Genomic DNA, 72,089 nt, shown 5'->3' on the forward strand with positions numbered 1-72,089 from the left:
TGTTTTCTTGACTTTGTGACCTTCCCTGCGTATTAAATAATCATTGCCGTTCGCTTGCAATTACGTTCCAAGTGTTTCAGATTAAAAAAAAAAAATAAACATCTTAATATTAGATCATACATTTATAAGCTAAAGTTATTTTGTTAATTAATTGTTGAAGGAGAACTCTGGATATTAATTAATAAAGAAGAACGTTTGATTTTTATTATTGTAGAAGAACGTTTAATTTTCATTATTGTATCTCTTTAGATATCTCTTTAGATACAATAATGAAAATTAAAGTTATAACAATGATCCCGGTTCCAGAGTAGGTATTCTGCCGAGAGCGAGCTCAATTTCCCGCCAATGTTTTCTTTTTTTTTATAATGTTTCCCACTTCAAAAACCGCATCGACAAAACATTACCTATTTATTATACAAGAATTTTTAGTTGATCTTATCAGTTAGCGTTAAATAGAGACACGTTACACTAATTAAACATTTCAAACATGACTTGTGTTGCAAGTTTATAATTTAATAATGTTATTATTGAATCCTTTTTTTATTTTAATTGTTTTCAAAAAGAAGATACTTTTTTTTCAACGCTAATTCAGATCTTTGAAACAAATAAATGTTTAAGGTCCAGATATATTAAATATAACATATAAGAAAAGATATTAACCTAATTTACATTAAAATAAGTAAAAGTACTAGTAAACTTCGCACGGATGTCGCTATAATGCAGAAACATTAAAGACTTGGTACTGTATTGAGTTATATATAGGTAATTACATAGATATAATGTCATAGACTTTTTTTAGAATTGTTTGTTGATGTAACTTCATAGATTCATTCTGAGCGCGTAATGGAGGCGATCTTTTTAAAATGCATTAAAGAAAATAATATCATAACAATATTAAATTAATTATTTGTCAACTTAAACCGTCTTCGTTAATCAAGTTGTCATTGGTCAAAATATATGAAAATATCTAGATAAGAGTCGAGATGACCCAGTGGTTAGAACGCGTGCATCTTAACCGATGATTGCAGGTTTGCAGGTTCAACCCAGGCAAGCACCGCTGATTCATGTGCTTAATTTGTCTTTATAATTTATCTCGTGCTCAGCGGTGAAGGAAAACATCGTGAGGAAACCTGCATATGACAAATTTCATAGAAATTCTGCCACATGTATATTCCACCAACCCACAGGAACAGCGTGGTGGAATATGTTCCAAAACCTTCTCCTCAAAGGGAAAGGAGGCCTTTAGTCCAGCAGAGGGAATTTACAGGCTATTCTGGTTGTTGTATATGAAAATATCACAATATCGGAAATATTATGACCCAATCTTGCAACACACCAAAACACCATAAAATGAAATTAAAAGATACCTACCAAGTACGTTCTTTCAAAGAATAGTTTAAGAATAATCAATTCTTCTCCATTTATTGCATAAACTACATTATTCAAATATAACAAAACGATACAAATTTCTCAATTCGCGACATCCATTAGGAAAAGTCTCATTTGGTGAGTGGCGTATGCGTAGTATGAAAACGTGATCCGTTTAGTATCTGCCGTTGGTGGCAAGCAATAGCGGCAATTACTTCATCACGCGCTATATTGCAATGTTCGCATTTGAACGCAATGTTCACACTGGGATGAAATTCTTAATTATACGACTTAGACCAAAACTCTGTGTCATTATTTCATGCATCAACTTACGAAATATGTTAACCAAATAGCGTAAAACAAGTCTACTTTGAAAAGTGTAATAACATCAAGCAAAATAAGTAAGTTAAAGACATCACATACATTACTCTGATCCCAGTTTAAGTAGCTAAAGCACTTGTGTTAATGGAAAATCAGAAATAACGACGGTACCACAAACACTAAACCGTAAGACAACATACAAAACTAATGTAATTTTTCTGCGTCGACTCGGCCGAGATTCGAACCTGGGACCTCGAAGTAGCGTACCCATGAAAACCGGAAAATGTATTAGTTAGTGCAATATCATTCATACTTCTGAAAACTCGACCGATACAATCAATCTGATTCGGGTCTTAACTAAGCGGCTATGTTGAGAATCGTTCGTCCGTTCGTATGTTTTACTTAATTAATAAGTTCTATATTTGAATATAGTTTCAAGAATCAAGTTGTAATAAATACATGTGTATGTGAAATTAATTAACTAATTTCCAGCATGTCCTTTAAAAATAAATGATGATTTTTATTTCTAAAAATCCATTTTACCTGTAAAGTGACATAGTTCGACAAATTATCAGAAACTTCAAGCGAGTGCCTTAATATATTAATTTCATAAGCTGAAAGTTCCTGTGAACGATGCCTGAATTTATGAAATCAATTAATGCTTAAGACTATAACTCAACTAGCTACCCACCCCAGCTTCGCCCGGGGAAATTATACCTACTACAAATGAAATCTTTTTGATTTACGACATCACATTAGAAACAATTTTACTATGTTGTCCATGTATTATACAAAAACCATCCTTTCGAATCAATCTATTTATTGAAAAAAGTGCATCACAATCCGTTGCATAATTTTAAAGCATCCGTTGCATAATTTCTAAGCATACATAGGGGCAGCCAGCGGTAAGCGATTTCATACTATGTATTCATAATGATAAGTTCTTAGGGATTTTCCTACACACTACGATAACATTTTAGATATATTTTAGATATATAGATAGTACTACATATTAGATATGTACTAAAATGAATATACTTCTCTAGTTTTTTTTTAATTGTAATAATGCGCGAATGCCTATATACATTAGCACTTTAAGAAATAATAACTATTCCATACAGTGCGCACCGTCAATGCGCAGCCAACCATGGGAACCAAGATGATATCTCACTTGTGCGTGTAATTACTCCAGCTCTAGCGTGAAACACCCTTCAAACCGAATACAGCCATACAAAGTAATGGCTTCGGAAGAATGATGAATGGGAAAACCTACCAGACGACCTCGACAGATATTTTAGGTAATACATAATGTAAAGTAAGTAGTAAGCCTGTAAATATATAATTGCTGGGCTAAGTTGCCTTTCCTTTTTGAGGAGGTTTGAAGCTTCGCCACTCCACTCCAATCTGACTTGGTAAATACAAGTGACAGATTCTCATCCGCGTCATAGAAACTTCTTCATAATGTTTTTCTGCACCTCCGAGCGAAAGATGAGAACGCCATGTACAAAATCTAGATAATATTCGTATGCATCGTAACAAAATAATAAATTACATATCAACTGTTATTTATTATAAACAACTACGGATGATAGAATACCTAAAATTGTAGTCTGCTGTTCTCTCAAGCACTATTAACAATAAATATTACTTATATAATATTATTAAAAAAATATAAATAAACGTAATTTCTGTTTGTATCTATCATAAGTGGATTTGGTATCTCGTTATTCGGTAACTTCAAGTCTTATTGCATTAAAATTTAACTAATCATCGTATATGTTTTGTGTAGGTACCTACTCATTTTCAAGATGGTGTTGCCTAAGAATTGCCAAATTATTATGTAAAGACATAAACTACAAGCATTAGACAAATATAAAGTATAGCTTATATTTGGCTGAAACTGTGATCCAACTTTTTAATAATAAGTTTTATCGAATGTAATGTAATGTAATTAGTAATGTTTTACTATTTATATTTGTAATATATTACTTATAAACTCCGAAAGATTTGCTACATTTTTGATAAGTTATTGTTTAGTGTGAGTTGCTAAATCAGTATAATATTATACACGATTATATTGTCCGTTGAAGTAATCTTTACACTGGAGAGAGGACCTGGCCATACGAATGTAATTAGTTACTGAATACATGGAGCAACGAACTACATTAAAAAAGAAAAATAAGTAAAACTATTGCTAAATATTTTATTTTGCCAGCAACTTTACAGACATTTAAATTTAAAAAAAATAATAATAATATGTACAAACTTCACTTGAAGTTTGTTTGAGGACGTAAAGACTTCAGAGATAGAGGAACTCTGTAAAGTGAAAATCGTATTCTGTTAGAAGAATATCACTGCAGAGTACAGATATGAAACGTAGACAATATGCGACATTGAACAAATTATAGGACACATCTATCAGAATAGCGTATCATCGTAAATCGGTTGTTAACATTTTACGAGTGAGATACGAAGTGAATTCTAATCGAATCACGCCGCAGGACGAAGGACATTCCACAGTTTACCGAGGAATCATGATTCGTATGACGGTAGCTTTTTACCGTTAGGAAGATAGAAATTTATAAACAATAGTAAAATTGATAATGATAGTCACAAATAACAATAAAGGATTAATAGAATTAGTTTAAATCTGTTCAAAACAGTGAAAGGGTTATCAGCGATATAATTTGAAAATTTCCTTATTCGATAAATTGAACAACCACGCGCAAACATAATATAATGCAACATTACGTAAAATACTCACGGCGCTTTTGTCGGAGCTTACAGATAATGAGACATGATATAATACACATACTATATAAAAGTATACATATACACAGATTATATTCGCACGATTTACGAAACCTTATTCTAATTTTGAAAACAATTAAAAAATGGTATCTGAATTAAATTCGTTTTAAGTCATTATTATCGTCAGATCTTTCAACATTCCAGACAAAGAAATATTTACGAACATGATGAGAGATGCACAAAAAGCCTTCTCGAAACACTGATTCTAATTCAGAAGCCTATGATTTATCAGCATTGACCAATTCGTTTAGAAAATGAATAAATAACTGCTATTATTGAAATAAGTAATCACAGACATTATATTCAAGTAATTTGAACTTATGATTCTATTAATACGAAAAAAGATTTACCTATCATGAATGCAAACGTCAGTCGCACAAGAAATGTATTTCATTAGTCAGGTAAGTCTGTTCTGAATCGTTATCTCCCTACCATAATTACGGTGATGGTCTAATATGAGTTCACCAGAGGCACAGGGACAATGGATTGCGTCACATTGCTGGCCGCGGAAGAGCTTCCGTTCTCTAGCTCGTCTCACGGCCCTCCCGGAGCCCCGAGTGGGGCGTCAGCTCTGCATATATAATACAATGTCGACCCCTCAGCAGACAGATATCGCATAGCATCAACATGAAGGTAAACGTCAACACATTATCACCCCTTTATTTATAATATCCATTTTAACATTATGTACTAATAATATCAGCATATTTTCATGGTGTACATGCAATTTTATTGTTTAAAAATAACTATCATTTCAGTTGAATAAGATAATATTTATTTAAATATAATTTCTTAAATGATGTTAAAAGGATTTTAATTACTACTAGCCTATCATTTTAAAATTAAAATTACAATGTTTTTATATACTTTGAGAATTGTAAATTAAAAAATAAAGTAGTTTTTACGATATAGTAATTTCTTAATAAAATATTTTATTGAGACCATTAAAGATAACGGTAATCCTCTGGCTTATTGTGACCTAAAATCAAAAATCGTAAGGGCGCATTATTTAGTACCTATTTATATGAAGTACTACGTACTTATTTACATGGAGGTAATATCTAGATTCGATCTTTTTTTAAATATATAACAAAGTAATTTACTTGTATTTGTCCCAACAGGTATTTGTTTGTTTGATGGCATTAGCCGTTGCCGTCCAAGCCGGCTACCTCGGAGGCGGCGGTGGTGGGTGGTCCGGTGGTGGCGGAGGCGGATACGGCGGTGGAGGCGGATATGGCGGTGGCAGCAGCGGCTGGTCCAGTGGTGGTGGTGGTGGATACGGCGGCGGCGGCGGCGGTGGATTTGGAGGTGGCCACGGAGGCGGTGGCGGCGGCGGCGGCCGTAAGTATTCATTTTCTAATTATCTGTATAGACGACCTCCGTGGTCGAGTGGTGTGTACACCGCTGTTCATGGGTACGCCACCCCGAGGTCCAGGGTTCGATTCCCGGAATCGATGTAGATTACCATAAGTTTTCTATGTTGTCTTGAGTCTGGGTGTTTGTGGTACCGTCGTTACTTCTGATTTTCCATAACACAAGTGCTTAAGCTACTTACATTGGGATCAGAGTAATGTATGTGATGTTGTCTCATATTTATTTATTATTATTTAATATACATGCATAAAACTATTTATACAATAGAAAAAGACAATTAAAATCGTATTGAATACTATACAGCATACAAGGACATCGATTATAGAGTTTTTTTCTGTTCACAGAAATTGTGAAGGTTATCAAAGTGATAGTTCCCAGCGGAGGCGGCGGTTACGGTGAGTTTCATCAATAGCTTTACCATTTCAGAAAATATATCATAATCTAGTTATATAATGCACTTCATGCGAAATAGGTTCGTGACACATGACATGGATCCTAGAGTTTAAGCCCGGATAAGCGCCACTGAATTTTTGTGTACTAAATTTGTGTTTATAATTCCTCCCGTCAGTGGCGAAGGATAACAACGTAATAAAACCTACATGTGTCGAATGAAAAACTATTATGTAATATATGTAATGCAAATGTGTGCATCCGAGTCGTATCCAAGCCATACCTAGAAAAAGAAGACACGGCTTTAGCACAACAGCCTAAGCACATTTACACAATACACGCTGTAACGTTTAGACTCATGAAAATTTGTAGCATTTTCCAATATTTAACCTTTTAAAGTTGATATATCAATACTGTTTGCATTTTTTTGCATAAAAATACTTAGTATTTTTTGTAATATCTATTTATTTTATTACATATGTAAATCGTTTCTTATTTTTATTTTATAAAAAGAGTTCAATTTACATATTTCATTAATATATAAATTGTAAAAATGCTAGGTAAGCACTTTATCACAAATAATTTTACAAAGTACGAAAGAGGTACCCATTTCCGCGCACTGCCTTACCTTACATTACAAGAGGTCAAAAGACCAGACACGAGGGTCATCCATTCACTTGATGCCTCAACGAAATGACTTTCGCAATCATCATAGAGTTACAATGAACAGATGAACGCTATGGACATAATTTTGTGGCAATTAATGTCATAACAGCTTTATGTGCATTCTATTACGTTAAATTTGTGTTAAATAAATAATAAACCGTTAGAGTTACTTAGCTCCTTTATATATTTATTTTTTTAAATAAAAATGTATATTTGTGGGATATGTAATCCTAACAAATTTGATTGTGATTAAGCTTTAGTTTTGAGTTTGCCCAAAAAAGTAGCTAGCCCAAAAGAACAAAATGTTTCTTACCCATATTGTACCTACACGTGCGAAGCAGATTAATATATTAAATGTCAAAAACATTACGTGAATACGATTCCGTCACAATCGTCTTGACATAATAATTGTACTAGATTCATTTATTATAGAAAGTATAGTACGACACAAATTAGATGTAGCATCGGAAAATGCAATGGAATGAAAATAAAACCGATTACTGCCGATTTACACAACCAATAGAAACAGCTCCTTATCGCGCCATTCGACGCTATTCGTCGCTATAGATTCACGCGTCAGAGAAAGCAAGTGCATGTAAATCGACACGTCAAATTGACGAATATATTAGGTCATATGATATTACAAGTTATTACGTTTGTGCAAAGATCATATTCGCGTGAGAAATAAATATTGATAATTTGGCATAGCGTATTTAATTCGGCTGTGATCGGTTTTACGAATTTTGCCGATGCGACAACTAAGTTGTGTCGTACTATACCTATAATCTAATTTTTCGTTTTTATATCAGGCGGCGGCGGCGGCTTCGGAGGTGGTAGCGGTGGTGGCTGGAAATCCGGCGGCGGTGGCGGCTTCGGAGGCGGCAGCGGTGGTGGCTGGAAATCTGGCGGCGGCGGCGGCTTCGGAGGCGGCTGGAAATCTGGCGGCGGTGGCGGCTACGGCGGCGGTAGCAGTGGTGGCTGGAAATCCGGCGGCTTCGGAGGCGGTAGCGGCTTCGGTGGCGGCAGCGGTGGTGGCTGGAAATCCGGCGGCGGTGGTTCCTCCGGTTGGTGGTGATCTCTCGAATAACGAATGTCAATATAACAATACCTCAAAATAAAAAAAATCTTTTAATTCTTTCAAAGTACATACCTACTTACCTCGACCTATAAGTACACAAAAAAGTATTTAGTTTTTACTTACGGGGAAAATTTTATTCACTCTTAGTCAGTTTTATGTGTAGTTACCAAAAAGAATTGAAATTAAGTCAAAAAATTCGTAAATTTTTACAAATTGCCAAAAAATAACCATTAATCAATAAACAAATAGCACAAGTCAACACGGTTTTTGAGTCTGATTTCTGTGGTGCTGATTTTGATTAATTATGTCTAACCAAACAAGGAAAATATATTTTTATCTAATAAAGTTTGCTTTTGTAGCAACTTAAGAAAAAGAACTGTAATTCATTTGTGAATAATATTTATTTACATGGAACAATAAAGGTAAATCTCTAAATACATATAAAAAAACATAAAATATTTTAAAAATGGACATTTTTTGTTTTTCTTCAATGTAAGTAGGAACTTTCTCTTATTAAGCTCCATACGTAGTCACCAATCCTTCTTGAGCAAATTTCACTGTTTAAGCCGGGATGCTAATATTTTCGCTTTAAGTTTCATGTAAAGTTCAGACTGTTCAGAAGATGATTTATCATTAAACTCTTCTGAATCAATAAGTGGCTCAACAGACACTGATTCGGGTAAGAATTCGCGGCATCCGCTACTACTAGACATTTGTAATAGCGGCAGCTGTTCCTTTGGTTTTAAACGAGAAGGCACAGGAAAATGTTCTCTGTGGGATACTGGAGCGGTTGTTGATGGTAGTTCTGGGTACTGAATTTTCTTGGCATTTTTGCCAGCTCGACGCTTGCGTTGATCAACTACACAAAAGTAGCAATCATTTATGTGATTAGTGGGCTCTCTCCATATCGAGAATATGCGTACTGCGAACTTCATACATTTTTTATCGTCTCAATACCAAGCTGGAAAAAATAACACACATACATATATATTGGTACACACGTTGCTCATAACATATCGTAATTTTTTTGCAATTAGTAAACTTGAAAGCTATGGTGTACTCTTGTACCTTCTAATGTGTTTTTGCAGTTACCACACGGGAATTTAGGTGCCTCTATTTTATCTTGACTTCGAATAGGAAGATTAAAATAAGCTTCACAAAGTCTTATATTTAATGAAAAACTATTTTTTTAGCCCTTATTTCAATGAATTCGACACAAATGTAACAAAAAGAGTTTATGTTATTTAACGCTTTTTGGAATCCATTTTGGACTTCGCGCAACACGAATGACGTCATTTCTCGGTAATGCTCACGCGCATACTGCTGAGACTACCCGCCGCTCCCCGTAAACAACCGGTAAAATGCCGGTACAGGCACCTCTGTATTATATTATATGACTAATAAATACAAAATAAAAATTAATTCAAACATGAGTGAAAATTTTGCGACGATCTTTATAAAATACCTTACACAAAAGCATTACAATCATATAAACTATAATTTTATTTGTGAAAATTATTAATCCTTATAAAAAAACAATATTCACCTTGTATGCGGAGTGGGCTATTCGAACCAGTAGTTTGAGAGATAATTGACGCATGGAAAAATAAGCAGTACGTTCGTATAGATTCGGATATCGGTTGGCGTAACACATACGCATGTATAAATTTAATCGCTTAGAAATATCTCGTAACAATATTTAAATTTTAACCGTACGAAGTCGGGTCCGGATGCTTGTTTTACTTTATAGAACTTACAGTATTAATAAAAATGGCAGACCTCATTAGCTTTTGATAAAACTTAGTGCTCTAATCTAAAATTCTTACTAATATTCAAGTCTCGTGCTTATATTAGGTATGATTTGGTCAGATTTTTATTTGATTCAATAATTAGCAAGGACTTGCAAAGATTTTATAGCTTGCTTGGTTGGTCACTTCAACCAATTTTTTTACAGATATCGCTCCGGATGTCACTTTTAATATCATTGAAGATAACACTCTAATTCTGATTTGAATAGTGATGTTGATATGAAAAATAAAATGGAATAAAACTACATTTAATTATATAAAATAAATATACAAAACATCTTTATTTACAGTTTAACATGTATAAAAATAATATTTTTTTAACATTTACTCCTAAAATTTCTTGTTGCTTTTCTTTTTTCCAAATTTTTGCCTTTTAATTCTGTTTGGATCATAATTTTCTTTGTCAGATGAATCAGTACTAAGTGGGGTATGTCCACGGGGTACAGGTTTCTTTCTGTTGACATATTCATGAGCCTCCATTGAGGATAGTACACCAAAATTGCTGCAAATAAATCATTATTAAATCGAGAGTTTAGCATAAAAATTAAATTGGTGAGGTTATAGTATCTTCATTTGCAACTTTAAAGTCAGCCCCAATAAACTAAAAAACTTCTAAACCTATTAATAAAACTTGTACAGAACATGCAGCAATATTATTTTGGAAATAGTCATGGTTTCATTTCACCCATTTTCAATTTGGGAGACATTTTTTTTATTTATAAGTTAAAAGAAATAAATTAGAATCATTTATCTTTCAGAATTAAGAAGTTATTTATTGACATACTCATACATTTCTTTATGAACTTCTGCAGTGGCTTCCACAATGCAAACATTTTCATAAATATCACTGTCTGTGTCTGAATCCTCTATTATCAAACATTTTCTCTTTGGAGGTAATACATTAACATTGTCGCTTATAATTTTTGATATATTTTCATCATTGTTAAGTGTTTCTTCCTTATTATCAACTAAATTAGCAATTTTCATTTCCTCCGGAGATGATATTTTTTCTTTATAACTTTGACTTTCAGTGTTGATAGTAGAGGGTGGTTCGGTTGTGGAGGTGTTGGGTTCTGTTCTATCTGTATCCATATTAGTCTGTATTTGGACAGACTGTTTATTTATTTCTATATTTCTTACAGGGCATTGTGAACATTTGATGGTGGTTATAAACTTTTCAGTATCAATAATAACTGTCACACTTTTTGGAGTATCAGGTTTTTCATAAATACATTTATCATTTGTACATTCATTACAGATCTTATGTAATGAGCTTTTTTTATAAAATGGTATTTTGAAAAAGCCTTTTTTGAGTAATTTTGGTTTTGTGAGTATAGTGGGTTTTGTTAATGTGATGTTATTGTCTGATTGACCGGAATCAGTATAATCACAGGAGTATAATTTTTCAGCCTCTTGTACAGCAATTATTGCTAGCCTATCTTTATCAATGCATTCTTCTTGAGAGTTATCTATAACAACAGAATCCTCGTCAACAACAATTCCACTTTCATCATTTTCATATTTACTTCTTTGCAAGTAAGTGTTTTCATTATTACTTAGGGATCGAGGTACTGTAATGAACTGCTTATTTTTATTTTTAGGTGTAAGCCTCAACTTTTTTTTACTATTCTTATCCATTATTTTTATATGAGTTCTTTTTCTATTTGAAACTCTTTCATTATTGTCTTTAACTAAACTAGAATCTTTAGCAAAACTTTGACCATTCACATTTAAATCAGCAAATGGTTTACGAGGTAGATTACTGGACTTCCCTGAGGTTGATTCATTGTTTTTCAGCCACTGCTGAACATAATCTACAGTATTTTCCATATTTAACACATTAGATACACATTCACCAGCTAAAAGTGGCAATTTTGAATTTTCTTTATCATTTATTATATATTTTGTACTTTTTCTCTTGTTACAATATTTTGAAGGTGCTTGTATACATTTTGGAAATATTTCTTTTTCCAACTTCAATTGTTCAGAAAGTCTTAGACTTTTGTAAACTGAAACAAAAAGATTAGATTAATGATCTGCTAAGATTTACATCATTTTAGACGATGAATATGAACGCAAAAGCAATCTTAATGTAACATTTAATAATAGACAGATTTACATAATTATATCAAATAAAAAACTGTAATACCATCGAGGTTGAATAAATCTTGAAATGTAGTTAAAAGATGTGAAACATGTTCGATGCGTTGCCCGAAAGGCACATCGATACAATTAGTCGAAGTGGTAGGTGGTGAAAGGCAACGTATACAATATTCGGCGGTTATGGCACAGTTATTACAGACGAAATGCCCACACGGATATCTTATGATAGGTCCACTCAACAGGTCGCTAAGAAACAAAAATTAAATAGTTATTTTGTTATGTTATCACGGTGAAACGTATATAAACAAAAAACGTCATCTCACCAAATAACACATCGATTATTATCAACTAAAGTTTTTACGTAATTAACCGCAACTTCTTTATTAAAGTTACTCATAATAATAGTGCCATTATAAAACTTTTGCAAAATTCAGTTGTTCTAAATTAATCTATATTATTTTTTTATGTTAAAGCACAGAAGTATTTTATAATTGATATTGATACGTATTATTATTTAGGATCTTTGAGTCCGATTTCCACTAGATTTTGACAACAGTCAACATTTCTGTCTCATCGGCAAAAATACAGATAAAAAATATAATTTTAAGTATCTGGATAAAAGTCTTTTTGAACACACATATACTATTTTTTTTAAACGATGTTGTATAAATATAACTTGGTATCAATTATAATAAAGAAAATACATTAAGTTCCGAAAAGAACATTTATCATTTTATACTATATAGTATAAATTGTGAATGTACACATTAAAGACACTACAGGATCCAGTGCCCAGGTTTGCATACGAATGGCACAAAATAGGAATGACTGGGGCAGGTGATGCAAAGTGTATAGGAGAATCACATATATGGTCGTCGCGACCCTCAGTAATGAGGAAACGACCAAGGAGAAGAAATATATTGTACTATGTTTTTTACACCATACCGATACTACGGAGACCAAAGTATTTGTTATATAAATATATAAGTGTACACTGATAATTCGGTATAATCACATTCTCAATCCCGGGATTTGGTTATATATAACATATATAACCAATAATATAAATCCGATCATAGAAGAATTATGCAGGTCAGACAGAATGTCTGCCAAGAGTATTACAACACGAGGAAACCCACATCACTGATCATACCCCCAGATGATGTCTGAAGCGTCCCAATCCGAGGACTTAAGAAGACACCCTTCGTACTCCGAGCAGTTAAGTGGGCTCTCAACACCCGAATTAATTACACCGTAGACTACCAGTGACTTTGAAAAAAAAAATAAAATTCTGCCACCAGTTTCTTTAAAAAGACTATTGCTAAAGTGAAGGCAGCCGAATAGGCTAGAGACCGGAACGTCCTTCTTCAGGAAAATTCATATGTTCCTAAAGGAAGCCTTTGGGCCGTACCATGAACCATGTCTACGATATGTAAATTATAAAAATATCGAGTTTTCCACTAGGTAGTCAGGTATATCACTTTTCCACCTTTCAGTGTATATCATAATCAATAGCGCCTACTATAGCCACTGGAAATATTCATATCTAATTAAATCATTAATCCAATAATTTATAAAGCATGTTACTGTAAATTAAAAATGGTCACGTCGTATTGACTGGAGACCATACAACTGCGCAGGACATGTACATATATCATTAATCGCAAGGCAAAGCAAAGGTGCAATATTATTTCTCTTAATCCGTTATGACGGCAAATGAATGGCATCATTGGAGAGGGTTCAGTCGCAGGAATAACAGCTTTACGTGCCTACCCTGGTATAGAAGCGTAATAATTTCCAACTTTCAGGACTATTTTTGGCATTATTCGACAAATATACTCAAAAACCTTTTTACGGCCCAACCTTGAGACAGAAATACCAAAATCTTGGGGTTTCCGTGGCCTAACATTCGATATCTAAGGTAATAAGACAGATAAAGTTAAATATAATAGCACAGGCAAGTACTTACCTACTGAAATAATTTTTCAAAGCCTTTTTTAAATCTAATTAAAAACCCTCAACTTTCGTATACTTATTTATTTCCAAGTATTTGTACTATTGTTAAAACAGTTATATGTTATATTTTGTTTATTTCGAAGTAAACTAAGATTTGGGTAGACATTACTATCGACTTTAATGGGTAATGTTAAATTCAGCACAACCTAGCATACAGATAAAATATAGAATGTATAGCTTTAGCATAAATGTACATTGTAAATATATAAAATCAGAATCCTACGACATATTTAAATAATATACAAAAATATGACAACTACTTAATATATCAATATTTATAACAATAGTCATTACTACTTCAAAATATAATTTATGTATACCTACTAATTTATCGATAATTTTAATTTACGTAGACCAAAAATTCTATTATAATACTTAATACTAAGGAATATATGGTATTAAAAAATCATATATACGAAATAAAGACCTGTCGCATAAAATAAGACATACCAAAAAAAATCACTTATTTCGTCTCAAAATAAATCAAATAAAAAAAACTTTACAGAATTGTACTTCGTATTTTCGAAGAAGATATGTTACTTTATTTACATACTTATTCATTCATGTTTATAACAATAACATTATATACATTTAATCAATACTACAAACAGAAAGTAAATAAGTAACTTTTTTTAAACATTGGTTAAACTGTTGTCAAACGTAAGCATTTGGACTGCAATAAATTCATGCTATAAAGTTGTTAGATTTTTGCGATACACGCCATCCATAAATATTGTTCAGGCCTTGATTAATTACACAATGCTGCTTTCTTCGATTTACAAAGAAATAAGCTTTAAACTAACACCCCTTAGTTTAAAGGTAAATCCGATTATATTAGATTAGATCCGAAATAGATTTATTTAGACAAGGCTAATTTTTGAACTTTATTATTCAGTTTCAGAGTTTAAAATAAACTTTCATCCATAGTACAATCTCTATTTTAAAGGGAAATACCTGATTTACATAACACATCAAGTGAGGAAATTAAGTCACCAAATGAATAGTTTACATATGAATAGTTTTAATAAACTTAATGGTAAAAGTCAACACTTTAAATTTGTAAATATATTGCATGTTATTAAAGCACTTTTAAGCAAAATGTAAGTAACAAACCAAAGAAAAATATATTATATTTAATATGTTCAAATTATAATTTTAACATTATACAGCTGAGATAACTAACACAATATTTAATAACTACATTATCAAGACCCTCATAGGGCTTAAAAAATTTTGTACATCACAACAAGTCGTAAAGTCATTTTATAATTTTCAACCAAATTAAATGTCATCGTATTAAAATTTTGAAATATTTCCCAAATAGGTTTTCATTTACAAATAAAATTTTATTACAATTTTTCCTTATCACATACTGCAAAATATAATTTACAAAACAATCAAAGTTAACAACTAAAGAGTTTTACTCTACATGATTGGTGGAATTACATTTTAAAACAATAAATCTATAATAATCTACAAAAATTTATAAAACAAATTCAATGAGGTATATAATATAAGTCTATTATTATTGTTTAATATAGAAGTAATTAAAATCTACACATTGTCTCTCAGTAACATTTTAATGTTAATGTTTAAAATATTTACTTGAAGTGTGTTAGCATTGGATAATTGTGCACAAGTATTAATATGACTAAACAAATTATAATTGTTTTATTGCTAAATAACATAACATAATACCTTGAGTCTTTTTTACAGACATTTTCGTATCCTTAATCCCGATTGTTGTGTACATATTTAATACAAACAGTTTGTACCATCAGGATAAATATTTTGTTAAAAATATAACAAGCTACTGTACCTTTTTTAAATTTTGAATTTTTTTTTAAAATGCTTTTAGCAATTCAAAAATTCATAACATCTCCAGGACCGGTACTTTTAATAGACGTTTGTAAATAATACTTTTTAAGGGTGTCATGTATGCATTGGTTACAAGCCAATGATGTTCTAGTAAACAGATATGTCATTAACGCATAAAAAGTGAAGACTAGAAAACGTCCAAATTGGGATGTTTGCCTTTAGTCGTTTTCTTCATAATTATGCCAGTTATACGTTATAATACATCATAATTATGTAGTAATGCGCTTTGCGTTATTAAAACATCTAGTTATCCCTTTTACTTATTTTTTTTATCAAGCTATTTTTACTTGTAACGAAATGTAAAATAAACGGTCCCCGGCGCGGCACACTTTTTTCTGTTGTTTAGTATGGGTATAACATATCTGTTTATTAGAATCAAATCATTGTTACATGCATAAATTATCATTAGTTTTCTATTAACTATTTATTATTATTATAATAAACGGCACAAGTGTAATATATCTTAAGAAATGTTGAATTTGTTTCATAAGATACTTTTAAAAACTTGAGGTCATATTATTATTATAAGGAATACCTTAAAATAGTTTCTATGAGCTTCTATACAACAGCCAACACTATGGCTTATACACCTAATAATAAAAAAGCATTAAAGAAACATTAATAATAACTGTTTAAATGTTAAATATTTTCAATACATAAGTAATATATAATTATATATTCTACATTTTCAAAATAAAAATTTAACAATGTAGAACTACAGTAAGTATAAAGTAAATTAATCATTATAGCAATTATTGAAATGATAATCTTTCTATGAAATAAAATACTTTAAAGCTTCTAGTAAAGATTCAAAAATAGATTATGACATTATTTAGAATAGCTAGTTCTATAGTAAAGACAAATATATACATAAAGTATGTATTAAAATAACTTAGCGTTCACGGCGAGCTCGTTTTGCCCGCGCTGTGGGCGCCGATGGATTATGATCTTCATCATCTCGTCGCTTTGCTGGTAGATGAGGCCTTTGTAATTGACTTTGAGCTGTCAATTGAAGTTGTAGTGCATGCGTGTTTAGTCTTTCAGCTAATAATAACGGCTTAAGAGCTGCCATTTTGTGACTGTACAACGTAACACGCGGCCTACTATTAACTGCGGCGGTTAGCTGTTCTCTTACTGTCATTTCGGTATTTTCAGAATTATTATTCCAACTATCATTATCCTTTTCATCATTTTCATTTGTTTTTTCTGTCTTTTGGGTTGTCTCAGTGGGTTCACCATTATCCGGACTACATATAATGTTAACTTGTGCCCTCACCTCAGCGTCAAATTTAGAAATAGTGCTCACCAGTGGTTTTGCCCAACCAATATGCAGTATAGGTGTCTGACTACCCTCTTCCCATTGGCAAATACCATCATAAAACCTGACAAAAATGTATTTTTCATGTAACACATTATTTTGTAAAACATAATTATGGTATATATTGTTAATATTATATATGTTTTGTGGATTCTTATTCTTTTGCAATTTTGTGAAAGATTATGTAAAAATTTAGAATAAGTTAATAATAAATTATAAGTTAAAAAAATCTCACCTTAAAAGTGATGCAAAACATTCAGGGTCTTTTAAAATAGATCTCGCTGAATGTCCTGAACTCTCAGCTTTCATCAGTTGAGGTATTAACTCATTTGCAATCTCAGAAAATTCTTTATAAATCTCTTCATCATCTCTTGAGTAGTTGTAACTGAAGGAGAAATAAATAATAATAAATTTTTATGTTGTGTTCTTATTTACTACAAATTTAAATAATTTATGTCACTTACTGCCTGATGACGTCACCAGCACATGCCCACGCTTGGAAGGCTTCCTTGTACATCTTGTGTCTATGATAATAACCTCCTTGAAATGTATATGGGTACACATGACGATCTTCGTAATGTGTTCTTGACGAACGAATTGATTGAATATACAATGAAGCTGAATCTGGCCTTAAATTACTTGATTTTATAACTCCAATTTCATCATTAATTGTTGAACTCTCTGCTGCCTCTGTGTTATTGGCAATTTTCATGTACTCATCTAAGTCTCCAAGATTACCCAAAGCCATGGGATATGCTTCCAAATGACCTGAAAGGTAAGAATGTTTATAAAGAATATATGCCTCGTTTAGTCCTTGTACTTTATGAATCATTTAATCAAGTTAAATCAAATTAATTTAATAAGGTAGATTCTCTGAAGGTCTTCTTAATTTTCATTGTCCTGGATTCAATTATATTAAAGCTACCACTGATTCAGAATACAGTTGTAGAGCAAAGAGCTCATAAATAATCAGCAGTTATTATAATATTATTGGTATATTAAAAAAGATTGATTATTAAATACTATAATTCAATGAATACTATTCTGCATAAAAATCAAGGAACACCTACCCTACACTTTTTTTATCATCATTATATTTTAAGAAATATCTTATAATATATTTATTATAAAAGTGAAAACTTTGCCCAAGAATTGTAAAATTGACTTTTTGATGAAAAATCAGGGCATGGCAAGATAAACAGTTCTTCTTTAAATTTTTCTTAAACTGTCACATATTCAAAGTCTTTCATTAATCATCACAATACGAGATAACACCAGTGTTTTTGCCCAGTTATTAGTTTGCATTTGTATCTCTTTTCTTTTAGAATGTGTCTGCATCTGATAGTAATCATTTTAATTATAATTATACTTCAGTAGTTGTCTCGTCAAAAAAGTTATTTAAATACTAAAAGACACCCACTTACAGTTATTTATAATTTTTGCTTATGGAATAGGAATATAATAAATACAAACAAAAAAGAGTTGTTTAAATTTGAAACATTACCTTTATCATAAAGTAACCATAGCAGTTTATGCTGCATGAGTGCTACTTCATGAACATCAATTGTGGGGGTTAAAGTAGGATTTATGGATGAAACCAATGCAGCCAGCTCCATTATCCTGGTGCACACAACTGGTTTGCCTGCCACATAAAGCCATGATCTTGCGAGCACTCCTTCTCCTACTGATCTACCTCTTTTGTCTTCATTACCTTTGCCATGCCAAGTAACCTAAAAAATTACAAAATACGACAAATGAAAATCAACATTCAATTTAGGCAAGGTTTTGTTATAAATCTTTCTCATAGTAAAATTTTAATAATCTATAAAATATATATTAGTTATTATTACATATTAGTATCTTACTTCAGCTGTATTTAACCCATCTTTTCCAAAGACTACCCAAGCATGATCTTCTGATAAGGCAAGATGAACATCATTTTTGCCTAATACTTGGCAGCCTGCAGTAACAGCAAAAGCGACACCAAAGCAGTCCAATTTATTTCCCGTCAAGAAGCTATAAATTGACTGGAGATGGGCTCTGTCTTTGTAGTAGCTTCGTGTTAACGAATTCCAAACGACATCAGCTACTCTTTTGACCAAATCACGGGTGGCTAAGTCACCGCTTAGTAACTTCGCATCAACGCCACTACGCATTAAAGATACAAATCGCTCATAAAGAGTTTTTACTTCGTCCCATTCCACAGACGGAAATTTCATCTTTACAAATTTATTTGATGCCAAATTTACATCTTTATCACTATTTTTAACGTTTGTTAAATTGTTTTCAACTGCCCCTACAATGATTGAAAACAATGCCAAATCTGGTTCTTTAGTGCTACGCAATTGTTCTTCAAATAGATCACAAACTTTTTGAATACTGTCTATAGGAAATATATGTTTATATTCTGATAAACTAGACATGATTTTTCATTTCACATTGTTTCAATTTCAGAAATAAACAACAACATCAGCAGACGCCGGTTAGAAGTTGACATTGTTATTAAAAATATTGCTATATGAAAAATAAAAATAAATCAGAGGGAACACCCTCTGATTTATTAATAAATCCTTCAATTAACCTATAAAATATAATAATGTTTTAACTATACAAAAAAGCAGAAATCAGTTATTAAGTTAGTAAATATATATTACAGCTATTAGCTAGTACAATAATTAGCTTGACTACTGCGGATCTTTTATGATAGTAACAGTTAGAGTGAATAAATGCTTCTCATTTAAATAATGATTTAAAATTTAGAAGTTATCCTCTAAAAAATATTCTAAGAATTGTATTATTTACACAATTCACCTTCGACTATAGCTGATAGACTTTAGTCTTTAAAAATAGCCAACAAAAAAAACGGTTTGTCGTGTCTTTGATGTCAATGTCAATGTCAGGGCAAAGGCAAAGCAAATTAACAAAACTGAAAACAAAATATTTTTAATTTAATGAATCTATTTGCAAAGAAACCTATTGTTACACCTAAGAATTAAATAGTATTTTAATTAGCAAACCCTTAAAGAGGATCTTTCAATAAGTAGTAATGAACAATTATCAAAATGAAAAACAAAATAAACGCTATCGCAAAAAGTATCACTTTATGAAATTACAAGTGAAAAGTTTAATAATAGTAGGTCCTTTACTTGATTAGAAAATGTTCTACCATTTTGAAACTATTTCACTTTAACTTATTTATATTTATTTTACCATAGGAAAACGCTGCGTTATGTGATGAAGTGGCCAAAATTCAAGAAAACATACAAATCGTAAAAGACGAAAGAAAATTTCTACTTAGAAAACTTCTTGAATATGAAAACGATGTTGACATAGGACATACATTTTACACACATGAATCACTACCCATGTCGAATGGCTCAAAAACCAAAGCGAAAAAAAGAAACACAAGCAACCTTGAAGATACCACAAAAAATATTTGAGTCGACTGGATAATGTTAAGACAATAATGAGTTTTATTTTAATTGTATTTATTTATTTATAGTGACCTGTTAAGATAAATACTAATAATAAGCTGAATATGACTAGAATCAACTAAACATAGAAAAAACCTTAGTTGTTAGTAATAAACTAAAAAAGTTGTACCCAATGTTTTCATCTGCATTTGATTTATATTGTTATACAAATAAAAATATACTGTTGACCTATTAAGGTCTACACAATCTTTTTTTGCTTAAGTGATTTTATCAATCCAGAAGTTGATTTGTATTTTTAAAAAGTTAGCAATAAATGATTGCAATGAATTTTGCTTATACATATTTGTGAATAAACTGATTAAACTAAGAGACTAAAATAACATGTATTGTAAGCATAAGTTGGAACTTATGCTTACAATACATGTGGCATTGGACATAAATAGGAATTAAAATAGGGGAAAACATTGAATCTTATTGTTTCTTTATATTTTCAAATAAAGAACACCATAGAGGATTGAATAACTTCACATTATTTTTTTTATTTTATCAAGGCTAATATCATTATTATAATTATTATTTAAAAAAAAAAAACAATTTAAATTATATATAATTATACTCAGCACATGATAATTTTTATGTTCTTTCCCTGTTTAATTTAATTCTTATTAAAATTGTTGATCCATATTTTTCATAATGTTTCATGTTTAAATAATCTTCCACATATTCATACATATTTAAATTTTCATTATGTAGGATGTTTAATATATTCAGACATATTAGTAAAAATCATTATTTTCATACATATTTTATTATTACAAATGTACAACAAATGAGTAGTTGGTACAGAAGTTAACTTTAAAATATAAATGTATAACAATATCCTAATACTCCATGTAAAATAAACCTAAACTATGTACTGTCATTATCGGAATCATTGTCTGCAAAAGACAATAGTTGCTGTTGATTACTTTTTGATTTTGATGTCTTTTTTGATAAAACTTTATCATCTTTTGATTTCTTACTTGACTTTCCTTTAAAAATTACCTTTTGGTTTAGGTCTGCTTTAGTTTGTGCTTCTATTTGCTTAATTTTGTCTTTCTCAGCCTCTGCTTCTTCGGCAGTTAAATCACCTTTTTTTAATACAACAACTTGCGGTAAGTCAGTATCCTCGTCATCGACAAAATCGTCCTCGGAATTTTCAAGTTTATCAAATTTATGATTAACATTATCGTAACCGGCTTCCTTTTTAAGAACTTTTAAAAACGGTGGATCTTCTGGTTTAATATAAGCAATATTTCTCTTTCTGTTCATATTTTTCGTTATTTGTTATTCAATGGATCATCAGTTGTTTATTTTTCGTCTTATATACCATAACTTACTTGTTTTATGCAATTGTTTGTAGTGTTTGTATATTTATGTTATGCACTAGTTTGGCGGTACCTCTTAATCGTGCAAGTAATTTCTACTTTGGTTCAGCACTAGAAAAACAACCAATTATATTTTAGGTAATTATAACTTAATGCTAAATGCCAAAATATTGACAGATGACATATTTTGATTATTTATTCAGATATTTTATCTGTCAACTACACAGTTTTTTATTGGATGTTATACTTAACATTACAAGTTACAAGTTCATAGCATCATCGGTGGAGGACGAGTATAACACTCCACCGTGAAAATGAAGTCATCTCTTATTGATGTCCACCATTATTATTAGTGACGTCACTAGCCCCGATCCTCGATTGCACTGGCTCCGCCAGAATGCTGTAACTTCTGCGAAAAATGATAATTTATATGTTATAAATTTACCTTTCATAAACCTGCGTTAACCCTGTTTTAATTTCTCGATCTCTCTCTTGTCATCACTTTCGTTGATGGTTAAATAACTTGTGATTAAAATACTTATCCAGTCGAAACCCAATGGTTTACCCAAAAACAATGTTTTTTACGAGTTCTTTAAGGTTAGATTATACTACAGCTTAATTTAATAATTTTGTAATAAAATTTAAAATATTTAACAATTGATAATTTCCAAACTCTCTTTTCCTTTATGAATGAGCTAATAATTATTTATAAGTACAAGTCAAACATGTTAATCCTCATTTAAATAAAACTATTTATAACGGATGAATCGCGTATATTAATTATTTTTATATATAATAAATAGTTTTATTTAAATGTGTAATCATCGCGAAAATTTAAGACAACATTATGTTAATCCTCAGTCGACTTTACCAACTGATTAGCTTGACTAAGATTTAATCTTCGATTAAATTATTAGAATTCGATTAATTTAATCACGATACTAGTTTAAATAATAATATTTAAACAAACATTTTTTTATCGAATTTAATTTATGTATAGATTTGAATACCTACAATGTTAACAAACCATAAAAAAAATCTCATTATGGTTAAATACAGACTAAAAACATTTTAAAAAATATACTGTTTACCGAGAGGGTAAGAAATATTACTATTTACTGTAGTCTGTGAAAATATACTGCAAACAGCTATAGTGTACAGCTCCAACTACTAAATTTAAATTATAATTTAGGTTTTTTGTATCGCCATTTTTTATTCTATTTCTGATCTAAAATTAGTTTTTAAAATGTTTCAGTAATCCCCGTTAATTTTTGCTTCACTTGTCTTGTTTTAATCAGTTTCTTATTCTAAGCATAGACTACATAGTTATTGTATACTCTTTGGCATAGACATAACGACATGTACACTAGCTTTTTCAAGCATCACGAAAACGACGAAAACAACGGGCTAGTGTGTATGGAAGTGCATTTGACCGATTGCGCCGCAATTAATATAACCGGGTAAGTAATAAGAAAATGTGTTATTTGAATAATATGAAATTCAAAATTAAGTCGTACTTGTATTTTAAAAAGAACTATACTTAGCGAAAATGTCATTGTTAATCTTACGGGTGTGTGCACTCTTATTCTCTCACTCTAAACATGAGGTTTATATGATAAATTAATGTATTTTTCTGTTAAAAATGGACTTTATATGTAGATATTTCATAATTTGACATTAGTGGCGCTATAGCTATGTTTGCGCACGGAAGAGGTTAGAGCCTAAACCTTTCTAATTATGACTTAATTTCTTTCAGAGTAGCGTGTGATGAGGAATGATTGAAAATAAAACACAATTGATTGGATTTTAATTAAGGAAAACATAACCAATAAGATACGACTTCTATCAGTATGGCAACTTTAGAACAGCAAGCTTCTAAACTTCTCGATTTCAACCAAAAATTGGATATAACTCTACTCGATAACATCGTTGGATGCCTTTATTCTACCGTAGGCGACCAACAGCGTGTCGCACAAGATATTTTAACAGCCTTAAAGGAACATCCAGATGCATGGACTCGTGTAGACACAATTCTAGAGTATTCCCAGAATCAGGAAACTAAATACTATGCTTTACAAATATTGGAACAAGTCATACAGACAAGGTGGAAAGTATTACCAAGAAATCAATGTGAAGGTATAAAGAAGTACATTGTTGGCCTTATTATAAAAAATTCATCAGATCCCGTCACCATGGAGAGTAATAAGGTTTACTTAAAAAAACTTAATATGATTTTAATACAAGTTTTGAAGAGAGAATGGCCTCATAATTGGGAGACTTTTATAAGTGACATTGTTGGGGCATCTAAAACAAATGAGAGTCTTTGCCAAAACAACATGGTCATTTTGAAACTCCTCAGTGAGGAAGTGTTTGTCTTCAGTACAGGGCAACTTACACAGACAAAAGCCAAACATCTTAAGGATACTATGTGTTCTGAATTCAGTCAAATTTTCACTCTTTGTCAATTTGTCCTTGAAAATTCACAAAATGCACCTCTTGTGGATGCTACACTTCACACGCTATTAAGATTCTTAAATTGGATTCCCTTAGGGTATATATTTGAAATGAAATTGATAAGCACCCTTATATTTAAGTTTCTGAATGTACCGATGTTCCGTAATGTAACACTAAGTTGCTTGACAGAGATTGCCGGTGTGACAGTAAGTAACTATGAAGAACAATTTGTGGCACTTCTTGTACAAACCATGGAGCAATTAGAAGCCATGCTTCCTCTCACAACAAACATACGTGAAGCTTATGCTGCAGGTCGAGATCAAGAACAAGTTTTCATTCAAAATCTTGCTCTATTTCTATGTACATACCTGAAAGAACATGGACAGTTAATTGAGAGAAGAGGACTTACAAATACATTGATGAATGCACTTCGATACCTAGTATTAATATCAGAAGTGGAGGAAGTAGAAATTTTCAAAATATGCTTAGAGTTTTGGAATGCATTAACTGCTGATTTGTATAAGATTGCTCCCTGTGCACATTCGGCGGGGTTATATGGTTTGGGAAAAACTGGAGGTCGGAAAGCCTTGTATGCTGATGTACTAAGTGGAGTTCGTTACATCATGATATCTCGGATGGCTAAACCTGAAGAAGTTTTAGTAGTTGAAAATGAAAATGGTGAAGTGGTAAGAGAATTTATGAAAGATACTGATTCCATTAATTTATACAAAAACATGAGGGAAACCTTAGTGTACTTGACACATTTAGATTATACGGACACGGAGAGGATAATGACAGAGAAGCTCCAAAATCAAGTTAATGGCACTGAGTGGTCCTGGAAAAACCTCAACACACTTTGTTGGGCAATTGGCTCTATCTCAGGAGCTATGTTGGAAGAGGATGAGAAACGATTCTTGGTAATTGTTATCAAAGAGCTTTTAGGTCTGTGTGAGCAAAAAAAAGGTAAAGATAACAAGGCTATCATAGCCAGTAACATAATGTATGTTGTTGGGCAGTATCCCCGTTTCCTAAGAGCCCACTGGAAGTTTTTGAAAACAGTTGTAAATAAACTTTTTGAATTCATGCATGAAACTCATGATGGTGTTCAAGATATGGCCTGCGATACTTTTATAAAAATTGCTTTAAAATGTCGACGCCATTTCGTCACTACACAAGTGTGTGAAGCTTGTCCATTCATTGAAGAAATTTTAAGTACAATAAGTTCTATCATCTGTGACTTGCAAACCTTACAAGTTCATACATTTTATGAGGCCGTTGGATATATGATTAGTGCACAAGTTGATCAAGTTGCACAGGAACAATTGATTGAAAAGTATATGTTACTTCCTAATCAGGTCTGGGATGATATCATTTCACAAGCTTCTCACAACGTTGATATACTTAAAGATCCAGAAGCAGTTAAACAGCTTGTAAGTATACTTAAAACCAATGGCCGAGCCTGTCGAGCATTAGGTCATCCATATGTTGTGCAACTGGGCAGAATTTACTTGGACATGTTAAATGTTTACAAAGTTATGTCAGAAAATATCAGTCAGGCTATAGCATTAAATGGTGTGGTAGTGACTAAACAACCACTAATCAAAAACATGAGGATCATCAAAAAAGAGACCCTAAAATTAATAGCTAGTTGGGTGTCACGCTCAACAGACAACAGCATGGTGTTGGAAAACTTTATTCCGCCATTACTGGATGCCGTTCTTTTAGATTATCAAAGGACATCAGTTCCTGATGCAAGAGAACCAGAAGTTCTATCATGTATGGCAGCCATAGTCTATAAACTTGGTGGACATATTACTTCTGAAGTACCCAAAATATTTGATGCTGTCTTTGAGTGTACTTTGGAAATGATTAACAAAGATTTTGAAGAATATCCAGAGCACAGGACTGAGTTTTTCCTTCTACTGCAGGCAGTCAATACACATTGTTTTAAAGCATTCCTAAGTATACCTCCAGCTCAATTTAAATTGGTGCTGGATTCCATAATTTGGGCATTTAAACACACAATGCGAAATGTTGCGGACACAGGATTACAGATATTATATAGACTGCTACAGAATGTGGAGCAGCATCCACAAGCAGCACAAAGTTTCTACCAGACATACCTATGTGACATATTGGAGCATGTATTTAGTGTTGTGACAGACACCTCTCATGGTGCAGGTCTTACAATGCATGCTACAATTTTAGCATATATATTCTCTTTGGTAGAAACTGGTCGCGTTTCTGTTCCACTAGGACGAACTGCAGACAATGTCCTTTATATCCAAGTAAGTATTATGTAGTTAACTTTTTCATTACTTTTTCTATTATTAAGTTTCATTAGATTTAACAAAATTTAAAAAAGGTTTTAACATTTACATGTATTAACATTTAACATGCACAGAATATATTTTTAATAACTATGTAAATTAATCAGAATTACTAATAGTCAAATATTTAATTATTTTCCTCTGCTATAGAGTATGTATGTGAATAAGTATTAAATTTTATATATTTTTCTTTACAGGAATATGTGGCAAATCTTCTAAAGACAGCATTCCCACATTTGACAGATAATCAAGTGAAGATTACTGTCCAAGGGTTGTTCAATTTGGACCAAGACATACCTGCTTTCAAGGATCATCTCCGAGATTTCTTAGTCCAGATAAGAGTAAGTGTTGATTGCAATTATATAAAAAAATGTAAATTTTCCATTTATTTTAAATTACAAGAATATGTCATGAAAAAATATAAAATTATATAAAATATATATAATTGTATTCAGAAAAAGCTTTAATTATGAATATTTTATTAACAATACTAAGAAGTACTGACAGTATTTAAGCAGCATTTTAATAAAAATAAAAATTGATGAATTGTTTCGTAAATCAATTCATACAACATAATACTACACATGACATTATATTCTTATTAAACTTTCAATAAATATGACTTATTATCTGAAAAAAAAATAAACTAGTCAGTGGTTTAGTAAAAAAAGTCTTATGTTGATCTAAGACTATAATGTGATCTTGCTGTGGCTTCAATAATAGGGTCATTGTTTATAGCCAGTACAAAAATAATGTGAAATTAGGAATAAAATTAATGTTAAATAATATATTTTTTTCTCTGAAATATCTATAATACGTAGACCTTTATTACTATTACATGTGCACCAATAAGAAAATATCAAAAAAGTCATATATGCTATTATTTAGGAATTACGATTTATATAGCTCAATCGACATTGACATACATAAGAATCGATAAATACTTTCTTTACAATAGGAATCGCTAAGTTATTAGAATGACATTTTTTATTATCTGTTTCTCAGGAATACACAGGTGAAGATGACAGCGACTTGTATTTAGAAGAGCGATTGTTTGCACTTCGTCAAGCCCAGGAAGAGAAGCGGAGGGTACAATTATCAGTGCCGGGCATCATTAACCCTCATGAATTGCCTGAAGAGATGCAAGATTAAATATTATTTAAGTAAGGAAGGTTAACAATGGTAACAGTTCACTTAATATGAAATAATTAATAAATGTCTGAAGGCAAGCTATTTTTATCCTTTGTCAAGCATGATTTATTGATACAATTAATTGTGTACCAAAAAATGTTTAAGAATAATTGAAAATTGAAAATTTTTAAGATAAAATAAGAGATATTATATTTAACTCTAAATAATTTCATTAGATGTAATTATGTTAGTTATAAATTTTCTGCTTTTATTTTTGTTGACCACTCTCTGCATTTATAACCATAATGTTGCCACATTCGAGTGGACTGTTATCATTAAGGCAGAAATCTTGTGCTTGTTAAAATAATACCTTGCTATGTCAGTATGTACAAAGAATCGCCTGAAACAATGGAAGATGATGAATGTAAGTTGCAAGGTTACATCAAAAACCTCAAATAAGGTATGTTTTACGAGCATAAGACGCAGTATAAGGCCTTTTTCTATTTATAGGTAAAATCATGCAACAATCTACATTGCTAAAGAATAATTCCAGAAATAAGTATTTCTGTTTTCAATATTACATCAGAATGTAGGTAATGAAATCTCTGTGATGGCTCCAGTGTCGGATGTACAACATGTGCATAATGGAATCTGAGTATTATGAGTAGATTCTAGGAAAAACTAAGTGAATTGCTGTTAGTAACGTTTTTTATTTTTTGTTTAATGTTGTCAAAACTAACTTAATAATGATTTGGGAATCAAACATTCGAGATTTCCGAAAGCGTTTTGGGTCCGTTTCGAAATCTTTCAATTTGTGTTTGAAATAAACAGATAATTGTATCACAAGTGTTTGACTTAAATTATTTCGATCACTGTTATCACTGTTCTAATTGTAATGGAAGTCGTTTATAAGAGATTTATGTTCTCCGCCATAATCTTATTAACCACAGCGTGACATTACATATTTAAAGAGACTTGAAAAACGCTTAGGTGTCCACCTACCTCTCACCTCCATCCTTGTACAATATTGTATTGTTAACAGGTTGCAAACTATAAAATTGATATTAAAAATAAGAATGAGTGAACAGTTTCTGAATATCTTTTATACTAAAGGAGAATTTTATAGAACCGTGTTAAGTTTTAACTAGCTTAACCTATTGAACAGAGTGGAGCCACGGCATTTGATGCTGTTTTTCATAATTTATCTCGAGAACTATTGAAAAATCTTTCTCTTTTTATTTCAATTTGGGTTTATAATTAAAATTATAATATTTATATATTAATTGTCATTTGAAGTAGATTGATAATGATTAACGATATATCATAGTTGGTATAAAAGTAAAAATCCTTCCTTTCCTGTTCCTATAAGTTTTATAATAATATAGATATTATATCTATATTTATAAATATGTTGTTTTTTTTTTCTCCGTCAAATGAAACGTTATCATTATTTTAATGATAATATCACTGTTTCGAATTCAAATTGTCGATCTTTCTCAGTAGTACCAACTTTTAGCAAAATCAATAAATAAATTAAATGTCCTCTTAGACCCCTTTCCGTATAATGAAACGAAAAGGGGTCGCAATACGAGATAATGTTAAGACTCGGGACTAAGCTAATAAACCAATATTCTTAAATCTTCAGCAGGTTACAGAATGCTTCTGATGATATTTTGGTCCTGACCGATTTCGGTCACCACTGCGAATTTCTAGGTAACCACGCAGGACATAATAAGACAAGTGTGACCGCAAACACAGATGCACTCTCTGTGCCCCTTGCTCTCATAATAATCTGATGGTATAGTAAATCCAACAATACGGGAAGACTTCAGTCACAGGACTAACTGCTTCTTGTGTCACGGGAGTTACACATGTCACTTCCAACTTCGAGACTCCAGACAGCTTTTGAGATTTTTTTTCACTGAAAATGCCTGCGTCTTTCTGGATCGCAACACATCAGGGTTTGCGGCCTCAGATTTTACTGCTAAACGACGCAATCAAGCAGCATTAAAGGAGGTATTCTAGTTTTATTTATTGAGTACCAGAACAACCCATTTCAGAAGTCTCATAATCTTTCAGAACCCTAGTCAATATGGTGGTCCCATAAAAGGATCCATAAATCTATCTGGTCTACATAAATTCCAAACTGGCAATTTATCTAAAGAAATAAGATTTTAAATATATGTATAATATGTTACCAAATAAGAAAAAACAATTAATTTCTAATGTCATAAAATGGTACTTTACTATTAAAAATTAAAAAATACAAAAGTTAAAAGTAATACAATGCATTACATTAGAACCTGCAGTAAGAGATTTCTTGATATCATTGCTATGCCATGGGCACCAAATATAAATAGATCCCAGTAGACTTGGTTCTGCAACTTTGTATAATTGTATTCTTCTTTTTACATGTACATTTATCATAATAATTGATTGCTGTTACATTCGCAATAAAATATTCTTCCGCATTGTATTTCTGAGAAATGTGGCTGATAATACTATGAACTACACTATATTTTACTGTAAAATGATTATGCGTGCAATAAGTAAGGCCTACAGTCGCTTTTATATTTTTGCATCCTAGAAATGTAATATAGAATAAAAGTATATAAGTATGGATACTCCTCAAGAATCTAGATATCGACTTGAATATTTCAAAAAGCAATCATAGTAGCTGATAAAAGCGATGCTGGATACGACTGTGGCTATGCTTGATACTATACTCAGTTATAAACTTAAATTTAGAACGTGAAAGATAATTATTTATCCTATATATTGTTTAGTAAGTAGCTAGTAAGTGTTCGGGTATATATGTTTTCTTTCATAAGGCAGTATAAACTTAGCACAAGTATTGAGTTAGTAAAGGTAAACAAATGCGTTTGCCGTACGATTTTTCCTCTTCATTCCTATTTACCCTTGCCACTACTATCATTATGATTAAAATCGTGATCAAAATATTTTGTCACGAATTTTCTTGGATTTGGACTAGAAGTACCTTGAAATAATATCTCTAGTTGTATTGATACATATATCATTTTCAATTTTGAATGCGTAAAAACATTTATTAAGTTAATGGGTCAATGGTTCAAATTATTGCTTGGATACTAAGGTTTCCTATATAAATTTTCTTTCGTAGTCGTTTTGTATATGATTTAATTATTTAATAAAATCTACTGTTTGTAAGGACCAAGAAAAGTTATAATCATAATGGTATAAGGTCTTCGATAACTAGCAAATTTATAGAAGAGAATCATATAAATTTGTAGTATAGGTTGATCACAGACGTCGTACAGGCTTTCGAAGTCATTGGCTTTGGTGAAAAATATGTGAAATATTTCGAGTGTACTCATATTACTTATTATATGCATTTTATAGGAAATTTGGTAGACAAAAATAGTACGTAGAGTATGAATTACTATTAAGTAGTTCATATTAAAATAATTTGTTTAAACATTTATTGTACTGCGTTACCAATTTAGAGAAGTAGCCGACAGAACATGTAAAATAATTTTTCGATATTTTATCACAATATTGAATATTTAGTAAATTTTAACTGCTAAAAATATGATATGACTATAAAATATTTTTCCTAATTTATAAAATATGAGGAAATACATTCTAATATAATATAAATAAATTGTAAAAAAAAACTTTCGATGAGTTTGAAACTTTTGTTTTAATTTGATTTCTAAGTTTATACAATAAGTATTGAGTAGTCATTTTTTAATCTCAAATTTAAGGCATTTTGACGCTTTCAGAGTCAATAATAAATATATTTTTAACTATTTGACTTGGCAACCCTATGTGTGCTCCATGATGTTGCTGAAAATCTATATCACATTGCAGTAAAATCAATTGGGACATATTCTATATTTACATGGTAGTAAGACAAATTAATATAAAAAATGGCCAGTGTAAGTGAAGAAAGTACCTCCAAAGAAAGTTCTGATAAATTAGTGCCCAGTAATAATACGGGGCAAATAGAAGCAACAGCGGATGATAATGTTGATGTAAGTACGATTTTATTGGAATAAATTCCTAAAGTAAAAGCTAGGCAAAAACCAAGACTATTTATGATACATTTATTAAATTAATAATTTCCCATGTATTTTAATTTAGTAACAATAACATTTTCCATAGATGTACCGCTCGATATAGTTATTTCTATAAATTAGGTCATTTAATTTTTTAGATCAATGCACAAATCGACGAGCAACGTCGTCAAATGCAGCCAACTAAATTGGAATCATTTTTTGCAATAACAAAATCATTGATAATAAGGGCTTTAGTTGTTTATTTTATAACGTCAATGTTTCGTCAACCATCGGCGCCCAAAACTGATGCGAATACTCCCGCAGGAGTTGCTCGTACTTCAGCCGTGAATATGTTTGCAAACGGTACAGTATTAGATATGTATTCTTATTTATCAGAAAAAGAATTCTTGGATAACCTCGATGACAGTAAATTGATCTGGAAACTTACTGGACTTGTTTATGGAGATTGGTATGGAGGACCAAATAAGGATGGCACTTATACATTTACAACAGAATTTGTGCCTTCAGAGGAATTAAAAAATAATGGTTCAATATATCTCCATGTATACATAGTGCAATCAGGAAAGTCCCCAGATCCAAAAGATAATAATAACTATGCTGGTCCGTACATTACATATGGCAAGAAAATGGTTAATAAATACAAAAAGTTAAAATATATGAAAACTCACAACTTGTTAACCGGTCAAACTGAAAAATCAGAGGAAGAAATAATAAAAGCAGAAACATTGAAAGAAGAAATTGTATCACACTGGCATCCAAATTTAACAATAAACATAGTCACTGATCAGACTAGTTGGATGCAGGGTAGTGTACCTCCACCTCTAGATGAGTTCATCTATTTCTTACCCGATGGTAAGCAGTACAAGCCAGCTGTATTTGTTAATGATTATTGGAATATGATGAGAGATTATATGCCCTTAAATAACACAGTCACTAATCTTCAATTACAATTGACATTTCAACCATTAAGTCTTTTCAAATGGCAACTCTATACAACTCAGGCCATGCGAGATAAGTTAAGTATGTTCTCAGCATTAGGAGCCGAGGAACAAGATGAGGAACAGGATACTATAAAAGAATTGCTATTGGACACATCACCTTACCTGCTGGGTTTGACAATAACAGTTTCAATTTTGCATTCCATTTTTGAGCTGTTAGCTTTTAAAAATGATATCCAGTTCTGGAACAATAGGCAATCACTCGAAGGTCTCTCTGTGAGATCTGTATTCTTCAATGTTTTTCAGTCAACTGTCGTGCTTCTTTATGTATTAGATAATGAAACAAATGTTATGGTAAGAATATCATGCTTCATAGGCTTATTGATTGAGATTTGGAAAATTAACAAAGTAATGGATGTTAAAATAAACAGAGAAGACAGAATATTTGGAATACCTAAGTTGACATTTACTGATAAGGGATCCTATGTGCATTCCAGTACTAGAGAGTATGACACCTTAGCATTCCGGTACCTCAGCTGGGCTTGTTTCCCACTTCTGATAGGATATGGAATCTACTCATTGCTTTACCAGGAACACAAAGGATGGTACTCATTTGTTCTCAATATGATGTACGGATATCTATTGACTTTTGGATTCATAATGATGACACCACAATTATTTATTAATTACAAATTAAAGTCAGTGGCCCACTTGCCGTGGCGCATGATGACATACAAATTCTTAAATACATTTATTGATGACATCTTTGCATTTGTTATTAAAATGCCTACTATGTATCGCATAGGATGTTTCAGAGATGGTATGTATAAAAAATATTATTTAAATTATAGAATTACATAAATGCTCAAATAATTTAATTTATTCTTTAATTTGCAGATATTGTCTTCTTTATATTCTTATACCAGCGTTGGATATATAAAGTTGATCACAAGAGAGTTAATGAATTTGGCTTCTCTGGGGAAATGGAACAGCAAAAACAATCTGAAAATGGAAATCTTGCAATCACCGAAGGAGAACAACCTACTGATAAGAAGAATGATTAAATAGTAGTGATTTTTAGCTAGTATAATTGATATATTGCATACCAAGTGAAAAATAGTATTCGTGGTAGCTGGCTTGTGATCTTGTAAGATTTTCATAAGTCTGTTAAAAATAAATGTACAAAACACAAGCATTTAATATAATAATGTCATTGAGAGTCTTCCTTATTCTCATGTCATAAGGATTGATGTATAATTCATATAAAAGACATGCCACATTGATTACCCTAAATTTAAATGTTTTAATACAATTTAAAGGATGAATTTAAAAACTAACATTTAAAATTTTATGATACAGCTTCTTTTAATTTATATCTTAATGTTACAATTTATTTATTGCAATGCTGTAAAAATGTAGACATATTCTTCCTGGAGATTTGTTAAGAAATTATGAGCTCAAATCTTGTGTGTTTAATGATAGTAGTTTACTTCTAATGATGTGTGATAATTGTATGAATACTTATTATAAAAAGTGTTTGTTGTATTTACTGCAAACATTAGTTGCAGTATCATTTTGTTACTGATGTGTCATTTTATTCTATTAGAAATGAATGACTTTCTGAAATGATAACAGGTATCATTTAAACACATTACATTATGTAAATAATTCTCGCAGCATGTAGAAATGAAATAAGAGAGAAATTATTTTATAAATTTTCAAGCTTCTTTCATAATTTTCTAAATTTTTTCCCATGTTTATCAATACAAGATATGGTCTTGAGTGAAGTCCAAAATAATTATCTAGTTCCAAGCAGCCAGCAGACCATAGACTGTATTTTATATTTTGCAAATAGTTGAAAGCAATATTAGGATAATTTCAATTTTATTGCAGTAAATTTCATAGTTTCATGTCTTAATTTAGAAAAATTGTAAGTTTCTCAATTTAAGCAGATGGTTTATCAATCATAAATATTTTTTTATTTTTTTTAGTATATTTAGACTATATCTATTTCATTTCTTACTTAAGATTATTGTTATTGACATAGATTTCTATAAAGATTTTCAATAAAAAATAAATATATGAATTCAACTCAAATATCAGGTATATTTTTAAAATACTTAACAAAATATTATATTCTGTATCATAAATCTATTGAAACATATTTTCATTGTCTATTGTTAATTCTTTTTTTATGAACAAACTGCTAGTCTGAAATTCCTTCTCCTACATGAGGCACAGTTTCTGGTTTCGTTTATTATAAAAACTTTTCAGTGTTATACGTACCGCTGAAAAGTTTTCTTAATTGTATATTGTTTGTGATATAATTTTCATGTACATATTGATATTATATATCTTTAAAAATCTGAGAAATTAACATTAATTTTAAATGCATAGTGTTACCAAAAATAACTGCACATATGTAATGTGGAATTATTACAAGAATTATTTCGAAAATTCAAACATTTGATATTTTAGTAATCTAGTGAGTAATCTAGAGAAAATGGAAGTGCAGACTTGCAGTTCTTGTATACAGTATCCGGTTATGAGCAAGCAAATGTTGGGTGCATATTATTATAAATTACAATTTTAGATAAAGTTTAACATAAATTACTTTATTTACAGGATACACATTTTTCAATTTTGATTCCTATTATTTAACAGTATTTATCAATGATATCTGAATAGTTCGTAATTAATTTAATTTTTAAATTTCTTGTTTGCGATGTATATTAAATTGTTGTTCGAATGTTTCTATTATTATTAGAACCTCACCCACAACAACAACAACAACAACAGCCTGTAAATTCCCACTACTGGGCTAAAGGCCTCCTCTCCCTTTGAGGAGAAGGTTTTGGAACATATTCCACCACGCTGTTCCAATGCGGGTTGGTGGAATGCACATGTGGCAGAATTTCTATGAAATTTGTCCCATGCAGGTTTCCTCACGATGTTTTCCTTCACCGCTAAGCACGAGATAAATTATAATGACAAATTAAGCACATGAAACAGCGATGCACGCGTTCTAACCACTGGGCCATCTCGACTATAGCGTATATATATACCTCACCCACACCACCTTGGATTTTCCTATTAATACATTTCCAGCTCTGTGTTTTTTGAAGATATTTGAATTATAGCGACTGATTAATTAAGATTTGTTTCAATACTTATGTTTAAATGCAGGAACTACTGGATCGACTTGAAATTATTTGGCTGATGAGTCTGTTTTTTGAGGAACGTAAGGTTATGTATATTCACGTAACTATCATAATAAGCAGACCTGTAATCATAAACCTCAATCGTAGCTGACTTTGGTTTGTTTTAAAGAATTAGTTAGCCAGTGTAGAGAGTATGTAATATACTCAGGGGACAAAACACCTTACTACCTAAGGTTAGTAGATCAATGACTATGTCAGCGATGGTTAGTATGTTTTAAGGCGCCAATATCTATGGGAAGTGCTCACCCACTTATGATTAGGTTGCCCATAATGGGCTATTTGACAATGCGAAAAATAAATCGTGAATTATTGTAATCAGTGTATATTATGAGTTTAAAAATGGTTATTTACTAACGAAACTTGAAAATAATACTTAATTTATTCAAAAATCAATAAATAAAAATGCATTTTTTCAAAAGTTTGTCAGGTGACACAAAACGTTCCTGATTGGAAAAATTGTCGACCGCTGTATATATGTATTGTAGTGCACAACTATAAGCGGCAACACAGGCGCATACGGTGGTACGGCAAATCCGACACAGAAAGGCACAGGACCAACAGATTTACATGCTTTTCGAAGTGCGGTGAGGTACTTCCAACTTCCAGACTACTAAACCAAGCCCCTTAGAACGTAGCAATAACAGTCATTGCTATGAAATAAAATATCACGTTAAAAATAATATAATATTTATTTTACATTTATAAAATAAGATCTAAAGAGACAAGTCGCGTTGAGAGGTGGGTCGGTTGCGCGTAGAGGGCGCGGCCGGGGGCTCGTCTCCCACAACGATCACTTCATTTGAGACGATTCGCTGAAATCATTTAAAACTATTACTCAAACAACTTTACAATAATACAGCATTTCGGACTTGTCAAATAATGAATAAAAATATTTTAATTACTCATTCACCCATCAAACCGAAACACCCCCAATATTAAGTATTGTTGTTTGCCAAATCTGCCTAAATCTGAACATATTGTTTTTAATGAATAATTTCATTCTCTTCACTCATTCATTCTTTAACGTTGCTAACGTCATACGTTATTAACGCATTACGAATCACTAATAAATATATATAGTACACAATTTTTACTTACTACGTTTCGCAAAACAATAAGGCGTTGTTGTTGAAGAAATAAAGAACTTACCAACGATATTTTACTTGGTGGTAGGGCTTTGTGCAAGCGTCTGGGTAGGTACCACCCACTCATCAGTTATTCTACCGCCAAATATCAGTACTCAGTATTGTTGTGTTCCGGTTTGAAGGGTGAGTGAGCCAGTGTAACTACAGGCACAAGGGACATAGCATCTTAGTTCCCAAGGTTGGTGGCAATTTGACGATGTAAGGAATAGTTAATATTTCTTACAGCGTCATTGTCTATGGGTGATGGTGACCACTTACCATCAGGTTGCCCATATGCTCGTCCGCCAACCTATTCCATAAAAACACAAACATATATAAATATTTACCTGCCGGAATATTGGAGCTGTGGATCCTATCCTTAGTGTGGTCAGATCAACTGTCGGAATCTGATTCGTAGAATTCGTTGATGTCGCCATCACTCCCGTAATCGAAGAAATCGAAGTACTCGCTAAAAGTATTATCATTAATATTAAATACAAAAGTACTTTATTAATACAATATAAATAATTCTAGTACTTGAAGCTATCCTTTATACTTGATCTACGAATGTATCATTACCGACGTGATATCTCATAACACACAATGATGTTCTAGTAAACAGATATGTCATTAACGCGCAAAAAGTGAAGACTAGAAAACGTCCTAATTGGGACGTTTGCCTAGTCGTTTTCATCATAATTATGCCAGTAATACGTTATAATACATCATAATTATGTAGTTATACGTTTTGCGTAATAAAAACATTTAGTTATCCCTTTTACTTATTGTTTTTATCAAGCTATCCATTTTTTCTTTTAACGAAATGTAAAATAAGCGGCCCCCGGCGCGGCGCACTTTTTTCTGTTGTTTAGTATGAGTTATAACATATCTGTTTATTAGAATATCATTGATAACACATACAATATCGTAATCGAGACTAGTTCCAGTTAACGATATTGGTAACAAAATATTTTTATTTCAGATTACATTTGTTATAGACTCAAATCAAACCAAATCAAAACACTAATACTAATAGACAGACATAAATGTCCGATGTTTACACATTCACGGTTAATATTTATGTAAACTTACAAATCCGGGGTCTCCCCCTCCCCCTCCTCCTCCTCCTCGAATGATAGTTCGGCGCTTTCGTCTTCGTCGAATTCAGAAGAGTCTCTTCGTCTGCGAAAATAATTACGTAGAGTAAATATTGCAAGATATGATACTTAAGTTTAAATATTAATTTAATTTATTGAAATAATTGTATTTAATTAACATGACGTTGTATTTTTTAAATGTTAAAAAAGAGTAACTACTGAGTTTCTTGCCGGTTCTTCTCGGAGGAATCGACTTTCCGAACCGGTGGTAGCTTCACTTAATTGTAAAATGACGATCATCAAAAGTGCTTATAAAAGCCTACTTGAATAAAGTTTATTTTGATTTTGATTTTTTTTGATTTTGAAATGACACTAGTGTCCCGACCCGGCTGCGCATGGGTGCAATTTATTGATAAATGTATGTATGTGTAATATACTGATATTATACAAATGTAATTTATGCCCTATGGCAGCGTATACAGATTTGTAGTTTAGTAAAAGTGAAAAAAAAATTGAATTGGATCATTAGTGCCGCAGATTCCACACCACACAGCAAACAAACAACTTTAACCTCTTATAGTATCGTATAGGCTACCTATCGCTTTTTTGGAACAGTTTCAGAGATACAATGCAAGTGTGTAGACACAGTCGCTGTGTAGACACAACCCACTTATCAAATATTCTACCCTCAAAAAGCAGTATGTAGTATTTTGAGAGGCGGATGTGCTGTCTAAATTAAGAGATTGTTAATATTTTTAACTGCCAATATCTTTGCGGCGGCATTTTACTATTTTTTTATTTTATTTTTTTCTGTGTTTAATCCTAAACTTTATTTACGAATAGCGTCGAATGGCTGTATAAATCGGCAGTAACCGGTTTTATTGAATCTGGCTACATCTAAATCGTGTCGTACTATAATATCTTAGTAATTGACTACATTTTACTAATTTTGTTGCTTTTTTTTATTGGTTCGAAAACGAACTTGGCTGGCCCAATTTCGTGTTCCAAAGGCTAATGTATCGATTTGCTGGGAGACTAATTTCTAATTTCATTCGTATTTAATTTTAAGCCACAATCGTTTTTCCAAACTAGCCAAGCCATTTTATTACTTCTAGATCATCTCTCGTTATATGAGGTAACAAACTAACTTGATTCCAGTATATTATAATGGCAGGAGCAGTAAAAATAATGAAAAAAAAAAAATTAAAATACTTTTCTATTCATCTGCTTACATCCATTTTATTTTTGCCTTCAAAATTCCAACGAATTTCGGTGACATTAAAAACGCCATTTTTAAGTGACGTCATAATTTACCACAGATTATTTAAGTAATAGTTATGTCAATCGAAGGTCAAAGTGTATTATTTATCTTTACCTCCTGCCAATGATATCGGTTACAGATAGATATGTAAAAGCAAGCATACCGACTGGTTCTCGTGTTCAGTTGACTCGTCAGTTCGGATTCAAGTTCTGTGAACAACACAGCTTCATAATGTTAGCCATTTTTATTAAAAAAAATCATTTAAACAATTATTTATCGACAAACATATGCATCATTATTATATTATTAAAGGTATTATAATAAAAATATGTTTTGAACAGTTCAATGTAAAAAGGAATCATAGTCAAGTAAAAATAAATATTTGTCATCTATAATAGCTAATTTTATAATATAATCATTTCATAGTAGCACACAGTAAAAATAACAGTTAAATTTAATATTAAAATCATACATATTAAGCATTGAAGACATTATGAAGCTGCCTTGAGCACAAAATAATTTAAAATTGATATGAATTTATTACCTTCTCGACTTTTTAACATATCCCGTCTCTTTTTCTTCATTTCTTCTGTTAAATTTTGCACCATCTTTTCTATAAACGAGTCGAGTACTAAACTCCTGCATTCCGATGTTATGGGTGAACTGAAAAAAGCGATAATATTATTAATAATAACACATAACATCAGAAATGAATACAAATTATTTCCGTCCATTTCCGTCTACTGCTGGACATAGGCCTCTCCAATAGGCTATTTGACTGGTTTTTAAATTCCATTTTATATAGTTCAGGAACCCAGTAAAATTGTTTTTTATTTCTAGTACATATTTGCCGAAAAATATCATCTTAAAAATTCCATATTTAAATAGCGCGCAAAAACGCTACTTGGACAATATGGCGCTGCAATGGGGTCGGTGACGTCACTTTCCTGTATTTTAATCTGTGGTACATGTAGTAGAAAAGCAAAGTTTACAAGAAAGTGACTTCATCATAAGCCCGGCCAATCAAAATCGGTTACGTGACAAACGTTTGAAAAAATACATTTTTATTAATGGATTTTTGAATAAACTAAGTATTATTTTCAACTTTGTTAGTAAATAACCATTTTTGAACTCATAATATACACTGATTACAATAATTCACAATTTACTTTTCGCATTGTCAAATAGCCTATTGCACTCCACTGAGAATGTTCTTGGGCTAATTGCATCCAGAAGTCGTATATAAAATAAAGTTTAATTGAAATTTAATGGAGATTTATGATAATTGCTATAATATAATATTACCGGCATATCGGACAATCCATCTTCTTCTTCTTCCACGTAGTGATGCAGTATTTGCAGAATGTGTGCGAGCAGTTGAGTGTGATCGCTGCCACGAAAAGTTCCGCACATATACTGCACTGTAGTTCACTTTCCATTATTTCACCAAATTCAGCGAGTGTACTGCTTGTGCTCTCCTCCTTGGCGACTGGTTCCGAATTCATTAGGAGTTTTTTATTTTCACTTTCGACATTTTGGAGTTGACTTCGGACCTGGAATTGAATTATTTTTATTGTATTAATGCACAAAAAATATACTTTAGTTATAGACTTTATATACTTTAGTTGTAGAAGAAATTTATTTAAAATATTAATATATATTGATATGAAGTTATATGTCTGTACTTTGTGTTAAACAATATAACAAAAAAAAGAGGTTGCTTGTGTTTATGCTGAAAATATTTCAGTAAAGATATTAAATAAATAAGATTTTTATTAAAACTAGAGTAGAGTGTTTCATTATAGGGAGTATGTAACGAAATTATATTATTTCAGTGAGTCCACAAATCAGTAGGGCCTCCTGGGTATACATATATACATTGTTATTGTGCTAACTTATAAATCTTAAGAATTTAGGATCTCAGATGTTATGTACCATGTCCCTGTAGTAACACTGGCTCACTCGTCATTATAGGCGGTATATTATACGAATGGGGAGTGGAAGTTGGCTACCCAGTTGAGCCTTACCGCCAGTTAAATTAATTACATCTATATTTTTGGGTTGCAACAAATATAATAATAATGACGAAATTTTAACCATATCTTCTTAAGGCTCAAGACTGTTTCAGTGGTAGGAGAAGAAAAGTTTTAGAATAGAAACACATTAACATTTTTATTAATAATGTAAAATTATTTATAATGCGACAATGACATATCTTGAGATCTCAAGGACACATGTTGTCTTTGTTATTATACCATTTCAGTAATAATACTTATTTATCTTAAGTACTCACCTTTTCCAATTGTTCCTGTAGCGAGCTTATAACTTCACTTGATTGTTCAGCTTGTTTTTGTATTCTTTCAGCTGCCAGAGCTGCAAGCTCCACCTCTCTCTCTGTGACTCTTGCCTTAAAAATACAATGTCATTGATATGGAGCCGACATGGCCAAGTGGTTAGAACGAGCATCTTAATCGATGATCGCGGGGTCAAACCCAGGCAAGCACTAAATATATATGTGCTTAATTTGTGTTTATAATTCATCTTGCTTGTCGGTGAAGGATAACATCGTGAGGAATCCTGCATGTAACTAATTTCATAGAAGTTCTGCCACATGTGTATTCCACCAATCCGCATTGGAACAGTGTTGGAATATGTTCCTTCTCTTCAAAGGGAAAGAGGCCTAAGCCCAGTTACGGGAAGTGAAATTTACAGACTGTTGTTGTTATTGTTGACAAATTTTACATGTACAAGTAACTTTTCAATAGTAATCAATTTAAAACAAACCTTTAGTTCTTCGATAAATTTTTCAGAATTTTGTTGAGCCTCATTTAGTCTTTTCTGAATTTCTTCTCGTTCATGCAGCTAAAAAATATTTAATTTTATTAACAACAACCTAATACAAATAAATCAATTTGAAAGGCTTGATATTCTGATTTTATTCGACCATTGTGACTGACTGAATTACATGAAACCTTGTTATTAAAAACTAAATGTATTTTCTTGCAAACAATCATACCAGCTTTTCCATTTTAAATTTGTCCTCATTCTTAGCCTTTTTCATTTCCTCCATTTGATTGCTAAGTTGTTTTTGAGCGTCGCATCTCTGTTTTTCAGTTCGCTCAACTTGTTCCTCGAGGTTTTTCTTTATGTTGTTAAGTTCTTCCATCAACTCACATTCCCGTTGCTTTTTCTGTTCGGATAATATGTGGAGTTCCTAGAATCATGAAAAAATTACCATACATGTTCAGGAAAACACAGACATACAAAATGTATCATAAATAATATTTTTTTTATAGAAACTCTACAATGGTCATTAAGACCAAAGACTTAAATACTGTATTTAATAAATATGTATACAGTCAACTTAACATTATAACATAGAAAAGGTCTTGGGAACATTCTAAGTTGCTTTGTCAAATTTACCTTTTCTTTTTCTAATTTAAGTAACTCTGTTTTATTCTTCAGAAGTTCCTCAAACTCCTGTTTCTCTTTTAATCTCACTTCCTCTTGTTCAACCATTTTTGCTTCCAATTTGTCTAACATGTCCTGCTTCAATGAACTCTCTCTATTCAATTCCAAAAGAAAGTCTTCTCTCTCCTTTAACATTTTTTCTTTTAACAAATTATTCTCCTTAATGAGTTCAGTTTCGATTTCATTGTGTTTTTTTATTTGTTCCTACAAAATCAATTAAAAATTATATCAAAGCATAATTCATATATATTTTTTTATCTTTTTTGTTTGATGTTCTTTAACTGTAAACTTCATTATATTACAATTTAGCATTGAGAACTAATGAGTAATTTCTCTTTAATTTAAATTGCTAAATAGAATTATAAATATCAACAGCAACACTTAATGTGATTTTAATTTGATACTATAAATGAGACAATTATTTTTGTAGTACATAACAAAAAACATCTACTATACTCTAAATTTAAACCAGTCTAGGCACTGTATACAAAATAATTAAATAAGAAGCAGAGAATACATAGTTGCTTGCTTTAAACTAATTTATTAGTATGAGAAGTGTGGATTTTATGTTTTTGTACCAAATAGTAGTTAAAATAGGTATATCTTGAAGCAGTCAAAATTGTTTAAATATTATTTAATCACATTAGAAGTGATTTAAAACCATACAAAATACACTGTGTGGAGTAACTAGTTATACAATATTTATGGGTTGTTAAATTATATAAGACATTTTAAGTTAGATTATAGATGTTTACTTTAAGATCTTACCATTAATTCTGATATTCTTCCTTCCATATCCTGTTTCAAAGCTGCCAGTTGTGCATCTCGCTCTTCTATAAGGAGTGCTTTCTGTTTTTCGACTTCATCCTTTTTCCCTTTTAAATTCTCAATTTGAGATGCAAAATTACTTTCGAGATGATTAATTTTTCGTTTCATATCTAGTTGCAACTGTTCTTTCAATAAAATATTTGTGCTTTTTATTTGTTTTGTATTATGTATTTTATCTTCTATATGTCTTATTGCATAGTTCTGTGATTCCTCAAATTTATTTTTCATGTCATTTATCAAACTGGTACTGGTTGTATTGGGATCTAATTTGATTCGTTTTTTTGACGAAGGCATTAGTTCATTGTCATTACAAACAAATTTATATATAAACTCTTGTGTAGCTTCAAATGTTATGATGTCATTGTGTTTTATTATCTTTTGATTGCCTTTGCCGATTTTATTACCATTGATGATAATTCCAAACGAACTGTGGTCTTCTATTATCCAGTCAAGATTATTTTTTTTTAATTTACAATGGTTTCGAGATATCGCTACGAATGGTATGACTACATTGTTGCTGAGTCCACGTCCAATGGTAAACTGTAAAAAAAGACAATATTTTATGATTATTTTCGAAACAATATATTATTATATAAACATTAAATAATGTTAATAAGTTATAATTATTAGCTCTCTACAGGTTTACTCACATTTTCTGAAGTTACTGGAATTTCTTGAACATTGCTAAATTCTGCTTTTAAAGGTTTACAAGATACCAAAGTTGGGTAATTGTCTTGCATTGTGAATATTATAAATATAACACAATTTTTGTTTTTCTTCCCAGGGATTTTGCACCGCACAGCAGTGACCAAGGCTAAAAGTATATATAAAAATATGATAAAGATACGTGTAAACATAAGATTAAGTTAAAGTTCACTAAGTTTAAAATAATGGTGGTACTTAAAAATAAAAATGCAAAACAATAAAAAACTTATTTCTTCGAAAGAGCAATCACATACTAAATTGATGGTAAGTTTATTAAATGAACCTAATTTAAATTATGTTGATTTAACATCTCTATATAATGTTCATAAATATGTAAGTTTTAACAATCTTTTGAAGTGCACATAGAAAACTGACGACTAAAATATTATTATAAGATTGACATGTTCGAGTTTTTCTAAAAGAAGTCACATAGAAAATCGAAATTAATATTAAAGCTGCTTTAGTAATTAATAGTTACCTAATTTTATGTATCGATCAATTCAAATAATATACAGAATATTTGACTATTACTGACTTTTATGATGATGTTTACATTTGACTGTTTCAATTTAGATACAATTGATTTATTATTTTTTCACTGCTTAGGACAACTTTATGATAATTTTGAATTAAAGTTACTGAAGTATTTCAACAAAGTAATTATAATTGTTTTTCTATATATCACTAGTCAAGTTTTTTATTATTAGTATACGACATTAAAAAATGTTGACATACACAAAAAATATACTTTGTTTTAACTATCACCACTATAGCATTTTATTTATTTCTTTTAAGGCTCAAAACCTCATCTTTCCAAGTAAGCGCTAAGCAGTCATAAGATAAGTTGTTCATTAATATTTTATTTAAAAAGTTATTTAATTAACACTTAAAAATGTAGGTACTATCTTAAAAAAACGTTAGATGACAACTATACTTTTTTAGTAATGGCCACATTTCTCATAAAATATGAATAATTAGAAGGGCATTAATTTCTGTGTAGTAAAAAAAAATAAAAAAATAATTAATATAGGTTATTAATTTTTATAGCAAACGATTTGAAATGGACCATCAAGATTGATTAATGCATTGATGTCCAATGTATTTGGTAGCATTTTTACTTAACATGTTTGCAACTTTAAGTCGGAAGTGCTTGGATTGATTTGAATTTATATTTTGTTACCGTACCGTGTACCGTAACGTAATGTTAGTTAATCATTTGACGCATTTAATTTTGGATTAGATGTAGAAGAAATCGCTTTCTTTGTAAATCTATATACTTTGACCGGAATAATTTATATTTTCATAATTTCGTTGATGGTTGTAAATATATTGCCTTAATGTTGTTTTTTATTTTCAAATTATTAAATCGACATAGTTCCTAGTGTAATTAATTAATGTACACAGATAATAGCAATTCAATTCTTCTTTTGATCAGAACGTAAGTCGAAGTATGTGCGTCCTGCGAGGCTGAATTTCAACTTAGAATGCCATTGACATTTGTAGGATATTGTGTACATCGTCTCACGCATAAGTAAGAATGGGTAGTAGTGTTCCTCGACCCAGCCCACCGTCTGGGTAAACGCATACTTACAACTACCCAGCCGGATGGCTGTATATGTGAACTGGAGCCTTACAAGTTGCGTTCGCGGTTTGTATAATTTGAGTGTTAATAAAACTTTAATGACGCGTATAAATCGTGAAAAGGTTAAATTGATATATTTTTAAAATTTTATTTTCTAAATAGGCAGTGATCACCATCGTCCATGGTCATTGGCTTTTTAAGAAGTAGCTATTTACTATTATAAAGGGTGTGTAGCCCTTAATACGACGCCAACCAAAGCAACCAATATTACCTATAGGTCACGATAGTGAATACACGTTGAGTCATTTAACCGATTACATTTCATTCCGATAACAGCAGATTGATTTGTTGCTATTTTGAAGTGGAACATCTTCGACAACCAACAACCAGTGGTCGAGTAGTGTGTACACCGGTTTTCATGGGTACGTCGCTCCAATTTCCGGGTTCGATTCCTAGCCGATTTTCCTGAAAACGGAAGTGCAAATTTTTTATCACTAGTCAGTTAATTATTGGCACGGCGTTTGAAACCGTGACTTCCAAATTTGTGATCTATCTAGAACTAGCCTAAAGAAGCATTTCAAATTCCAACCATAATATTCTAAATCGATGTTGTTTTTAATACTAAGTGATAATTATCACGCTACTTGGAATAGTGAACAGTGAGGCAGGCTATATCCTGTTACAATTAATGACCCAGCAAGTTACATGTTACCAGATTTAAGAGATATCGTTTTTCGTATGCCGGAACGCCGTTCATAGATGTAAAAACTTCAAAATCAGTGCACGTTGTACGTCGCGTCGCGGCGATATGAATCTCTGGACTCGAATGATCAAAATGCCTACTTTATGACGCCTTTAATAAGTAATGGAATTTTCCCCTAGGGTGGACTTTTCCATCTTCATTCTTGGTTCTTTTGTGTCATCTAAATTCTGTTAAAGAAGTGTCCCAAGCGGAAGAAAGTTTTTGTAATGAAATCTTTAAAGTTATTAAATGGCAAATGTAAAATCGTCTGTAAGATATTGTTAGATGTTTATATATTTGTAAAAAATACAAAATGTATATCCTTTTTCTTTATTTAAGGTCGATTAAAGATTATTTGACTGATTTTTTAAAGTAGGTAGCGACCAGCCCCTAACTTGCACGAGTGTAATTGATTAATTGAGAAAATGAGAATTTTCGCTTAGCAAGAAAATAACAACTACGTATGTTTATTTTTCTTTCAATTCAATCATTTATTTATCCTTTTACACAAATGTGTCGTAAATGTCAAATATTTTTTTCATCCTATGTAAAATTTTATTGTTACAGCCAGTTATCTGATCGTCTCTGTTGAAGTGAGGGTTCTTTGTTTATGTATATAATTTAAAAATGGAGTCTTCTAGAGCATTTGCTCGAATATTAAAGTGTAAATGACAATTGTGATCTTTTATGAACTACATAAGCGCACTCACGTATATATCTAAACATAGATTAATAAACCTACAATTGTTTATAATATGGGCTTTGTGCCCACCTGGGTAGGTACCACCTCATCATATATGTATTCCGGTGAGTGAACCAGTGCAACTACAGGAATATAACATCTTAGTTCCCCAGGTAGGTGGTGCATTGGTAATGTAAGGAATGGTCAATATTTCTTACAGCTCCATTCTCTATGGGCGATGGTGACCACTTAACATCAGGTGGCGGTGGCCCAGGTGCTCCTTCGTCAGAGTATAAAAAAAATGTGGTCATTATGATTGTACATCAGACGATAGCCTTTTTAAGACATAAAGAGTTTTAGTTAGATTTTGGTGATTCAAGAAAGAACAGAAAGCTATTTTGGATGATGCGATATATTAATATATACAGATTTGAAAACTAAACAGATAACTCCGGAATACATCAGTAAATAAGTGCGAATAATTCGTATAACCAACAATTATTGATCCAAACTAACCGATTAAACATTTATGAAATAGTCGTCTTCTTTATGTAATGCAAACAATTTATTTGCGCTGAAGCTGAAAAATGTTTCAGCAAAAAGCTTATATAAACCAGAATAGACAATGTCCGACCTGCAGTAACATTGAAAATCTGAGAACCTTATTGTCCGTACGATAACATTGAAGAGGCAGTTGACGTTACCGGAGTAAATTTCAAAGGAATTATTGTCGCATAGCAAAACTTTCTGGTTACTTGAAGCATAATGGTATAGTGACGGTTTTCACCAATTAGTAATAAATAATAATAAAGTCCATTTATTTCCAACAACCTTAAATAACATTTTTTCTTATAACATAACATAACTATTCAAACTCAAACTCAAATAACTTTATTCAATATAAGCATTACACTTTCTTATTGATGGTCAATTGAAACACTACCACCGGTTCGGAAAAGAAAATACCCTGACCTGAGAAGAACCGGCTATATTTTATTACTACTGTATTTTGTGTATATTGGAACTCCACGCTGGGTAAAGGCCTCTTCCAGCTTACACCATAATTTTCTATCTTTTGCTGTTACTCTCCAATTTGTTCCTGCTACTAGAATTATTTCGTCGAGCCATCTGTTCCTTGGATGACCTCTTTTTCTTTGTCCGGCAGGTCCTTTTCATGTTGTGGTTTCTAATGTCCATCTGTTGTCCTGCTGGTACTACCTTTGTAGATATTCTTTAATACCGTAATGTAGTTTTCTTGGATTTTAGAGTGATTTAAGGCTTCCTATATAGACTTACGAGAGATCGTATCACCAATTATGTAATATCTAATATTAAGTACCTATACATGTTTTATTTAAAAGTGTACAACAACAACAACAACCTATAAATTTCGCACTGCTGGGCTAAGGCCTCTTCTCCCTTTGAGGAGAAGGTTTGGAACATATTTCAACACTCTGTTCTAATGTAGGTTGTTAGAATACACTTGTGGCAGAATTTCTATGAAATTAGACACATGCAGGTATCATCACGATGTTTTACATCACCGTCGAGCACGAGATGAATTAACACAAAATTAAGCACATGAATATTCAGTGCTGCTTGCCTGGGTTTGAACCCGCAATCATCGGGTAAGATGCACGCGTTCTAGCCACTGGGCCATATCGGCCCATTGAAGTATGCTTTACGTTAAACCAAAACTACAAAGTTATGGTTACAAATTATACATAGAATCTTATGAAGGACTTTTGGTTACGGCTGTGTTTTCTTCATAAAATGTTTAGTATAATTTATTTAAATATATTATTTAATAGCGACCCGCCCCGGCATATTAGAAAATTCTATATCAGTGTTTATTATACCTACATAAATATAAGCCTTCCTCACGAATTACACTATCTATTAAAAACACTTTTAAAGATCTAAGCATACTTAGGGACAGACAGCGGTGAGCGACTTTGTTTTATACTATGTAATAATAATTATGATACAATTATATTTGTTAATACCCTACAGTTATTGGTGTATCATTCCTCTTAATACTTGACCTCGAGTGTTAATGGGATAACATTATTGGTATAAAAAAAACTTGGTTAAGAAATCTCGAAGTTGGGCTATAAGAGTACTAGGACTAGTACTAGTACGAGTAGAGTAGTAACTAGTAAGAGTTTTCAGTATTATAAAAATCTTAAGATTTCTATATACACAAGGTCGTTAAAAAAGAAACCAAGTAAAACGTATAATAATATCTTTTATCTTTGTTCTAATCATAATAATTTCTTGGTCTCACAAATTTAGAAAGATAATCCCTGTTGCATAATATGTTCCTAATTGTTATTTGATTTTAGTCCTTCTAACCATTACAACGTCAAATGGTTTGACTTCGTCTTGAAATTTAAGTTGGAACATGAAATTGCAGACGCATGAGATGTTTTGTCGGATTTTGTACTACTACTTTAGTCTAAGATTTCCACGATTTTCATACAAATTTCTATTGTCTACAAAACAAAACAAAAGATAAAAAAAAATAACCACACAAAAATGAACCGAAAATTCATAAAACATTTTCTACAGACAACAGTTATCCCATTGTTGAAATTTCACGCGAAAATAGTTTTGGGCACAATCTGTTCCAGTATGTAGGTACAAGAATAATTGCTCTATCTAATATTTTCGAGCTTTACTTCTTTTCACAGTTTCTCAACAAAATATTGTGAGACGCCTCTCTACATAGAATAAAGACATGATGAGAGTGAAAGCATATTTCTCGTCGGATAAAACGAATAGATAGAGGTCTTTAATATAAACGAAGCAGACTTTAGTACTCTCGAAAAATGCAAGCGTAGTGGTCGCTCGGGTACACATTGAATTTTTAAAGCGTTGGTTTCGTGGCTTGTCAGCTTCTGGAGGGGTTTCCGGCTATTGCGTTTCGCTTCGACTTAATAGCTACACGATACGATTTTACCCGTCACGTTTACATACCTTGTAGTCATATTCAAGTATATTGATTTATTTGTAAGTAGCGCTCGCCTAGTCGTCATTTATGAATGGGATGTTTTAACGTTAAAATATATTGTATTATAAATGTGCGTTTTGTTCGTGCGATTGTGGTTTTTCACGTAATAAGTTATTTTAATAAGTCTGATAACTAGTATTTACAATATAAAATATACTGTATCTAATGTATTACATATAGTCATTTAAAATTTCAAAATATGTCACATAAAATCGTTCATTTAATGCTAAATTCGATACCTTTGTTCGATTCGATTCGAATGATACGTTTGTCAATTAACGATGAATTCTGTATACACGCTAATAACATGTGTTCTGTTTAAGTAGGTACGTATTGGACGTATTAAGTACATTCAGTCTAATTTATCTCAAGTAATTGTCTATTAATAATTAAAGTGCATTTGTTTAATTCTATGCCCGGCACGTTAATAATATAGACAGTATACTCTAGACCTCTCTCTATCTATTTAAGTTAGGCTACCACAGGTTTGGAATGAAGATTCTACTGAGAAGAACCGTCATTTAAAATACAAAGTTATGTTAGCCAATTACAAAATATATCTATGTAATAAATCTGCCTGAAAAGAAACGATTATTAGCTCTATGCCTTTCTAGCATCATAAAATGCCTGTATTGAATAATATGCTTTTTTATTAATGTATTTTTTACAACTGAAATTAATTTATGAAACAGCAAAGTTAAAAATATCTACAGAGTTCTATTGTATAAATGGATGCCTATCCTCAAGAAGGATTTATTGACTTTGCGGAGTCGGAAACTTGGCATTATAAGCTTATCCTTACGTCTCGTGCACATACAATTATTATATCTGTGATTCTATTAAAGTGATCAAGGTATGTAATATAATAATGTATTTGGTGTATATTTATCCTTATGATTTAATTTTAGTTATATGTCATTACATTAGTTTGTTGTAATATTTACGAGACATATTAAATTAATTAAGATTATTATTACTTCAAATTTATACATATTATAAGTTAAGTAATAAAGTTTAACGAGGTGCCATTGACGTAGATACCTAATTAAAAATGGATACAATTTGAAGACCAAAAGATACCTAGTCTTATTACAGTTATATTTGTTATTCTTGGAAACAGGAACGAAATGTGAAAATAGAAAATTGAATTTGGACTCGTAATAGGAAAAACACAGTTTTTACTTTAAGGTTGAAACTAAAATAGATTTGTTTAAATGTGAGAAGGCATATGTAAAAGATAAGGGGATTTTAAATTGAAACAATTAATAAATATAAATAAAATATAATATAAAATTGCCAATTGCAATAAAATTGCCTAATCTTTCAATGTGCACTATAAACGGTATCCAATGATTTAATGTTTGCGAAGAATAAGATCTTAGATACTATAATTACACACATTCCTTTTAAGTAATCAGGCGATTAATTATATTAAATCCTCAATATTACTTTTTTATGTAAAACTCAATTACTTTTATGATTCCATTAGTTTTCTTCAATATATGAATATAAATACAGAAAGAAATTATTAAACACATCAAATATTGATTTCAATTTGGCAACGAGATTTGTAGAATTATTAAATAAGTTAAGTTATTATGATAATTCCCATTTTGAGACATTCTAACAAAAAATTTAGATTTTTAAGTATTGATATTTTTAAAAAGAACATAATGATCGATTCTAAACAAATAGAATAAGCGGTTGATAAAAGATAATCTCACTCAAGATCGAAGTAGAAATTTTGTGTTTATAATTCATTTCCTGTCTGGTGAAGGAAAACATCGTATGCATGTGTTTAATTTCAACGAAATTCTCTTATATTTGTATCCACCCGGGTTGGTGGATACAAATATATTATACTATTATTATATTATTATAGTATACATTGGAACAGTGAGGTGGAATATGCTCCTTCTCCTTAGCACTGCAGTAAGAAATTTACAGACTGTTACTCTATGGCTTAAGAACGAGTAAAATAAAATCGGTAAGGCTGACCTGCACGTTCCATTCTCAAAATTAATTCATACGTTTCTTTACTTAAAGGTCAAGTAAAAGGTTTATGGTGAAGAAAAATATCAATGGGAAAACCATTATAGACGTCTATGGATACACAATTCCCAAGAAAGCGTTCTGCTAAGGGTAAGGGGAGTTCGTCACCCCCTCACAATTGTCTAAACTAATAACAGCTTTGTATAATACTAATACTAATAAAGCACTAATTTTACTGGTATAATAATTGTATTAGAATGACATTTACAGAAAAAGCTAAATGAGTTGTGTCGTCGGTCAGTGGCGAGGTCCGCAGCGGCTTCACTTCGGCCCTCAATATATCAACGTAGACAGGACGAAAATTGGACTGGACCCTTGTTAATGTCCCGCACTTAGGCCCTTCCACCCTTGTTTGTGATTATTTATTTAAGAACTATTGATACACCTATATTTCTTTTAGGAAGAAGAGAAATGCTCGAACGTGAAAATCAATTTATTACTGACAGGTAACAAAACTTAAAAATTCGTAACGTATACGTTCTCTATTCGTAAAATCTTAAAATAATTATGTAAATATTATACTGTTTTGTAGTATATTCGTGCGTCACATTGACGTCATCATCAGAAATCTGTTTCAACGTAATACTTGTTACATGTTACGGAAATAAACGGACCTCAGTTAGCCCGATAATACTTTTATTTTACTTAAACTGTTGTATGTGTGGGTAAAAATGCAGCTGTATTTTAATTCGGGTCCACACAAATAAATAAAATTCTGTAAACTCTTTTGTTTCAGGTGACAATACCGTACTCGTATAACCAATTCTATAAAGTCTAGTATACTCAGTATTATTTGTTATTGTCATTGGATCGAATAAAAACATATTTTTTTTATATTGTTCATATAATAATCTATGACGCGTCAAAAGTCACGCTATTTTAAATCCTTTTGGTTTTTTTTTATAACACAAAATCTTTGGGGGTTTTTCCTCGTATATTTTTCATAAGTACCTGCACAAAGTAATGCGAGGTCACGCATGCAGGCGGAAGGTGCGATCTCGGAGCACACTTTGCGCTCAGAGAGCGGCTCTCCGGAGCGTGGAATGACCTACACTAGACGTGTTGCCAAATGAAATATGTGCCAGGATGATTCTACGTTAGAAATCTGAAAGCGTTTCATCAATACAAATTGAAATGATAAATTACAATGTGAATTTTATTTTCCTTTAAATTTATTTTTATATAATTTTCTCTTTTATGTATATTAAGTATTTATACCAGTGACAGGTCGTTATGTTGGTCCGTCTGGGTGGATACCACCGTCCACCCACCCACTCATCAATTATTCTGCCGCCAAACATTAAGACTTTGTGTTGCTGTATTTCAGTTTTGTGGTCGAATGAGTCAGGCGAAGGGTATAATGCTTTGCCGACCATAGGATGTAAGTCCTAATGGTTGGTAACACCTTGACAGTGTAAGAAGTTTATACTAGTGGAGTGCTAATGTTCACGTGCGAATGATGCTTAGGACAGATGGCCCATTTTGATCTTTATATATTTATTTATTTATTTTATTTATTTATTTATGTACCAACAGAGTATACAGAGAATTATATAAATGAAAAATGTGTACATAGGGATAACTTATCTCTAACAAGAGATCTCTTCCAGAAACCCTGAATCTAGTGGAGATTATTTGTAGTACAGATTTATGGTGTAGGTACAATATCAATTAGTTTTATATTATAAAATTAAAATATACAACTAATTGATATTGTATTCCTAGCTTAGCAATTGTATATTGCTAAGCTAGGAATGTCCTATGTTTATTATCAACCAGAATATGATGTTCCTTAAGTTTCAATAAAATGTATGATTCGTCACCGTTTGATTTATATTCAACCCTCTGTATCCGTTCATCTATAACTAATCACATCAAGGATATTTATATTAATCAAGGACATTGACGACCTCCATGGTCGAGTGGTGTGTACACCGGTTTTCATGGGTACGCCACTCTGAGGTCCCGGGTTCGATTCCCGGCCGAGTCGATGTAGATTACCATTAGTTTTCTATGGTGTCTTGGGTCTGGGTGTTTGTGGTACCGTCGTTACTTCTGATTTCCATAACACAAGTGCTTTAGCTACTTACATTGGGATCTGAGTAATGTATGTGATGTTGTCTCATATTTATTTATTTATTTATTTATTTATTAATATTCAATACATACGTAACAATATGAATTATTATGCGGTATACAATTGATGTCAATTGTATACTGGAAATAATAATGAATCATCCAAGTTTTGGTCTTCTTGATAAAGTCAATTATTGTTAGTAGTATGTATAAAAAATATTTGAAATTTAATTTTAATCGATACTGAAAATTTGAGTAAAATGTTAATTTGCAAGTATTGTATGTTTTAATTTTTTTTATTGATAAACTTAAGTTCGGCAAAATTAACAAAGAACAGAATGGTTCATAGTTTGAAGGGAAAATATAGAGAACAGTTTTATTTTTGCCTCTGTATCCTTTACTTGAATAACCACTACACAAATTTCAATATTGATTTATTACAAATTATTTAATTATCACGTTTATTACTTCGTGACAATATATGAACATATATCTGACACAAATTCATAGACTGAGTAATTGCAGTGTAGAAAAAACTTTTTATTCAAAGTCGCTAATAGCTGTCTGGCCCTATGCATGCTTAGGTCTTTAAATTACGCAGCGGATTTTGATGCAGTTTTATTTAATAGGTAGACTGATTCGAGAGAAAGGTTTTTGTATATAATTCGAGGACAACATAGTTAAGAAACACTGATAATTTAGATATTCTCTACTACATTTAGATTCAGCATTGCACCTATGCGAAGCTGGGTCGGGTCGATAGTTTTATACAAATTTATGACATCGAAGTTCTTTAACGCGGTAGAGTGAACTGGTAAAAATTGTCATGTGAGAGAAAGACGTTATGCCTCCTCTATTCAACCTTCGCTTTCTCTTTCTATTAAATAAGCATTGATTTAATTTAATTTTTTTATGGTTGTAATTAAATTATTCTCAATATAATAAATTATTTCATCGTGTCAGTTTTGTAATACGTAATATATTGAGAGCGTCTTCGTTCTAATCAGATGTCCCACAATACATCTCTTTTATCCAAGACCAATGACTTTCTTGAAACTCCTTCTCAGTTAAATTGACGTCTGAGTTTATGGTAATGCTCTACGATCAAATTTCAAGTGCTACAATCATAGATAATTTGAAATAAATTGCTAAATTTTTATATGAATCATTAAAATTTTCTTTATTTCTTTTTAATTTTAATATAACAACTTCAGACGAGCGTCCGACTAAATACACTAAGCAAATGCATAAAAATTAAAGGCTTCACATTTTCGATAGTAAAACCAATAATATGTTAATCATTTTATATGTTGAAAATATAGCTTATTGATGTGAATGCCAAAGCAAATAGTTGGCGTAAATATGTTTTGAGAAAAGCTCTATCTTTCATAGAAGCAACGTAGAGTGGTGTTTTAATTTAATTACAAAAATCAGTAAAGACTAAACTTTACGTTTTAATTAATACACTTTATTTATTATACACTATTACTCTCCAAGATTCAACTAGACTAGATAATGTTACGATTTTCAGTATTCCCTTCATTTAATTTAATGTAAATATTACATACGCATTTTTTTTCATTTAATAAAATTATCTTAATCTAGAAGCAAAAAGGCCAGATCGATTATGGTAACTCATTTATACGTCAGGCTAAATCCTCAAATGATATCCGCCCTTAAAGACTTTTTTGGTGGTAGGGGGATTCGAGTTATGAGAGTTTTGTACCCTTTAAAACCCCTGTGATGGCCGTTCACAATAGTTCTTTGTCGAATAATGCGTCTGTGGCCGGGAGTGATTTCGTCGAGCCGAATGGGATCAGTGCATCTTCGTTCCCCTTTATTGTCTCCGTATAGCCAGTGATGGACTCGGTAGTCTAGTAGAATTACGACTAGACTACTAAATTAATAGAATATACTTTAAGATAATGAAAATAATGTACGTATATTAATTATATACAAAAGCCCAAATAAGAAAACTATAAAAGTAACTTTTGCGGTTCGTCATACCCTCATATTTTGTAAGGACTTAGGAAAATGGATTATGAAGTTTTCATTGGCTTGCTAAGTATGAAATGTAAAAAAGTATGAATGTTTTACGTAGTTTTGATGATAATGTTATCATAATAATATGGTATTATTAATGAATATAATGAGTTAACTGTTCCATTTCTTTTTTCAAATTGGAAGCCAATCAGATCAGATATACATTTGTCTGTTATTTCATAGGCAAACAGAAAAAAAATCTTATCCAAAGAACAAAATATATACTCGTATAATTATTTATGAAAATGAAAAGAGAATAAACACTTAATTTGCTGTAGGTATATATACAATAAACACAGTGTGGCGTTATTTTGTGAAATAGTATTCAAGATGTATCGTTTGTTGTTTTCCTCAGAGTGGCCATTTCGCACATCAACGCACTAAAACTAATTCAATTATGTTACGTTTTGTGTTTACTAATACTAAGTACAAAAGGTTTAGTGACATTCCTACAATTACAGATACTTTTGTTGTAGACTTACTTAATAAGACGATCACGTTTTGATTACCGAAAGCACTTTGTGAAAATTGCAAAATTAATATATATATTTTTTACTACAATTACTGAAGTTAAAATAGGGATATCTATTTCGTTATTCTTTTAAATGCTTACTGTTCATATGAGAACATATGTTTCATTTTATAGGTTTTTCCAGACTTTCCAAATAATAATCATGGCCGATAATACTCTTTCGGACTATGATAATACGATAATCTATGTCTAATGAAATGAATTATCTCGAAATATTTCTTAGTACAATAATAATAATATTGACGTCTGCATCTAATCGAATTTCAGTATTCGCGGTTCAAATTTATAATTCCTGGCACGTGGCTGCTATTTCTATTTAAAAAAAAAACTATTATTGACTGACATAGAAATCGAAAACATAGCCTTCGGATTTGCAGCTATATAAGTTAGCTAACGCGGCTGTCAAAAGTTCTCGTGAATACGGATGCCAAATATATAATTACTTCTCAGAATAATATTTTTCAAAACATTAAAATGTAATATAATTTTGTAATCAAAGATCTCTAAGACGGAATAAAAGCGAAGGAAAATAATAAATCTTTCTTGTTCCAATTACTTCAAAATTCGAAGTAATAAATGGATTATGGTTTTTATTTATAATTTCTATTGCTTACACGTTTTTGAAAAATTTGAATTTATTTTATTTTACGTGTATTTGATGTAAGGCAAATACAATATACTATTAAAATAACATAGGCAATTTCCTGAATAGTACAGTATATTTAGTGTTATATTAAACCTAATAAATAGATAATATTTAAAAAGCACCTTTTTAAATATTAAATGTATATTTATATGCTGGCAACTCACAAATATTATAATCAATCATAACAGTTCAACACTAAACGCTTGCCCAAGGAGTACGAACCAAACCAGCTTACATTACCCATGGGAATACATTTTGCCTAGTGAATACAAAAGCAGCTGTATTTTGTGATCCAGGGATAACGGGATTTTTAGCAATCTATTCCGTGATCCCGGGCTTCATATATTATCAATACAAAATTATTCAGACATAAATTATGCAAGTCGAAGGATTTTTTTTATTGTAGCTTATTATTGACTTACTCTTGATGGTTGGATACAAATGGATTAATGTGACTTTGACGTGGAGTTGTTTTTTTATTAATACATGAGAAACAATATTGTTATTTTATTGAATTGAAATAATTCCAAATTAATTATTTTTTTGGCAGCTCACCTGATGGAAAGTGACTACCATCGTCCATGCACACCTGCAACACCAGGGGGCTTGCAGGTGCGTTGCCGGCCTTTAAGAAAGGAGTACGCTCTTTTCTTGAAGGTTCTCATGTCGTATCGGTTCGGAAAAACCGCCGGCGAAAAATATATGCATTATATTAGGTTGGGGAAAAAGTCTTTTCGCATATAGTATGTATGAACTTGTAATAAAATCTCTTTGGCTATACCATTTGTATCTGGCTGGTTTTGGTATCATTAAAAAAAATTAATTTTAAAGAAGGCACTTCCAAATTCAAATTAGGAATTTGTGTGATTTTCATTTGTTTTTGTTGTTGTTAAAATGAGTGAATCTAAAGAAGAAATTCGATACATTTTAAAATTTTACTATAAAAAAGGTAAAAATGCAACTCAAGACGCGAAAAAAATCTGTGAGAGTAGCGCAAGTTTGGTTTAAGCGTTTTTTAGCCGGAAATTTTGATATCAAAGATGCATCTCGCTCTGGTCGCCCTGTTACGGACAAAATTGATGCCATTTTTGAAAAAGTGGAGCAAGATCGGCATATTAGTAGTTACGATGTAGCTGAAGAACTGGCAATTGACCACAAAACGGTTTTGACTCATTTGAATAAAGCTGGGTACACAAAAAAGCTCGATATATGGGTGCCTCATGAACTCACTGAAAGAAACCTAATGAACCGTGTACTCATTTGTGATTCTTTATTTCGACGTAATGAAACCGAACCATTTTTGAAGAAGCTGATAACTGGTGATGAAAAGTGGATCACATACGACAAGATCGTGCGAAAAAGATCGTGGTCTAAGGCCGGTCAAGCTTCACAGACTGTGGCAAAACCCGGATTAACTCGCAACAAGGTAATGCTGTGTGTATGGTGGGATTGGAAGGGCATCATTCATTATGAGCTGTTACCGCCCGGCAGGACCATCGATTCAGAACTGTATTGCGAACAATTGATGAGATTAAAGCAAGAAATTGAGAGAAAGCGGCCAGAATTCACCATGACAACGCTAGACCTCACACATCTTTAGCCACTCAACAAAAATTACGAGAGTTTGGCTGGGAGGTATTAATGCATTCGCCGTATAGTCCTTGCACCTTCAGATTTTCATCTGTTTCGGTCTCTGCAGAATTCCTTAGGCAGTGTCAGGTTAACATCACGAGAGGACTGCCAAAACCACTCGTCGCAGTTTTTCGATCAGAAGCCCCAAAATTTTTACAGCAATGGGATCATGTCACTACCAACAAGATGGCAAAAAGTTATGGAACAAAATGGCACCTACATACTTTAGTCAAATGTATATAAACTATAAAAAAAACTTTTTGAATTTTCATATAAAATACGAAGAAACTTTTTCCCCGACCTATTATTATCTGTTGACTTGAATATAATAATGAATAATTATTAAGTAAACAAAATTATCTTATATTGACACACACAACAACACATAGATCTATGGAGAGATCGTGCGTTCGGATTCGGAAAACCAGAGCATGTGCTTAATTTGTGTTTACGATTCATTGGAGTTCAACGGTGGACATCATTAAGAAACGTGCATAATTTGTCGAGTGCCAATGCTGACACGTGTGTGTCAATTCCGCGTTAGTGTGGATTAGTTAGTTAGTGTAGAGTCGAGATGGCCCAGTGGTTAGAACGCGTGCATCTTAACCGATGATTGCGGATTCAAACCCAGGCCAGCACCGCTGATTCATGTGCTTAATTTGTCTTTATAATTCATCTCGTGCTAAGTGGTGAAGGAAAACATCGTGAGGAAACCTGCATGTGACTAATTTTATAGAAGTTCTGCCACATGTGTATTCCACCAACCCGCATTGGAACAGCGTGGTGGAATATGTTCCAAACCTTCCCCTCAAAAGGAGAGGAGGCCTTTAGCCCAGCAGTGGGAATTTACAGGCTGTTGTTGTTGATGTTGTAGATTAGTGAAGTTGAATCAAAGAGAGACTTTTAGAGGCCTTTGTTCTATAGGAAAACATTTGCGGGTTCTTGATTTGCCTTTACTTGTTACCGGTATGAAAAACTTCTTATTTTCCAGCCTTATTGCTCCTATCTTTGGATGTGACGTTATTTAGCACACTAAACAAAAGAGAACCGAATGACAATCCATTGAACTGATTCGTATCATACAACTCTCCGAATTTGTTTTTCAGACATATATCTTTGAATCACCTTTTTTTCCTATATCACACAAACACACACAAACACTTGATAAATTGTTGAAATGCTATGAATTGATTTCAAACTAATTAATAAAGATATCGCTATCAAATAATATAAATATATTTATATTTGGAACTAATTGAATGTCGATAAAGATTATGACGCCCTCCGTGGTCGAGTGGTGAGCACACCGGTTTTCATGGGTACGCCACTCCGTGGTCCCGGGTTCAATTCCCGGCCGAGTCAATGTAGATTATCATTAGTTTTCTATGTTGTCTTGGGTCTGGGTGTTTGTGGAACCGTCGTTACTTCTGATTTTCCATAACAAGAGTGCTTTAGCTAATTACATTGGGATCAGAGTAATGTACTTGATGTTGTCTCATATTTATTTATTTATTTATTTATTTATTTATTTAAATATTTAGGTCGTGTTTGTGCGTAGAATAAAAAGGTTCCAAAAAAATTGTGCACGTGTTCAGGGAATACGCAGCGTAAAAAAAAAAATCATAAAATATATTTTGCTTAACGTTTTACAAGAGAAGAGCAATTTAATAACGAGGGTTACCGAAACGAATTGTGGAAGAGTACGGCGTAAGTTAATTACACTAATGAACAAGCGAAGAAGGTGCGCTCAAAAAAATCCACCCCAAGATCACTCCGAAGTCTTTACTACAATGTTCATCGCGCGGTTCATTAGCGCCTGAAAGATATGCAGGGGTTACATGCTGTTCTGACTTATAATAAAAAAAAAAAAAATCAAATTATGGTGTTTCATATAATTATTGTCTAACTTTTTAAAATTCAATATTATTAAGAATATTCACGAATATGATATGTATTATTAATTAATTAAGTCTAACGGTATACTCGAGTGGGTCGTTTAAATATGTGATTATGCAGGTTCAATCCTGATTACTTTGAAAATAATAACTATAACCGCTTTTAACACAATTAAAATTGAAAGGAAATATTATTTTCAATTGTATTATTATTTAAAAATATATTAAACTGTATAATAAATTATGTAGTTCATTTATTTGATTTAAATACTTTATTTCACAATATATGAAAGAACACAAAGGCAAAGGCGGTTTTATCGTTTATATAGTATATTTTATGATAACAAGCTCTGCCTTACTCACTTCGTTATTATTAGACAGCTTTTAAAATAGAAACGTCATTTTCTTTTCCGTTGATTCCATCACTTACGCCATTTTTTCACTCAATCTATTTTAAGGATATTATTATTTCAGAACATAAAATTTTAGTTCAATATTGAGCGAAAAAGTTAAATTTAGAAGCTTGAATAAAAAAGGAAATATCCTTGAACAGTATTTATAAATAAATAAACGATTATTTACCATTCTTATTACTTATTTTACTGAAATTTGAAACTGAAGTCACATTAATGATTGTATTTTTAGCCTGTTTAATGAATAAGAAATAAAATCTCCCCACAAATAAAATTTTATCGGATTTCTCAGTTAATATTTTGTTTGATAGCAGCGAATTTAGAAACGGGCAGTTCAGTTTTAGTAAATTAATATAGAATGAGCCCGATTTTACCCACGCATTTATGTATTGTAACATTTCATTATATGTTTGTAGTCTTTCAATAATGGCCGCATCCAAAATGTGTCGGGAGGACATCATTATCATCATAGAACATAAAATGTATTTCAGTTATATCTACGACAAAAAAATCTAAGCTGAGCATATTTTATAATCAATATATTATATTTTTTATAAAAAAATTTTTATATAATAATGTAATTTGAAAATAAAAATCATTTATCAAACTATGTGTTTATTAATTATTACTATTATTGATTGTATATTATAATTTTAAAATGCGGAATTTTTTTTATGTAATATTATTAGTTGCTGAAACAAATCTTCCTCCATGTAAAACCAGCAGTATAGTAGAGTAGCCCCTTCATTAGTACCAACGGAGACGGTAGAGTTTTAACTATGGAACAATTTTTCTTGCTTTAAATAAAGGAAACGTTATATACATTATGTAATGCTAAGATTTGGGAGCAATTCTATTTTTGAAAGAATTCTTTCTTCATTTAAATATTTTCATCAAAGTACCTTGTTGATTTTTAAGATTAAGTTAAACTCATACAAATATTTGTATATGTTTTGAGTGTTCTTAATTTAAATGTACTCGTATTACATTTAAATATAAAAATGAGACAACATCACATACATTACTCTGATCCCAATGTAAGTAGCTAAAGCACTTGTGTTATGGAAAATCAGAAGTAACGACGGTACCACGAATACCCAGACCCAAGACAACATAGAAAACTAATGGTAATCTACATCGACTCAGCCGGGAATCGAACCCAGGACCTCGGAATGGCGTACCCATGAAAACCGGTGTACACACCACTCGACCACGGAGATCGTCATATAATATGAAGTAATAGTTTCAAAGGCAGGTTCGGTATTTTATTTGAAACATAAATTGAAATGGGTAACATAAAATGTTGTTTATCTGATCCATTAAAGGTATATATTGTTTATTGATAAATATAGTAACGGAAGTGAAATTAGAAATCAGTAATCAAGGGCAAACGGAAATCCGCTCACAATATAATAACAATACATACAAAATACATATGTCAACATTAGCCATTGCCCGCGGCTCTGCTCACGTAAAGTATGGTTATAAATAACAGACCAGTTTAAAATATTACTTTAATTTAAGACCTCTTCTTAAGAACACTGGTGTTTCATTCATTTCCATGTATTCCATTTTAAATATTTGCTACGCCTTACCTTGTGCTATGTTAATTCACTTTAAGCGCAAACTTTTGAACTTAAAATATATATTACACTATTTCTCATCTATCCATCCATAATCAAGTGATAACTGCAGCCCCTATGACATTCCGATGGAGTGCCATAATTATTAGTCTGGTGCCGATGCATATGGAGGTCTTAAGCCACTCAATAACATTATTGGCACGACAATCTTCTAACTTAAAATTGATGGATCTCAAGACTGACCTATATACGAAATTTCAACTTCTATTGAACCCTACCCTTAGGGCTAGAATATCCAAAAACGCTTACATATATAAATATTTACTGATTCTCAACGCTGAGCTTAGGCGCTGTTCCAATCTGGGTTAGTGAAATACACATGTGGCTGAATTTCTATGAAATGAGATACATGCAGGTTTCCTTTCGATGTTTTCCTTCACTACCGAGCTAGAGATAAATTGTAAACACAAATTAAGCACATGAATATTCAGCCGTGCATGCCTGGGTTTGAACCCGCAATCGATTAAGATGTACGCGCTCTAACCACGGGGCCATCTCCCTTTAAAGCTGAAATATCCAGAAAATTAAAATACGTGTCTACTCATATTTAATCAGTATCTGAAAAATAAAGTTTCATCGTTCTGACTTAAAAAATGACAGAATTCCTGACTAACATATATACGAACCGGCAAACCCTATTACATCCCTTAGGGCCGGAATATCCAGAAACGCTGAAATAGGTATCAACTTATTTTTAATCAGTATACCAAAAATAAAATTTCATGTCTCTAACCTAAAAAAATGAAGGACTACCATACAATCGTTTAACAACTATTTCACCCCCTTAGAGGTAGAATTTTCAAAATTCCTTTGTTAGTGGGTTATTTATTTATTTATTATTAAATTGATCCTACTCACCAAATTTTAAGTCCCTAACTTTAATAGTTTTTGCTCGGCGATGATGAAGGAGTCAGTCAGGATTTGTTATTTTATAGATAGAGATAATAAATCTCTTAGTCTCTAAATCGGATCCAGTCGATTGATTAAAATAATAATAAATTGTAATCACAAAGGATATCAAGTAGCTTAATTATATTAAATGTTGGTAGAGAAACCAGCTATCCGTTCCTTCTTTCTAAGGCTGAAATAAGAATTTTATTTATCCCAATTTAAATATTCCAGACATGTTTACTTGGTGGTAGGGCTTTGTGCGAGCCCGTCTGGGTAGGTACCACCCACTCATCAGTTATTCTACCGTCAAATAACAGTAGTCAGTATTGTTGTGTTCCGGTTTGAAGGGTGAGTGAGCCAGTGTAACTACAGGCACAAGGGACATAACATCTTAGTTCCCAAGGTTAGTGGCGCAGTGACGATGTAAGGAATAGTTAATATTTCTCACAGCGTCATTGTCTATGGGTGATGGTGACCACTTACCATCAGGTGGCCCATATGCTCGTCCGCCAACCTATACCATAAAAAAAAAAATGTTCTAAGATAAACAAAAAAAAAATGATAGAAATACGAAATCCCTCAGGAAAAGTTCAGTCACATACACGCGTATTAGATTATATATATTAAGATAGTTGAAAATAATATAATTTATAAAATATAATAATTTCATTAATCATTCCATAATCTCAGATTTCTCTCCGTCAGACGGACAATAATTCACAATTCTTAATTTAAAGTAATACCAATTTTATAAATTCAATCAAAGATCAAATTATTCTCTTTCTTTTTATGAATTTCAGCACAAACCTTTTAGGATTTTAAGACAGTAATTAAAAACATAAGTCTGAAGTCTGTTTACGATTCCGATATTGCTTGATATGTTCCTAAAATACTTCTCGTAACTGTTTCTAACGCGATTAAAGATCGAGTTAAGATTTGTTCGATTTTCTGTTTCTGTCACAAGATTTCAAGTTGCGAGCCAAGTCGGTATAAATGGAACGAACGCGGTTGCATTTGAGTCTTCCACTTTATACCGGGTAGGCTAGGAATTTCAAGTAATAGACGATACGAGTATTATTTATATATCTTATTATGTATACGTATTATATACATGTCACATGTTTTTTTATAGGATAGGTGCACAGAGGAGCAAATTGGCCATCTGATGGTAAGTGGTCATCACCGCCCATTGACAATGGCGCTGTAAGAAATATTAACCAGTGTTTAGATCAAAATTGCGCCATCTATCTTAATAAATAAGATGATATATACGTAAGCATAGTTATAATCATCCTTTGGACCGGAACACACCAGGTAGGTGGTACCCTACCCATACCGGCTTGCAAGAAGCGCTACCCCCAAGTATTAGTTACGAAATAACATAGCATCAGTTATTATACGCAGTACGTTTGTTATGTACAATAATAAATACTTTTAATAATTATTATATTATATGCATAAACTTGTCGATGTACTTAAATACTGAGCGTTTAATCACAAGTGGCAACTTTAAAATTACTTCAATGTTGTGAAATGTCGAGCTTGTTTTAAAAATAATGTAATTGTTAAATAAGCGTGTTCAAAATAAAATTATAATATTTTTTTTTCTGTTTTCAGTCATATTACATCGAGGAAATGGAAAATATTTTCGTTGCAGTGTTACACAACACACGCCGACAAAGTACCGACAAGTACGTACTTGTGATAAGGGCCGAATTGATGACGATGAAAGCGAATACAATTATAATATTGTTTTAAGCTACGTGACTGACCTTAATCTCATTCTAAAAAACATGAAAATGCTCATGAATATACTCATAAAAATACACAGCTAGTCCTGATCCTTAAAATATAAATACTCGCCATTAAATAATAAAGTTTCGTTGGTTTATTTTATCCGGATTACATCCCGGATAAGCGAGTGATCTGAGTATCAAAGATCTTTAACATCGTGATAGCATTTAGTTTAAGATGCTGCCATCTTAGCTGGACTAGCTCGATACTTATATATCGTAGCGTAGTAGGAAGTAAAATCGAAAATCCGAGCGCTTTTATGTCGAACTTGCAAAGCTCCAACTGATGTACAAAAACTTTGTAAAATTTACAGAAAAAGTTTCATTTTATTATATTTCCTTCACTACTTTTAGTCTCCGTTAAAATATTTTTGTTCGACGATCGCGATTTTCATTTCAACTGTAGTATTTAATGGATGCTGTGAAAGTGGATAAAAGCAAAAGTATCTTTGATTACATGTAGATGAAAATAGCTGTGTAATTAATAATTTTAAGTAATATTTGAAATAAACATATAAAACAATCATAAGCCACTCCAGGCTTTGCACGGGTCGATAAAGATGGCATAAAATCTTTATATCGAAGGACAAACAAACATTTTTTTTTGTTTTTAGGCCTACGCATAACAAAACTTGAGTGTAGCAATACATCATAATCGGATAAATGGTCTCGGAATTAATTATTAAATTTAAATTGTTATGTTAACTCATGAAGGTGGTGTTATTCCGGAAAGAACCAGAGATTACATACAATTTCGATGGTTTAATTTTTGAAATACATCCATATAAAGTCAAATATGTCAAAATGAACTTTATTTGCTGAAGCGAAGGAGCGAGGACACGTTCGGTAATCCGTCCATCACGACATGCAAATGAAAGCACGTCTCTCATCTGTTCACATGAGTGTTCTTCCTCTCCCAGCTCGCCTAACATTGAAATATATCGTGGACGGCGAGATTAACGAGTTTTTCGGCCAATTAAAATGTCAATTAGCCACATTAATAATTATATTTAGTGAATATCAATTTATAGATCAGTTGAAAATAGATTATTTCTTAATTACGACATTGTATATATATAAAGTCTAGTCATTGAACATAAATTACGTAATTAGATATGTTTTCATTTGCTTACGAGACATAATATCATTAATGATAATAGCATACTTAAATAGAACAAGTTTTTATTCAATTTCAGATATTCTATACCTCTATTGAACTCTTTTAAAAATAGTATTAATGTGTATTTTTTTTATGTAAGACGTAATCCTACAAAAGGAGTTACTTACGAATAGATTAATCATACTGAAGTTAATCTCGTAAAAATACATGAAACTTAAAGAGGTTTCTCAGAATGTTATAAAACCTTGTCCCGTTTAAAACACTATATTGTAAGGACACGTAGACGCGGAAAGTTTCGTCAAGCGTCAATAGTTGTTGAACAAAGACGTATAAGTTGGACGCGGATAGCGGACTCGATCTGCGTTCGAACTCGCAACGGGGGCGAAAGATATTTTGCATTGTTCACAAACAATCCGCAATGGACAAGACTATATAAAACTTTTATCAAAAAATAGGTTCGAAAACAATTTCGTCTGCTCTATATAAAGTCGTTTAACTCGCCTGATATTATTTACAAATGAATGTCCCCCAGAATTCAGGGTATAGGATAACCCTAATACTCAGAATTCATTTAGTTCCGGTAAGTGAAATTAATTGGGATTTATAACGTACCATGTTACGGATATAATATACGTGAAATGGCTTCACCTGACTAACTTTTGTTTAACTTTTCTCGGTAATGGTCAAGAGAAAACCTCAAAAAATTATATGTTATATAATAACACAGTAAATACTCTTTTCCAAAATAAATTAAAATCACTTTATATGTATATGTAATAAAAATAATATGCAAAGTACGTTTTGAATGTGTTATTTATAATAACAGATTAGGGAACCATCGACTCGTTTTTACAGAATATTTTAAAATTTTTAAAGTTTTTTTCAAGTATTCGTAAATCGATATTCATCCCATCTGTCGCCTTATAAATTAGTGAGGAACGAGACGTTGTTGTTTTCGAACCCGTGATGTCACATTTACCGTTAACGCCCAATCGTAAGTCGTCCACTATAACGATTTTCTCCATCGATGTTTTAAAAAACTCCTATGAATAGTTATTATTATTTTATTAAACAGTATTTCATAAATTTATATTTATATTTTTGATCTTCTATAAAACAAACCATTTTGATTTTTCCCTAATGTAATCTGTTTTTAAAAGCAATACCTAAACCTTTCCACAGATAATAAAATCTTAGCTTAGGTCATAAATCGATTAAGAATATTAACGTTCGATTTTTGTAGATTAAAACTATTATTGGTTCAAAATATAAAGTAATTGATAATAATTTTTATTCTAAATGATACTATGAAATTTATTATCATATGACAGGTTTGACACGGTGTCAAGAATGTCATTTCATTCATTGACGTTTATAAAAAAATATATATATATATATAAAATAATATATTTTATCACAGACGAACGAACGACGACAAACAAAATGTACACTTGTTGTTGAATAGATATTGTATATTTTTGCTATTTACTATTGCAAATAGTCGGAACAGCCAAATTTGTGCAGACATTAGGTTTTGTCTACTTCCTCGTTCTCATGGGTAGATGGGATAATCTGACACACACGTGCACGGGTTTGCCAACACTGGCAACACATATACCGACCTTTTTTTCAAACATAAATTTAATGACTTTTTATTGAATAATCCCGGATTTCGAGATCTGCAGTCTTATAAGCCAGAAAAGTATTATTAACACGAATTACGCTTTGTGCCAAATCATAGTTGATTTTCGCTAATTTAATAATATAGAATTTTGATTTCGTTTGAAGTATGTGTACTGGGTTGCTAGAATTTGTTAAACTGAAGCCCTATAGAGGGACACTATCAAAAGGACGTAAATGAATAAAATGAGAAGCAACTTCCAGGTACCTTAACCTAACTCCTGATTAAAGCTTTTATCGGAGGACTGATTAACTGTCGAAGGCAGGATGGATTTATTGTAAAAGTTGGTCGTTCACTGAGGTTAGTGATTCAAGCCCGCACACTTTACTCGAATAATTGTCTACGTGATCAGAATGTGGTTCTGTAGAGTCTTTAATAAGATCGGATAAAGGTCTAAGCTTTATAATCGAGTCAATGAAGCTTTTTATTTCTACAACCTCCAAAATTGATTCAATTGAAATATATATTTTTAAATTCCATGTAATAGTTATTTAAAATATCATAACAAAACATTTTACATTAAATAGTGCATAATATCAATTGCGTATGTGACAAAGAGTTAGAAAAACGCATCAACACATACTCGTATTTTGTGAAACAATTGGTTGGATTTTGGAACGTATATTAAAAAAGTACTAATATAATTAAAAAAATTAAAACGCTTGAGAATATTCCAATAAAAAATAAGAGTACTGGAACGTTGATGAAATTGCAATTCATTTTCAAAATAATGCTAATGTACATTTTATTATTAATTTACTATAAAATACAAATACAGCTGATCCGAATATCTTCCATGTATAATGCAGTAATATTGATAATAATATCGTAAACACACAAACACATAACATGCTATAACAAAAGATTCGCAATGGTGGTAGTCCTGCTTATATGTGTCTGGAATTAAAATACAGTAAAACCTCGTTAAGTCGAACCTCGATAAGAAAACCTCTAAATCTGGAAAAAATGTTTTATTCCCTTCCCTCCAAAAATCAAATCCATTACTCATAATCTCAAACCTTTATTAGTAGAAATAATCAGTGACTCCGTCCAAGAAGTAAGTTTCGGTACATATTTTCCCTCCATAACTCGAAAAATTAAATTTTAGCTCTGTATTTGTATTGTACGTATATCAATGCCATGTTTTTTTGTATTTAACTCACTATATAGAATCGAAATCCGCCTAAGTCGAAAACTCTATAACTCGAATTTGTTGGCGTATTTCATTGACAGTAGGTCTTTCATAGGCAGTAATAGGAAAGAAAAAACTATATCAGTTACCCACGGTCTCGCCTGTGTATACGGGAAAGTGTCAAACCAAATCTATCCAACTGGTATATCATATTAAATACGTACAAGCTGTAGTGACATAGACCTCAACACTAAATATGCTATTAAATATATTTATAATCTCTCGTCTTCCTGAATGATATATCAGATATCCCTCAAAGTTTTGAAAGAGTAACTATACTAGTTATTTAATATACTGACTGTGTATTGCTAATAGTTTTATAAGATGAATATATAGACATAATGATTTTAAAACAAGGAATAATATATAAAAAAATAAATCAGTATGAGTATCATATAACGCTCAAAAGGGTAAATATTTTATTTGTTAATTTAATTATTACCGAAAATTTGATTAAAATTTACTGATTCGGAATTCTCTGTTTCAAAAGTGTGAAGAGATAAATTAAAACACGACCATGAATAATTACAAGGCATTTATGTATTGTTTGAGTTGTAAATAATAATTAGATTAAGCTGTGAAAATTTTCGCTTTTTCATTTAAATCAATTGTTTGTTTTACATATAAATTGATTTAATTTATATTATAACTAGCTGCTCTACGACGTTCTTGATAAAAAGTTATTAAAGTATATTGAAGAAATAAAAATTGATTTCTTTAAACTGGGAACCATTTATGCTTATGCAGAACGATGTCTAATTTTCACAACAATTATCTCAATAGCTTAGGAACGCAGATACATTATATATTCGTCGCATCATTCGAAGATACAATTAACTAACTAGTCCTTTTAACTAACAGGCGTTGTCCGCACGTTTAGAGAATCGGTTCATAATCGACCTCTTTTTACTGTTTTACGTTTTTTTATATCGCTTCCTTATAATATATGTATGTATATTGTATATAAAATGTATTTGCAATCGAGTTGCGCGATATCAGAGCTTAATTGGTCATCTATGATATTCATTATGGGTTTGAAAAAAAATACATTTTATAGGTTTGGCAGTGAAATTTAAATGTTTATGAAGCTGTTGTTGGAACTTTGGTAGTAAAATTGTAATGATTGTAAACGTAGTGTAGAATAAAAAATTGTATGCAATTTGTTACGGTTCATAATTTAGGGAGTTTGATTGTAATTTAACGGTATTTAAAATTTTACGGTGATATATAGTAAAGACTTTTTTATAGAGCAATGAGCAATTTAGCAGAATTATTAGAAAAAAATCCATGGTATACGCAAATCTAAGGCTTGTTTATCGCTATTTATTCTTCTGTCATTAAATTACAAATAGTAATTTTTATTTGTCTGGAAAAATCTTTCCTATTTTATTTTGATAAACACATTAAAAAAACATGTTTCTAGATATAAATGTGAATAAATGTATATGACTTGATTGTAGTAGTACCAATTATTCTATTTGGCGGTTAATTTCTTTAATATACTATTAATTAACCAAACAGCTATTTTTAGTGTATTGTACGATTTGAAGGATACTTATATTTTCAGTCTGTGTAACTACAAGCACTCATATGCTTGTAGATAGACATAACATCAGTGGCGGTTTTACAAATCTGCCGCTAGTAGGTTAGTAGGCTATTCAATTTTTGCCGCCCCAACATATTTTTGGAACATTGATGATTTGTGTTCTATAGTCCTCATTACATCGGTTTTTTTTCGTTATTAGAATGATTATAAACTAGGTAATATTTCTGTTAGTTACTAGATTATTTTTCCAACCCGCTATGTAGTGACGATAATATGGATTACGGACGTTATGCATATACATATAATTATAAGTTTTTTTTTATTTCTATAAGATAGTATAACAAATTCGAGCTAAATTTGCCGTC

At 31.4% G+C, this 72,089-nt stretch overlaps 7 protein-coding genes across 11 annotated transcripts; 3 read left to right on the forward strand and 4 right to left on the reverse strand.

Moving 5' to 3' along the window:
- The first annotated feature begins 4,739 nt into the window (after window positions 1-4,739).
- Window positions 4,740-8,322, forward strand: LOC124532178 (glycine-rich protein 5-like). The gene is made up of 4 exons (XM_047106914.1): window positions 4,740-5,133; window positions 5,622-5,841; window positions 6,219-6,269; window positions 7,740-8,322. The coding sequence occupies exons 1-4, from the start codon at window positions 5,128-5,130 to the stop codon at window positions 8,003-8,005; spliced, it is 543 nt and encodes a 180-aa protein (XP_046962870.1). The 5' UTR covers window positions 4,740-5,127; the 3' UTR covers window positions 8,006-8,322.
- Window positions 8,323-10,069: 1,747 nt separating this feature from the next.
- On the reverse strand, window positions 10,070-12,480 carry LOC124532000. Of its 2 annotated transcripts, none has more exons than XM_047106614.1 (4): window positions 12,243-12,480; window positions 11,966-12,165; window positions 10,607-11,825; window positions 10,070-10,318 (listed from the first exon to the last, which is right to left on the reverse strand). In XM_047106614.1, exons 1-4 carry the CDS (start codon window positions 12,314-12,316, stop codon window positions 10,147-10,149), a joined length of 1,665 nt encoding a protein of 554 aa, XP_046962570.1. In that variant the 5' UTR covers window positions 12,317-12,480; the 3' UTR covers window positions 10,070-10,146. The 2 variants fall into 2 exon arrangements, with proteins under 2 accessions (XP_046962570.1, XP_046962569.1); XM_047106613.1 differs by having other exon boundaries at window positions 10,075-10,318; window positions 10,601-11,825.
- A 3,731-nt stretch (window positions 12,481-16,211) lies between these two features.
- Window positions 16,212-19,633, reverse strand: LOC124532041 (menin). The gene is made up of 5 exons (XM_047106667.1): window positions 18,997-19,633; window positions 18,636-18,861; window positions 17,596-17,899; window positions 17,367-17,516; window positions 16,212-17,195 (listed from the first exon to the last, which is right to left on the reverse strand). The coding sequence occupies exons 1-5, from the start codon at window positions 19,552-19,554 to the stop codon at window positions 16,706-16,708; spliced, it is 1,728 nt and encodes a 575-aa protein (XP_046962623.1). The 5' UTR covers window positions 19,555-19,633; the 3' UTR covers window positions 16,212-16,705.
- A 957-nt stretch (window positions 19,634-20,590) lies between these two features.
- LOC124532097 (uncharacterized protein KIAA1143 homolog) lies at window positions 20,591-22,115 on the reverse strand. The gene has a single exon (XM_047106778.1). The coding sequence runs from the start codon at window positions 21,874-21,876 to the stop codon at window positions 21,475-21,477; it is 402 nt and encodes a 133-aa protein (XP_046962734.1). The 5' UTR covers window positions 21,877-22,115; the 3' UTR covers window positions 20,591-21,474.
- Window positions 22,116-23,154: 1,039 nt separating this feature from the next.
- On the forward strand, window positions 23,155-28,687 carry LOC124532096 (exportin-1). Of its 2 annotated transcripts, none has more exons than XM_047106776.1 (4): window positions 23,155-23,392; window positions 23,694-26,674; window positions 26,914-27,057; window positions 27,722-28,687. In XM_047106776.1, the coding sequence occupies exons 2-4, from the start codon at window positions 23,783-23,785 to the stop codon at window positions 27,866-27,868; spliced, it is 3,183 nt and encodes a 1,060-aa protein (XP_046962732.1). In that variant the 5' UTR covers window positions 23,155-23,392; window positions 23,694-23,782; the 3' UTR covers window positions 27,869-28,687. The 2 variants fall into 2 exon arrangements, with proteins under 2 accessions (XP_046962732.1, XP_046962731.1); XM_047106775.1 differs by having other exon boundaries at window positions 23,159-23,392; window positions 23,689-26,674.
- A 2,919-nt stretch (window positions 28,688-31,606) lies between these two features.
- Window positions 31,607-35,592, forward strand: LOC124531689 (cleft lip and palate transmembrane protein 1 homolog). Its single transcript, XM_047106186.1, has 3 exons — window positions 31,607-31,860; window positions 32,043-33,663; window positions 33,741-35,592. Exons 1-3 carry the CDS (start codon window positions 31,756-31,758, stop codon window positions 33,905-33,907), a joined length of 1,893 nt encoding a protein of 630 aa, XP_046962142.1. The 5' UTR covers window positions 31,607-31,755; the 3' UTR covers window positions 33,908-35,592.
- Window positions 35,593-36,734: 1,142 nt separating this feature from the next.
- Window positions 36,735-45,251, reverse strand: LOC124531969 (probable E3 ubiquitin-protein ligase bre1). Of its 3 annotated transcripts, XM_047106571.1 has the most exons (13): window positions 45,029-45,251; window positions 44,496-44,659; window positions 43,786-44,385; window positions 42,970-43,221; window positions 42,563-42,760; window positions 42,331-42,408; window positions 41,840-41,953; window positions 40,852-41,099; window positions 40,091-40,209; window positions 39,710-39,755; window positions 38,281-38,370; window positions 37,536-37,657; window positions 36,735-36,876 (listed from the first exon to the last, which is right to left on the reverse strand). In XM_047106571.1, the coding sequence occupies exons 2-12, from the start codon at window positions 44,583-44,585 to the stop codon at window positions 37,582-37,584; spliced, it is 1,911 nt and encodes a 636-aa protein (XP_046962527.1). In that variant the 5' UTR covers window positions 44,586-44,659; window positions 45,029-45,251; the 3' UTR covers window positions 36,735-36,876; window positions 37,536-37,581. The 3 variants fall into 3 exon arrangements, with proteins under 3 accessions (XP_046962527.1, XP_046962526.1, XP_046962525.1); XM_047106570.1 differs by lacking the exon at window positions 39,710-39,755 and having other exon boundaries at window positions 45,086-45,251; XM_047106569.1 differs by lacking the exon at window positions 39,710-39,755.
- Between the last annotated feature and the right edge of the window lie 26,838 nt (window positions 45,252-72,089).

Source organism: Vanessa cardui, chromosome 8 (genome assembly GCF_905220365.1).
Source record: "Vanessa cardui chromosome 8, ilVanCard2.1, whole genome shotgun sequence".
Lineage (NCBI taxonomy): Eukaryota > Metazoa > Arthropoda > Insecta > Lepidoptera > Nymphalidae > Vanessa > Vanessa cardui.

Coding starts and splice junctions, on each gene's coding strand:
- LOC124532178 (XM_047106914.1), top strand. Junction 5,842..6,218: donor CGGTGGCGGCGGCGGCGGCC/GTAAGTATTCAT, acceptor TTCTGTTCACAG/AAATTGTGAAGGTTATCAAA. Junction 6,270..7,739: donor CAGCGGAGGCGGCGGTTACG/GTGAGTTTCATC, acceptor TTTTTATATCAG/GCGGCGGCGGCGGCTTCGGA.
- LOC124532000 (XM_047106613.1), bottom strand. CDS start 12,316: ATGAGTAACTTTAATAAAGAAGTTGCGGTTAATTACGTAAAAACTTTA. Junction 12,166..12,242: donor AATAATCGATGTGTTATTTG/GTGAGATGACGT, acceptor TTTGTTTCTTAG/CGACCTGTTGAGTGGACCTA. Junction 11,826..11,965: donor AGATTTATTCAACCTCGATG/GTATTACAGTTT, acceptor TTTTTGTTTCAG/TTTACAAAAGTCTAAGACTT.
- LOC124532041 (XM_047106667.1), bottom strand. CDS start 19,554: ATGTCTAGTTTATCAGAATATAAACATATATTTCCTATAGACAGTATT. Junction 18,862..18,996: donor ATGGGTTAAATACAGCTGAA/GTAAGATACTAA, acceptor GTAATTTTTTAG/GTTACTTGGCATGGCAAAGG. Junction 17,517..17,595: donor GCTGGTGACGTCATCAGGCA/GTAAGTGACATA, acceptor TTTCTCCTTCAG/TTACAACTACTCAAGAGATG.
- LOC124532097 (XM_047106778.1), bottom strand. CDS start 21,876: ATGAACAGAAAGAGAAATATTGCTTATATTAAACCAGAAGATCCACCG.
- LOC124532096 (XM_047106776.1), top strand. CDS start 23,783: ATGGCAACTTTAGAACAGCAAGCTTCTAAACTTCTCGATTTCAACCAA. Junction 26,675..26,913: donor ACAATGTCCTTTATATCCAA/GTAAGTATTATG, acceptor TTTTCTTTACAG/GAATATGTGGCAAATCTTCT. Junction 27,058..27,721: donor ATTTCTTAGTCCAGATAAGA/GTAAGTGTTGAT, acceptor TCTGTTTCTCAG/GAATACACAGGTGAAGATGA.
- LOC124531689 (XM_047106186.1), top strand. CDS start 31,756: ATGGCCAGTGTAAGTGAAGAAAGTACCTCCAAAGAAAGTTCTGATAAA. Junction 31,861..32,042: donor CAGCGGATGATAATGTTGAT/GTAAGTACGATT, acceptor TTAATTTTTTAG/ATCAATGCACAAATCGACGA. Junction 33,664..33,740: donor CATAGGATGTTTCAGAGATG/GTATGTATAAAA, acceptor TTTAATTTGCAG/ATATTGTCTTCTTTATATTC.
- LOC124531969 (XM_047106570.1), bottom strand. CDS start 44,585: ATGCAAGACAATTACCCAACTTTGGTATCTTGTAAACCTTTAAAAGCA. Junction 43,222..43,785: donor GAAGAATATCAGAATTAATG/GTAAGATCTTAA, acceptor TTGATTTTGTAG/GAACAAATAAAAAAACACAA. Junction 40,210..40,851: donor ATGGATTGTCCGATATGCCG/GTAATATTATAT, acceptor CGCTTTTTTCAG/TTCACCCATAACATCGGAAT.